This window comes from Protomyctophum bolini (genome assembly GCF_963924005.1).
Source record: "Protomyctophum bolini genome assembly, chromosome: 9".
Classification (NCBI taxonomy): domain Eukaryota; kingdom Metazoa; phylum Chordata; class Actinopteri; order Myctophiformes; family Myctophidae; genus Protomyctophum; species Protomyctophum bolini.
In genome coordinates this window covers 34287236-34345729 of record NC_137870.1, presented here as the reverse complement: position 1 = coordinate 34345729, position 58494 = coordinate 34287236, and the positions used below count along the sequence as shown (strand labels likewise).

Below are 58494 nucleotides of genomic sequence, written 5' to 3'. Positions count from 1 at the left end.
GGGTTTGATGAGGTCAGATCAACATATGGAATGTCAGAACAGGTCAGCTCCATACAGTATATGGAGATAAGGGTGGTAGTGGGGACATTCTCTTGAGTGTACAGGGTTTGATGAGGGCCCAGGTAGGGCCGGGCCTACATTTTTGCCGGCTGCTGGACACGGCTGCACTGATAACTTTGGGGCAGGCCGTCTAGTTTGAATGGACAGGTGGGCCTGTTGAGAACTCTAGTTTTCGCCGGCTGCCGTGCAATGCGCAAGTAGGAACTCGACAGAACTCGAGTGCAGTTCTAGTTGTTACAGTAGTTACTTGGTGGCATTCTAAAACAAAAGGCATACATAATTCATCCAAGTAAAGAAGGTATAAAGAAGAAACACGTTTAGTTTTGTTCAAATGATATTCATTTCAATATTTCATTACATTTGTAGGAAAATGCTCAGTTCTTGAGCAGCTATACAAAGGGAAGGATGGGGTTAACACTGAAAATAAAAGAAAAAGCATTGTCCTGTCTTAAACCTTTGCCTTCTGTACAGTTCAAATTCCATTTGAGTATCTCTGTCTTCTGAAATACAAAATTAAATAATCAGTCAACAAAAGCTCTTTCATGCCATCTGTATCAAAGTAAATACAAAAATAAAAACCTTTACACTCCAAATGTTTAAAATATGTTAAAAGTGTTTCAAACTTTAGAAAGCAACAAGTGGAAACAAGCGGCCTATAGTGTATTGCACCCAGTGCAAGCAAGCCTACTACAGTATCCCTTCAAATCTGTGAAATGTCCTCTATTGCTCCAATACAGCTATTCATCCTGTGCAAAGGTAGCAGGGAACTGCAACATGTACTGTATAGATTGTTGCATAGTCATGCTTGACAATGACATGTATACAATTAACATGCAACATGTTAGATTGGTTTTCAACTAAAAACATTTCAGATTAAAAAGAAAATGTGCAGAATTTGTACAAACAACAAATATAGAAATACCACTAAAAGGAGAGGGAAGACTTAATGTAATAATTATGATCTTTATAGTATAGAACCCATCTTTTAAAGTAGCGGTTTAATTATACGACACATTCAAAAGATACAAACATCGTTTTTTTCATCGTGCTTAGAACATATTGTGTTCTTCTTTTGCTTCAGTTAAATGTCAATAGGTTAAACAGGTAGTACATCACAGGGACAAACAGTACAATAATTTGTACAGTCAGTCTTGAAAATAGTTTACAGGAAAGAAAGTTCCCAAGTACAGTTTTACATACCGAACAAAACATAGAAACTACACTTCCAGACAGGGAAATTGGGTTAAGATTCCTTCACTAAAGAATAGTGATTATGTGTTAGCGGAAACATGCTCTCAGATCCATCCATAAAGTATATGATTCCCCAGTAATATTATACAGAGGATCAATTTTTTGGGAAGAAATAGACAAGAATTGAATTGATTTGACTATTATTATAGAAACCAAGTGGGAACTAATTATTTCAACATTTCTTCATCTAAATCCATATCTTCTGTCTTACAAAGTAATTGCACTTATCTACAATCTTTTTTTCTATTTTGTCTTTAATTACTGATCCATTAAGATTGTAACCAGGTATTACAACTACAGTCTCAGCAGAAAGTATACCTCGGGCTCTGAGGGAGCGCAGGAAGAGTTTGCAGGCAGAAGTGAATCATCTGTATGGTAATGATCGCCAAAGTGGTCCCCATATCCATAGTGTAATGATGTGCAAGCTCCCTCGGGAAGGCCCCTGTCCTCCAGGTGGCCGAGGTAGCCCGCTATGTAAGAGCCTGTAGAGTGCCTGTTAGCTGGCGGGTTCTGAGAGCCTGGTTTATTCCGTAAAACAACCCCACCGATGTTGTTGGAGCTATTGATCCCTGCTGCTGAAACCCGGGGTTTCTGAGCCTCCTGCTGTCTTTCGCGGGCACGGCTGTTGATGTGACGCACGCGGCTTTGGCTCCTGGAAGACAGGCGGCGGGTGAGTAGTGGAGGGGAATCATCAATATCCCTGGAAGCAGAGGGGATTACGTCCGAGTTATGTGGGTGTGGGGCTTTGGCTACCTGGGGGGACAGGGGCCTGTCTGTGTCCCCCTCATCGCCTTCCAGGCTCACCAGTTTGCGCAACTGCTCTGTAAGCGAGTCAGCAGGCTGTGGATTTTCACCATGACCCAGACCACCCATCTTCCTCATGTGGTCCTGTTTATGGGACGTGATGAAACTGCGGCAGATTATGTTATATTTGCTCTGGAAATTGCACAATATATCGTCAGAGGTCAAGTCTCCCAGGGACTTGGACTTACAGGGGCTGGCACCTTTGGAGGCAACAGGACCAGGCTGAGGAAGAGCTGTGTATGGGCGTGAATAGGTCTGCAATGGAGCGTCAGTGTGAGTCTGTGATTGGTGCTTATTATTCGTATGTGAAAAGATTTGTGGCTGTGTTTGGGTGTATGTCTGGCTCTGTGTCTGAGCACAGTGAGAAGCTAAAGGTGAAGGGGTGAAGCAGCTGTAGTCCACCTGGTTGTACACTGCATCACAGTCAGAATGAGGGGAATACAAATGTCTCTCTTTAGATAGACTCGCAGGTGAAGCTGACCGGTCGGGGGGACACTGAGACGAGGAGGAGCCATTGCGGAAGCGTTCTGTCCCCTCCTTCATCATTCGTTTGTCCCCTTGTCCGTCCTGGTAGCACCTGGTTGGGGCATGGATGCCATTGTAGCTCTTTTGTTGGGTGTAGGACCTGTTAGGGCCTCTGTTGTGGTCAAAGGACACAGCTTTGTTCTGGGTAGTTGGGTAACTGTTCTGTGGAAATGCACTGGATTGGGAGGGTCTGGAGCTGGGAGGTCTGTGAAACAGAGACTGGTGGTGATTGGGTGCACTTTGCACATGAGAAGCGTGTGATATGTGTTGATGTTGAATAGCATGGTATGATGAAGGGGGATGTTGCTGTGAGCAGTTAGAAGTGGATCCATTCTTCTGGTAAATGGCATGCCGTTTGGTTGGGCTCGTGAGTCCTCCCCACGTGCCATCATGCTGTGCTGAGGTCAGCATCCTCTCCAGTGGATCCTCATCTACATTTAGCTCCACTTCCATCGAGCCACATTCTGCTGTGTTGTGGTAAAAGTGGGAATGATCATTGTCTACAGAAGGAGCCATATATGTCCTTGATGTCCCCCACTCCAGTTCAGATATCATTCCTGGAGGATCACACACCTCCTCATACACACTCTCCTCTGCCTCCTCACCCCTCTGTGTTTGAGCAGTATGCCAGGCCTGAGTAGAATCTGTCTCCAAACGCTGATGGACCGTTGCTGGGGAGGACCCCGAGCTACTTGAGGACATAATCCCTGCTGTGGCGAGTGCTTGAAGACAGATTGCCTGCTGCTTCATCCTATACACGGATGTAGGTGAGAGCACCTCCTCGTCCAAAATGGTGTAGACGTCCTCCTGCTCTGCGGTCTCTGGGCTGGAAAAGAGTGGCGGGAAGGACTGATTAGCCCGGGGAGTCTTCTGCGGTGAAATGAGCTCATGGTCTGTATAGCTGGTCTTTTGTGCTGTTTTTTGAGGACTGACATGCCCTTCCATTCTCCCTGGAGGATTGGATGTTTTGCTGGTCTTGAGAGGAGACATGACATTTTGCAGCGTCTTCAGTGGGATGGTAGACTTGAAGTTTGGCTGGCTTGGGCTTGAGTAATGGGAAGGTGCACCGAGGACATGGTGGTCAATGTTCAGACCACCATTCGATAATGTGGAATGCTCATTCTGGTCAACGGTGATGTCAAATTGCCCAATTAGAGCAGAGATGGAACCATGGGTATCATTTGCATTGCCCAGGGAAACGGCATCAATTAGTCTGGAGATGGTGCTGTCCTGTAAGGACATTGGGCTCTTCAGATCAGAGTGATCCATGTTGACAGGGGAGAGAGGTGCCACAAAACGTGGGGCAGGAGAGGAAGATGAGGACATGGAAGGTGCACTGGTGAAAGTTGTGCTGTTCGATGATGTCTCTGGTTTATTTAGACGCCTGTGGGTGTTCTCCGAAGGTACGCTGAAAGGCTGTGTCTGTGTGCCTGTGGAATTGATCTGTGCTTTGCAGTTTCCATTGACCGTCACCTGCTGTGATTGGCTTTTGGGGTAGTCGTTGACACGTCTTGCATCTCCTCCACCAATAACCAGATACGACGTCTCATCTGATTGGTCGGCCTCTTTATTTATATTGCTGTATTTCTTCAAAGGGGTGGAGACTCTGGGTTCAAGGCATGCTGATGATTGAATGGGGAGATCCACAGAGGAAGACCTAGGCCGGTCAAACGTCCCTATAACGACAAAAAAAAGAAAAAAGAAACAAAGATTTGCCAAATGTAGTCGTGCATTATATCATGACATGTACAACACCAAGCCAACCAACAATTAACTGACACGTTCAGTCCAGCCAACACAAACCATTAGCAATATCACAGACAAATGGAATGTACCACCATGTAAAACTAAAAAATGAGGCTGTTTAGGAAACAGAAGGACACATCCATATTCTGGATCATCATTTGTAGGGAGGAGATGGTCAAATGGGATCAAATCACAATAGCAGTACTCTCAGAACACGTTACAACAAAATAACTTGGGTGACGCAACACAGGTATGTTTCTGAATGAGGCAACCATTGCACAATATGCATCTTAGATTACCTGCTGGGATATCCTAGTCAGTTCTCTATTATAAAAAAGCAGCAACAGAGTGAAGAAGGGGCAGAAAAGTCAAGTTAAAGTCTGAGGCAAAACACTGTATGCAGCCTGTCACTTCACATGAAGCTTTTTGGAGAAAGATGAGAAAAAGTAGCTTAGGTATTATAACAATTGAACATTTCATGATAGTATAAGCGCAAAACAAATACAAGACATATGCAAAGGCTCAATTTATGCAACTTAGATCAGCATTTTATGTAGACATAGCACTCTATAGTATTACACATAGTTTCATTATATACTGTAGATATTCCACTGTTAGGTTCTTAGCTTATGTATGATTCATGATGACAATTTTTATTTATATGATGTATTACCATGTTTTTGTTCTTGCTTACTGTAAATTGCTCTGGATTAAGAGCATCTGCTAAATGCCTAGATTGTAAATTGTCAAAAAATGTGAAATTGAAACAAGCACAGTTGGTTTGTTTGTTGTGTTTGCATGCACAAACTTTAAGATTAAATATAAATATATTAATTGTAAGTAAATTGACAATCAGATGGAAAAGGATCGGTTTAAGATAAAGATTCTTAGAATCTTCATCTTAAACAGATCCTTTTCCCATCTGATTTGCATGGCTGTTACTTCAGAGTTCATTCACAGAGTGTATATTACCCACCAATGACAGTGTCCAAATCACGCTGCTCCTTGTCGGGGGTACAGAGAGACAGCTGCCCTTGCAGCAGCCTTTCCAGGGGCATAGACACAGGCCTCTGGGTAAGGGGGGCTCGGGGCAGGGAACGCTTTTCCACTGCTCCCTCTCCTCTAGCCTCCATGGCTGTGCCGATCGTCCCATCTGACACGGCTAGGGCCAATTTGGTTTTCTTGCGTCCTTTGGCTGGGGCACTGGCTGTGCGGCGTAGGAGATGGTCACTGATAGAGCGCTTTCTTAGCATAGCACCAGAGCTGGTGTCCACAGAGGACTTGGAGGAACGGTTAAACAACCCTCTGAAACCACGCAGCTGCTGTCTCTGAGAGCAGGAAGAAATGAGGGGAAAAGATTATGTCAGAATGGGAATAAGAATTATCCTACACAACTAATACATTCCACATAGAGATAAAATAGACATAGCCTGTACATTAATGCCCTTATACATGAATGCACTGTACTAGTGTTCGGTGTTCATAGCCTGGCTCCAGCCCCTGAATCACTGAATAAACAAAATATGTTCTGCCGAATAATGAAGTGAAATTAGTGAAAATTCAGGGGCTGAGTGTCAGGCTACTTCATTCAAGCAACAAGAATGCAATGTTTTAGCTAGCCTACAGATGGCGCCATTTACTTCCAAATTACCACACAAAAGCAATCAGTATTAAGGCATTGTGCATGCATGTTTGACAAGCATCAACAACAATCAAATGAAAACAACAATAAATACATTTGGATTTATTGCAGGCATTTTTGTGAATAGCGATGCATGTATGGCTCTTCCAAGTAAGTTCAAACAAGCAGCAGATATACAAGCAAAGTGTATGGCATATGTAGATGGATCAATGTCATGCAAGAAATTGTGGATATAGGAAAACACAAAACATATGTTTCATGCATTCACGTGCCATGCCAGGCCATATTTATAGACCCTACAAGTATCAGGATACCTTATTAGATCCTAGAAAGTGCATTATTGTAAAGCTGGGATTCAGGACTAGAGGGCTCCACTAGAAAGACAAAGGGTCAAAAAAAAGTTTACCTTTAAATAAAGCAGGAGAAATAATTCATATTACGTGAGATGCTGTTTTGACAACTTCAGACTGTACTTTCAATTGTGAAAAAAGGTTCAGAGAGGGTATAATAGCCCTCTCTGAATCTCCTAACCCATGGCTCTTCAATAGGGATTATTTTGCAGCCAAATATTTGTGTGATATAAACTATTTTGTTTTACATTAACTACTTGAACCCTAGCATCCCTTTTCTGAGGTGAACATTAACCGAAAATAGCAAATCTACAAGCTCACACCGCTTCGCGCTGCGAGGCGTTGTGAGCTTGTAGATCAGCGATTTTCGGCAAAGAGGTTTGGTGTAGAGGGAAAAAAAGAGCAGACCAAGTACACGTGTTCTAAGTATTGAGGATTTAAGTAGTTAACTGTCTGAAAATACACATTAACATGAATCCAACGCAACGCTACACAATTAAAGTGCTGTTAGTGCAGCTATCTACGAAATCTATGAAAAAGTTTAATCTGCAACACAATTGTGTAGATTTTGTTGGTGTCCCTGCTTCATCTCTGTCTTAGCTAGGGGGTCCTTGGCCTGAAAATCATTGAAGACCCCCCTGTCCTAACCTTAAGAATAAAAAAGAAGAAGTAAACATAATATTACACCTACCTTTCCATAGATATCTTGCACTGTTACATGCACAAATATAGAAGCCTCAGTCAAGCCCTCCAAGTAAACATGCCTGTAACCTGTTGCCAGAGATGAGGGGAGAAAGAGAGACAAAGAATATGACAGAGTGAAATAACAAGATCAAACAGAGATATCAAGCGGTCAAATGGCCATGTCAAGCTGCACTTGCCCACAGACAGTCCATCGTTTCGATGGACTGTCTGTGGGTGGTCTGTGGATGGTTATGTTGTCAAGAATATATACCGTAGTAATATAAATGTTAAGTGCCATGGCTGGGGGATATCATATGAGTCCCTATGCCTGTGCATGGGTCTACAGCAGCATATCCACAATGATTCTAATGGACGTTGACAGAGCTTGTCACTATGCATACTCCAACACCTTGGGCCCCTTATGTATACACATTAAAACCTTTATACAACTCAATGCACAATAAGTGAAATGCTGCACAGACCAGGCATAAGGCTGCTGAGGGCAACAGTCCGTTGACCAACAAAGTCTCGCCCAATGGGGTCGTGGTCCCAGACGAGAAAGCGCACCAGAGCGACCTCAGCCATGTGGAGTGTGAAGGATAACGTCTCCTCCCACACTGGGTTAAAACCTATAGGGGACGCACACATTCAGAAGCACAATTATTGTTATTCCCCAGGTATGTGTGCACAATCAAGACATTTGTCTCGGTGAGGTTGTTACGTTACACTGAATCGCAGGGAATCGGTATAATAATACAACTGTTAATAATAAAAATGTAGTAATTGTTTTTATTTTCCCCATTATAGCTAGAAACTATATACAATATAGAATTACGTTAGACTATAATGTAGACTATAGAGATTGATATCGGCAACATAAATATATAAATATAATATATAAAAATATATTGATTATTGTTCTTGTTGAAAGTGTACACAGAGAGACAAATACATTCATATTATACAATCTTCCGACAAGCAAATATATACAGGCATTAGAGTATACTGAAGAGTGCGTTCCAACAGCCACTGATAATATGCTATCCTGTCGGACATCTGTGCGTTTGTGTTCATGTTCATGTGTGCACGTGTCTTACCATTATCATCCACAACTCGTGTTTGTTCTTTGCAGCAATCAACAGGCAGGCCAATGATCTCCACCTCAACAAAGGGGTCAATGATCTGATGGAGAGAGTAAGACAACAAAACCATCAAATGCAGCAGAATTCTGCAATTATACTCTAAAGACTGTACTATACAAAGGCTTATCTGTCTGTGTTTAAAAAGCAGGTGGCGTGCGCACATCCAGTTCCTGGCTAGTGCTGGACTAAAGGTCCAGTGCCTTAACTAATGGTGTTTTAAATAAAACAAAACACCACTGGAGCAGAGCCTGTTATCTGTCTGTGTGCCTGTGCACTTGTGCTTAAGTAAACATGTACCTCTCCACGATCCCCAAGCATGGAATCTGGTGGTTTGGGCAGCTGCTGTCCACTAATGATCTTGAGAATGAGTTGTTTCTTTGGGCAGGCTGGAAGCGGGTCGTCAGAGAATGAATTGAATGAACCTGGAGGAGGTACAGTATCAGATGTTGGAGCAGGACAGATGGTGTTTGACAATGTGGTGATGTGTACAATGCACAGGTATAATTCACTACCTTTGCACATGGGCGGTGGTTTGAGGACATAGCCACTACCTCCGTTTACCATGAACTTGGCTCTGTTGAGTTGCATCATCCTGCCCTCTGTCTGGTAATTTAGAGAAACTAAACAAATAGCGAAAAAGAAAGAAAGACATGAGATGTTTATTTGGCCACATAAACCATTATTAATCATAATGAATAATAATTGTATCTAGATGTCATTAGGCTATTAGTCACTTTATCATAATACAGTCTAAAGTAAATACATCACAGAACAGCATGATTCATGTCTTATATAGAGAATTGGGCTTTATGTTAATCGTTACAGTATAAAGATTTCACTAAAGCCTTCCTTACCTACAAGTACAGAGCCCTGGGGGACTCCAGTGAACCAAGGGTTTAGGAAGTTAATGCATAATATAATGCCTGAAAATCTGTTCTCTTTGGCAAATGATGCCGTCGTGTGATGTAGTATAAATTAAACACTTTCAACGACAACCAGGCATTACTATCTTGGGCATGTCACTCACGACAGGCTAAAGTTTAAAAAAATCCAGGGAAAAAGAATGAATGTAATTTATATTAAATAGTTGATTTTTCACGCGTTAAGATAGATCTTCTATTTTTGCTTGACAATGTCTAAAATAGGGCTTAAGTGGTTGAGATTTACTGTGAGCCCTGAAAGCAGAGACCAAATATAAATAATGAAGAAGAGATGAATGTGTGAGAGAGAGAACAGGAAACAAAAGTTTGATCAAGAACAGCTGTTACCGAGACGGTCCAATTCAGGATGATTTATTAGAGAAAGGAATTGGTTTACAGCATATTGTCTCAACTAGTTATTCATTGCAACTTGTATTAGTTCCTACTCCTTTATGGCTTTGAGTCTCAGCAATATGAGGATATATATGATCTTATTAACCTTTGAATTGTATTGAAATACATTTGAATTCAATTTAATTTAATAATATTTGGACTGCTGGACAGCTGACAGTAGGCTCTGGACAGCTGACAGTATGTATAATATATATATATATATATATATATATATTATTTTTTTAAGAGTAAAGATAGCCTACTGTCAGGTGTCCAGCAGTCCAAATATTATTAAATTAAATTTCAGAATGGTAGACCTGAGGCCTACCATACCAGGCCTGAGGCCTACCATTGCGTGGCACATCTATGCACGGAATGTCTATGTTCACAGGCTTCTGTGTGCGGCGGCCTAGAGGGAATCTGAGCATGGGCGGCACTACAAGTCTTACACTAAATGCGTTCAAATGGCACACCGGACCTGCCTTAAGCTGGTGCGGTGGAACTTTCTTTGCATCATTTAAACTTTTTAGAAAGACAATGGCACACCGTGTGATGTTATAATGTGCACAACTGCACATATCTTCATTTCTCTTTTCTATCTTCCTGTCACCGCATAAAAAACATGACGAAGGTCAGCGACAGGGGGTCTATGTGTCGGGAATCGGGTTCGAGTCTTAGAATGACAGACAGCCGTCTCACCCAGTTGGGAGCCCACGTTCCAGTAGAACTGGGGGTTGAAGTTGGACGAGTCAATGCGATAGCCTGACGGGTAGATCCGTGACAGCCGTCTCTGATTGAACGCCAGGAACTCTTCAGACCTGTGATGGACCATTGACTGAGCTCTGGTCTCGCTGAATGACAAGACGTCACATGGAGCACCTGTATGAAACCATGGAATGGCAGACAGATCCACAGTGAATGGAGGACAGTGCGTTTAGGGTAGGGATGATGACATACTTATTCCAACTAATCAATTTAATTGAATATGAACAAATAATCACACATTTATCAAATTAGAGCTTGTAGGTCGGCTATTTTCACTATTTTTGTGCGACCACACGACAACATATAAAATAGGGCACCTATCTTCATGTACACTAATTGGTCCTCACTAAAGCTCATTAAAATAACTTCTATCTACTCACTCACTGTGTGTCAGAGGAGGGCTGTTCAGAAACCTGCCTGCCAATGACATTTCATGTTCCCACATTTTGGAGTTTCATTACTTTTACGTTAACTTTTACATTACCATTACACGTTCTCCATCTTTATTTATTTTAAATGACGTGTCCCACTGCTAGAACTAAACAGCACTCACAATCGCATCTTCTTTGCTGGCCTAACACCTGCTAAGAAGATGGTTGCTACGCGGTGGAAACCGCGAAGGTTAGTGCCAATGGACACTAACCTTTTTAGATATAGTTTACCTAGAAATTGCATGGAGCAAAAGAGCATATGGTCTAACACGGTCTAGCATGGTGTCTTTACACAGTGGTAAGAGCTTTGCACACTTTTCATGACATCGTTGGTCCAGGGAGGGGATGGGTGGGTGTTTTTGTTTTCAAACCTAATTGTGTGGCTGTGTGGGTGGGTTTGTGACAGTATGTGTACAGTATGTGCTTGTTTCATACCTTCATTTAGACACTCATGTGAGGCCACAGAGTTGGTGAATACCACCAGCTCTGACAGATCTCTACTCAGTTTCATTGTCCTCCTCCTCCGTCCACCCCTAGCAGAATAAAAAAAGACAGCACAGGGTTATAGCATTAGAGTTAAACATAGTTTTAATGAGGTTAAGGTTAGGAATAAGGTTAGGTTTAGGTATAGTTTTACTGAAGTTACATTTAGGAATAAGGTAAGAATCAGACAGCACGAATGTACTGTAATTATCAGTGTTCATTTCAGTCCATGTGGTTACATTTGTACACTCACATAAAGAAACTGTACAAATTGTTTGTGTGCACTCTGTACAGTACATTACAATTACATACGGTATACTGTAGAAGAGGTATTCATTTAGCACACATTTACACCCATCTACACACTCACACACACACACACACACACACACACACACACACACACACACACACACACACACACACACACACAGGGAGATGTCCATCAACGTGGCAGCTTAGAAATAGCAGGAAAAAGCATCAAAGGTATTAGCACATATTTACACCCATCTACTGTACACGCTCGCACACATGCACACACACACACACACACACACACACACACACACACACACACACACACACACACACACACACACAAGGGGGAGTTGTTCATCAACATGGCAGGCGGCAGCTTAGAAATAGCAGGAAAGAGCATCAAAGGGAAACATCTTAATATGGAGCAGAATGGATGCTGCGCACGCACACACGCACGCACACACACACACACACACACACACACACACACACACACACACACACACACATCACATCTACTTCTAACACATAGGCTACAGTACATACACAAGTACAGTCAATATAGAAATACAAGAGCAGCCATGCAGAAATCTGCATCCTGACAGTTCCTGTGAACATGCATATATAAATATGGAACACTAAAGTTTGCCTACGAGAACAAAGTGAGAGGAAGGAAGGACGCACGCACGAGCGTGCACACACACACACACACACACACACACACACACACACACAGTCTGTTTTTACATTTATGTTCAATAAACTATTCAATCAATCAAAAAATTGCAAAAACAGTCAATTTACGGTATGTGTTGTGAGCTTGTATTTATGCTATTTAGGGTACAGTCATGGATTAAGTGGTAAAGACAAGATACTGTGAAGAGAGGACTTGACTTCAACAGCTGCTGTTACTGTCACTGTGTGTGGGGAATCTCATCATAACCTTTAAATATAGAAAGTTCGAAATTAAACGAACATGTTTAGCTCAGCATCATCTATCAGACTTTAGTTAAGTTCTCAAGGCATATGCTTAATATTTTCATAAGATGGTCGGATCATGTTGTGCTGCTGTCTCAAAGGGCTTTTGGGGAACGGGTTTGCTCCATGCAGTACCTTAGGTGGCTCTTATGCAGCTGTGTAAGCTATGCATGAGCTGAAATCGCTTTGGGAAACCCAGCCAATGACAATGTCAGCCCAGGGGCCTGTGTTTGAATCAAGTAGACTGAAAACCCACCTGCTGAACACCTGGCTTCCAGACTCATGGACAGAGGTTTCCTCAAAATCTTCGTCCTCCTGCTCAGATGTATGGCATGCTAGCCTGGACTTGGAGAGCTTCTGCAGAGGGGAGCAAGGGGTTAAAAGAGCAATGTGCAAATGTAACCAAATACTCAATAGACTAAAAAATATATATATATTCCTTCATAATTCATACAATACCATTAAAAAAAACGTAGACATGAATGAATCCTACATTAACATTAATAGTGACAAGTGTACACAAATCCTGCCCACACAGGCCCATTACATATACACATGAATGATTCTTCCCACATATACCAACATGAACCACGTCCTTAAAAGAACAGTGTGTATCCTTCATTGAGAGCATCATTGCTTGTGTGCGTGCGTGTGCGTGTTTAGTGCAGATAGTGTGGGCTTGGCAATATGTGTGTGTGTGTGTGTACTGGTGCACCATTTGTTTCTTTGACAGGAGTAGCAGCATCTCCATTAAAGCTTAAATGGAGTTGAGGGGAGGATGAGACTGTGGTCACAGTAATTACAGGCCTTGGGTTGCTTGTCAAAAGGAAGCGTGAAAGAAAGTGGGGGTAGAAAGAATGGAACACAGGTCGAGGAAATGTGATGCAAAAGAAAGGTCATCGTCATGTGATAAAAGAGGAATAATAATCTGGCTTGGGCACGAGGGGATGTGAGGAGAACAAACAAGCACAACATGTTGATAACTGCCCTATTTGACCCTATTTCAATGAGCGGATAAAGGGCTCCATTTTCGTCTGATCTTTCTAAATACACTGTTTTGAGATTTAACAGTGGGGAAGGGGTGTTCCCCCACTAAAGTTGGTATTATTCCCCACAAATAAAATTGTAATTCAATTAATTTACTTCCTATTTACCAGTAGTCTCGCGTTGCCAGGCAATCATAGATCTGACCTACAAATGCATCTGGTGAGTGGTGACATCAAATTTCAATATAGTTGCTAGAACAACGGTGAAGATTGCAGCTAACAAATGTACGCCTTCTGCGAACGAAGGCACACATGCATGTGTGCCTTAGTTTATAGAATGTTGTTTGTGCCTGCATGTGATGTCAGCTGCCTTTCTCTTTTTTGCCCCCAGCCACTCCCGGGCTGAAAACCACTTGCAGAACACCTCTGTGATTGTACAAACGTTGTACAGCACTATAACTAAAAAACATCGCATGGATGCACCTGGGACGTATCCTCAGTGATGTATCCTGAGGTCATCGGGGTTTCGGGTCTTCCAACATCATACCCCTCACTCAGGCGACCCAGCCAGGAGTGATCAAGTCCCGACTTACGTCCCAGTAGCTACCCTCAATCAGTCCCACTAGGGCAAAACCAGGGGCACACAATCCGCTGGAACTACTCCAGAACTACTCTGCCAGGGCTGGGAGGTACACTTCTGGCGCATGGAGGGACTAGGCTCATGGAGGGACTAGGCTCTGTGGGTTGTCTCCTGTCCGTGCCCCTCCTACGTCCCAGCACCAGACAGTTCATTCAGGAGTGGTGGGCAATGGTTCCGCAGGGACATGGTGCTGCGGTTCCGCTTGCTTCTTGCATGGCCCTCCCAAAGGCCTCACCGAGGGATGTTGGGCTTCCTCCTCACGGAGGACAGAGGCTGGGGCGCTAACCCATACTGCTCACCCGGGTGCCGTCTACATTCCGGCTGTCACCTGTCTCTACGGTGAGACGGTGGTCTATTCCTATGAGCACTAATTTATTATAACTATTTTTTCTTGTATGTTGTAAGGGCACAAATAATAATAATAATACAACTACAAGTTAGATATTATTCCAAAATACAAATGAAACAACCCTTGGTCACATGTTCACAGTACTCACCTTCTGTTTAAGCGTTGTGAGGAAGGATCTGCTGTGAGATTTCTTCAGAGCCTTCTTCTGGACAAAATGAAAACAAGGTTATAAACTGTTGGTATGTGCATCATGCATGGTGGATCCATCCGTGTGGGTGCATGTGCGTGTGGATCTATTAAAGCATTTTGGGGCGGGAACCCATTTTGGTGTTTTAAACATTATGTTATAATTTAGCTATTGAAAATAGCAGATCTACAAGCTCATAGCGTGCCACCGAGTGGCGCGCTACGAGCTTGTAGGTCTGACGACTGACATAGAAACATAGCTGTCAGAATGTAGAAGGCATTTTTAGAATCTGATCTCAGGTCAAAATGGGTTCAGTCCTCTGTGAAACACAAAATCCTGAATCTCAACTTTGCTGCAGGGTCAGTTCAGTTATAGGTGAGAGAGGAAGAGCTGGAAATAGAGGGAGCAATGAGGAAAAGAGCTGATATATTTACATAGAGATATTGACAAGCAGAAATAGGGACACTGACAGAGGTTAACGAGAGAGGCAAAAAGAAGCGGTGTGTGAGAGTTTGATAGACAGAATGGGGTGAGAGGCTGAACAGTAAATTAGAATGAAAAAAACAGGGACACTCAATGAGCAACACTACTGCATTAAAATGGATGTCAGGAAACTCAAGCTTCTATGAATAGCACGAAAGGCAGGCAGGGAAATTAAATATTAAGTAATACTGCAAGATGTTCAGTTTCTCGTTGCTTTTTGGTCTGTTTTTCAGTGTTTTGAAATTCCAGCCATCATTGAGCTTCATCATCATGGACAGCCACTATGTGCACATGCACACTGGCTGTCCATGTTGTGGTTGTGTCTGTTTGCGTGCGTGCGTGCGTCTGCACGCATGTGCACGCGCGTGCATGTGAAATCTCCTTTATTCAGATGTTTTATTCCGTCAGACGTTTCGGTGAGATAATGTGCTGCTTATTAAAACAAACAGAAAAGACAATTGTGATAATTTCCCCTGGAAATGTTCACTGTCCATAGTAATACCTAGTGAAATGGTCCACTGCACACTGAAATTATAGAATTCTTACAAACAATAACATAGAAGATCTGTGCCAGTGGCGTGCACAGATAGACACTAGGGGGCGCTAGCTTTTCCCTCTGGACAAAATGTGCCCACACACAGTGTACAGTATAGAGTGTTGCAGTCCCGCCCCCTTTCATGACGACGCCAGGCCCAGGAAATTAATCCCAATGCATTTTTCCCATAGACATTTCAAAAAGTATTTATTTAAAGACCTTTTAAGCGTACGAAGCCAACTCGAGTCGTGAAAAGTCTATGAGGAAAATTAACGGGGATTTCTTTTCCGGGTCTCTCGAGGGGGGGCGGGACTGCGACGCTCTATGTGGATCAGTATGTGGACCATGGTGACATTGATCAATTCTTGATGAAAATCTTCTAATATATTATTTAGGCCCCAAAATCTATGAATCTCACACTATTAAGGCACCCGGCCGGTTTCACGCGCTGCACAAGGTGCAGCGTTTTTCACTTGAGCACCTGCCCCTCTAAATGTCTGTGCACGCCACTGATCTGCGCTTAGGTCTGCAGTGGAACCAAGGAAACACAGCCAAATGTTCACTAATCATCTAAACCGGACACTTGGATGGATACACAATGGGGAATTAGGCCTTCTGTTTGTGGTGGAGTCAAGGTGCTTCTTGAGGGCGTACCTGCCGGACGTTGTTCTGAAGTCCCTGATGGGTGGCCCGCAGCAGAGCTTGGATAGAGAAGCTGTCGGTGTCTTCCTTGTCCCCGATCTGAGACTCCTTCAGCAGGGAGTCCAATTTATTTCTGATGTGAGACTCTACCTGGTGATGGCCATTCTGTGTTGGGAAGAGAAGAGAAGAGAAGAGAAGAGAAGAGAAGAGAAGAGAAGAGAAGAGAAGAGAAGAGAAGAGAAGAGAAGAGAAGAGAAGAGAAGAGAAGAGAAGAGAAGAGAAGAGAAGAGAAACAAAGAAATAATGAATTCGCTTCAACAGAGACAGTGATGCATGAATCTATAGATAGATCTATCTATGGCAGTGGTTCCCAAAGTGGGGACCGGGGACCCTCAGGGGTCCTTGAGGGAGTTCCAGGGGGTCCCCAGCTAAATGATAGGGGTCTGTAACCCCACACGTAGTTCACACTTTCAATGACAAATGGAAGACTTTCCTAAAACAATATTTAAGCATAAAAAGTATCACTTTTCCTTTCTTTCACATCTCATTATGTCACTGGCATTGTGTCCTGTAGCCTGCTTAACGCTTACTGCTTTAACACAATGAGTGCCACCTGGTGGACAAAAGTGGTGGCCCTTGGGTGTTAAATGTGCCAAGAGTATTTTTAGTATGGCGCACGCGATGGTTTGTCGCCATCTTGGATGCTAATACCAATAGCGCCAATGCTAGTGAGCTAAGGCGAGGTCCATCCTTGCTCCAGAAAACGCCATATTCCACGATCACCGGAAAATCTGAAATGACCTCCGAACATCACCAATCTGATCAACAACACGGACAGCGGTGTAGTTTCAGAGAATAGAGCATGGAAAGCCGTGGCTAATACAGAAGCTATATTGGAGTTGCGTGCGCAACTCCGGTGCAGGCGAGGGCCTAGCAACCGTGCCTAGAAACCGGAGCGCTTCCAAAGATGGAAAATAGAGAGGCATTCTTATATCGATATTAAATGCATTAAGTGCCATCGTGTCCGATGAAGGATCCAAACAGGAAGTCCTTGCCAGAATTTACGCAAACAACAAATATGATATCTGTAGCTTTTTGTTAACAGCAAGCGTAAAGGTTGTGGAAGATTAAGCCCTGTATTCCAGTATAAAATTGCACAATAAAGGCGTAATTCTGGCTTTCATGGCTTCAAGAAATTGGGAAATAAATAAGCAGCTAATAATAATAAGCTCTAAACGATGCTGAAGTTTAGCAGTGATCTACAACGCTATAGATCATACAGTAGTTTCTGCTGTATGTCTGCCATTATAAAAAAGATGCAATAAACAAGCCATGACATTATGCTGTCTTTTGAACTACGTAACTATTTTAATGCCGTCATCTTCTATTCACTGTGACAAAATGTTTGACTGCACCATTAAGCATTGATTAGCACGAAACATTACTACACACATGATGTAGCAAGGATGTGTGTAGCAACATTACAACCTAATTAGTGCAGCTATTGCATCTGGAACAGCAATGCCATTACGATGCAATTATCTATCCATTACTTGCGTGTGGTGGGAAGTATTTGCTTCTTAAACATGACGGTATTCCAGTCCAAATGAAGACACTCAACTAGACCAGTAATTCTCAATCTTTCTTGGATTCGGGCCCACTTCAATATCTCAAAAGTGATTGGGGTCGCCCCGTCTGACCACTCGACATGGCAGTAAGTGGCCCACTTGTAATATCCTCACGGCACACCACTAGGCTTACAGGAACACAGAGTACCTCCAAAATGTAGGAGTGGAGAGGATAGAATGGCCGTGAGTCCAGACCTCAACCCAATTGAACACTTGTGGGATCAGCTTGGGTGTGCTGTAAGTGCGACCAACAGAACCAAGTGTTGTTTTTTCCTTATTACTGTAGGAGAGTGCAATCATCCAATCCACTAAGCAACTCAAACTAAAGCAAGGGTTGGTATACACATTTTTGGGGGCGCTACCCACCCGCTTAGCTGTGTTGCTCATTCCACGAATGACCGATCCTTACAATCTATACAGACTATACCTCGTTGTATGTACAGGTGACAACAATCAACGATTACAATTATATAAAACATAAACCAATTGGTATTATCAAAGTAGAGAAATAAAGGACCAAAGTGACATTTCTGAACTTTTGTTGCTGAGTATATAATATATATTTTTAAATGGTATATTCTTTTAGATTGTATTACACAATACTTACTGTGATCTTTCTTAATCCTATAGGCTACCTGACAAATAAACCAAAGTACGAAAAAAACTATAACTAAACTAAAACTAAACCTGCTCTAAAAACTAACTAAAACTAACTGAAATAGAAGGAAAAAAAGTCAAAACTAACTAAAACTAAACTATAATGAAAAAACCAAAACTATTATAACCTTGATCCACTCCTTACATTACTGTGCTTCAGTTTAAAGTCATCCTCAATTTCATCAGCGCTGTCGTCGTCTGACACGTCCCCTTCCTCTGCATCTGCAGACAGATAGGGAGGAAGACGTTTCCCCTGGGGAGAGAGAGAGAGAGAGAGAGAGAGAGAGAGACAGACAGACAGACAGACAGACAGACAGACAGACAGACAGACAGACGGGGGAGGGTATTAAAGAGAGATATGAAAGAGGGAATTGCATTGTCTCAATCGAATTCACCTCACACTTTGAGCATTTTTCTTTTTTCCAAAAAGGGGGAGAAAGACTCTCCAAACTAGTTCGAAATACCCAAGCGAAGCTGATCCTTTCCCACGTCAGAAGGAGCGTGTATTGACCTTAAAAGTCTCCTATACTCTCACATACACATCAATGTCCCCTCCCTCCCATATCTTAAACATATGCACACTGACATGTGTGTCAAACTGTCATGACTGCATACAACTCAAAATAAAGGCACACAGACTAACAACACACACACACACACACACACACACACACACACACACACACACACACACACACACACACAGTATGCCCCCTAGACACGGCACGATTTTCAAATTTGTCAGAAAGCCAAGATCGCTCCGCAGTTCACTCCCTAAATCAGCTGTCAAGTCATTGTGGTTTCCCGACTATATGCCATATCGGTGACACCGCGACAGGGGATATCACACACTGCAAGATATTCAACAGGACGCAATAGACAGATGTGCAATATATTTTATTTTATTTTATTTTCTTGGTGTTATTTGTATTACGAGCAAGAAGAGCAATTGTAATTTCCCTTGGTGATCAAACTATTTCTGTTCAATTTCTGCATCTCCAATTCTCCAACGTCTGCTTGGTCACGGAAACATGCATAATTTAAGCGATATTACATGAGAGGGTGTTCTTTATTGTCATTGATTCACGCCTGCGGTGCCGTAGGAACTCCCGCAGAAGTGCATTAAAGCAGCTATAACATGCATTTTAAAACAGTTTTTAATATTTCATATCATATTGTCTATGTCCCTCAAACTTATTTATAATGGTGTGAGCCTCAATCACCACTCTGATATAACCAGTCCATGGCATTTCTTTTTTGCTTCTGAAGCTGTTTTAACTGCAGTACCACAAAGTACCAAGTAGGTGGTGGGGGTGCTGATATGCAACTTATTTAATATTTGAGTCATTATAATACTGATGCTAGATAAACACAGGCTTGTTTCCATTCCATGCCAGCTTGGAAAATCAACAATGGCGGACAAAGTGGAAATGCAAATTTGGAACTGAAGACTGAAGAGAGGGAGGAATTATACAACGTAGGGTGACATTGATGACATCACAAATATGACCAAATCATTTCCGTTGTTCCTGAGAGCAATTTCTATAAAAGCCCCTATATGATGAGGAATCCTGTAAAAAGTTTTTTTTTGTTATAGGTCCTTTAATGACGATAAAGAACACCCTCCAGTGTAATATTGCAATTATACAACAGTTACCCTTAAAACTAAGATAATCGCAGAAAAATGATATGGTTTTTATAATGACAGATGTGATGTAGTCACTACGACCACAAATGTCCCAATTAACTAGCTAGCCTATAGCCACGAAGTCTGCTGCGCTCTAGGAGAAAAACACAGCTTAAATCTTTGTTTTGATTAGGTGTTCCTTTGCACTGGTTTAAGGAACGGCTATTAGCTGTTTCAACCAATCAGATTGCTTCCTCGAAATGACCTGTTGTATAATTGAAATTACATGATTCCATTCGCAACACGGGATCTCTGCATAGATTGATTCCAACTAGTGTGATAACTATATTAATGTAAAATATTTAAAATGTCATAAAACGAATAAAATATTGCCTACATTACCATAGGCACAGCAGAATGGTAGGTATTTTTGTTCGGTTTGCAAATATAATACTGCTATTTGTATAATATAATTACAGCTCTTTTCGTTCAGGGAGACCTCATGCGACCTTGTATTCATGAGGAGTCCAAGCTGCTTCTTTTCACCTAAAGCCAAGGGACAGTTTCCCCGGCCAGACGTAGCGTGTAGAAGGAACACGTTATTCCGACCAATTCCTTTCCCCTCCATCAGGCGCTCCGGCTGACCAGGGGAAGGTAGTTTAGAGAACAGGAGTACTGAGGGTACCTAGCCTAGGGGACACAGGGAGAACATGCAAACTCCACACAAAAAGCCCCTTTTGCCAACCCCACCTCGGATAAATGGTTTATCTTGGTTTATCAGTCTGAAATTATGAATATTAATGCAGGCTACTAGAGTAGGCGACAAAGAAATGATACGCTCTCACTGAACCTGCAACCCATACAAACCCTGCAACAGTGCAGGAGCGCAGTGTCAGAACGTACATGTTTTGTGGTGGTGCTGATTCCATCTATAGCAACTAGCAACTTAAGACTGTCTACAATAATATCATCAGATTTACCAATATTTATAACACACATAATATCCCCACGTGGATTAAAAAAGCTTCATATACCAATCCATCTATCTACGTTTCTGCCTGTGACAGTCTGATGAAATAGTCTCATTTACGTGTAAATCTCATTTACACAACACAATGAACCAAGAAAGCTGTTCTGTATGCTGGTCACAACACATTTCATATCATTATTGACTGGCAGTCGCCAACAGCTCTGGATATGAAACCTGACAGATATCACGAGATGCTCGTCGATTGCATCCTTGACTGCTGAAATAACACACAACTCGCTTCTTTGAAACGTTCACACAGCGAGCAAAACCCCGGGGACTGTGGGGACTGAGTTGAATCCCAATTTACAATTACTTGCATGATTTGCATTACTCTTTCTCTCTCTCAATTCAATTCAATTAGCTTTATTGGCATGAATGTTATAGCTACAGTATTGCCAAAGCATGAAGTTCAACCAAGAACCAAACAAAATTTAATAAATAAAAAATATAACAGAAAACAAGCAAATAGAACATTAATTTTCACAATACAATATGAAAATACCGTCATACCGGTCAAAATGTACAGTATTAAATGTGTCCGTGGTGTGTCGAGATGGTTCGTGTCAGGATAATAGTCACATTGTGTACACACAGTCACATACTGTGCCAGATGTGCTGCAGGTCCCTCTCCCAACATAATGAGTTGTTTGTCATTGTCATGCAACTCTTTAAACTTTGGGATCAACAACTCAAATTTATTAAAATATGTGGTTCTTATATTATTATATTTATTACAATGAATTAGAAAGTGTGTCTCAGTCTCTACCTCAGCTGAGGTACAATGACCACAGACTCTCCACTGTTCTGGAGGTAGGTAGGACCTCTTGTGTCGTCCTTTCTCTATGGCCAGACTGTGGTCACTCATTCTGTATTTGGTCATGATCTGTCGCTGTTTTTTTTAATCTTTGACCGTATACAGATACTCAGCCAGTTTATATTCATGTTTTAGGGCCAGATAACAATTAAGTTTGTTTTGAGTTTTGGTTTGATTGGTCCAATGTTCCAGATATGTGTATTTTATTAGTTTAATAATTTGGTTGACTCTAATTAGTGGTTGCAAAGCAGTGCTGGTCTGAGGTTGAGGCTGGACACTGTTCTGTGGTAGCTGATCAATAAGTCCAAGGACTAGTTGGCAGAAAGGACTCTTTTGGGGTTTCATGTCCTGGGATTGCAGGGCCTGGAATCCCAGGCTGTCTTGGGGGCTTCTCTCTCTCTCTCTCTCTCTCTCTCTCTCTCTCTCTCTCTCACTGTCTCACATACACTAGTTATCTCCTTTCAAGTTCACTGTGTGTCTCTTTTCCCAGGTTTACAAGCATGAGTTAGAGCCACTTATCTCTCACACACACACACACACACACACACACACACACTCTCTCTCTCTCTCTCTCCAGTCTTATAGATTCCCAGAGTGACTCTCTAAGCAGCTCTTTCAGAAAAGTGGGAGCCCATTAGCAAAGCCACTGGGAAGACGTGTGCGTGGGAGGGGAGGGTTCTCTGACTGATCCTCACTCTGGGAGCCCTGAGCTCCAGTCCAGATGAAGACGACCCACATCACAGCTGTAGCTCCACTCCAACTCCTGCCCACTGAATGCACCCTGCCTTCTACCTCTCCCCATCGATATCCCACAATCCCAGGCCCTCACCCCACACCCAAGGCTCATTTGTCTCACGCAGCGAGCAAGGATAAAAGCTTCCATGCTCAGGAGAGGAGGCGAAAAGGAGATAATAAGAGCAGCAGCTTGAGGAGAGCCTAAAGGTATTTCTTAAATAGGAAATCAATGATGCTCTTTCACCTTGAGGGACTTGACTGAGGAGGGGGCAATGTGAATGCACTCCTCTGGAGGAACAATGTTGCCTTCCATCACAGCACAGACATGCAGACATGGGAGATGGGGAGATTTTATCTGGCCGCCATCATATAAAGGAATCCAATAAGTCTGCATGTTGTGCTGCCTGTGCACCAATGCAATGCCCCCCCCCCCATCTACCTCAAACCTCTCTCTCTCTCTCTCTCTCTCTCTCTCTCTCTCTCTCTCTCTCCCCCCCCCCCCCCCCATCTACCTCTCTCCCCCATCTACCTCTCTCCCCCATCTACCTCTCTCTCTCTCTCTCTCTCTCTCTCCTTCCCTGAATAGACTTCTGCCTGTGCTGGTGGATAATGATGTGTGCCGAGTCTCCCCATGTAAACCCTGGTCTGCTTATCTAGACTTGTGTATATGAATAACTCCATGTGTGTCCTGCACAAAATCCCAGCGGTGTCTGCCTGTCATTGCAACAGTTTTAACACCACCTCCATGACTTATACAATGGCCTAGTTTGATTCTGCCTGTGCAATTCTTCCTTAATTCTTTCCATTCGTTGCCAAAGAGTACATTCTTCCAACCTGTGTTCTCATTATCACAGACAAATAGACAGCACAAACATAATATTTCAAACAATTTTGAGAGCCCTCGAGACATGCAAACCAGAGTATTCAATTTGACTCATTGACCATATTATGTGCCTATAAATGCAATGTTTCACAGTCATACCAAAACAAAATCATCTTAACAACTAATTGTATTCTATGACTATGTACTCAAAACATGAAGACACACAAGGGGATTTCCCTTGAATGCATCCATATAGACGGGTGACAAATTAAAGAGAAAACCTGAATACAATGTTTTGTGGCATTTATAAAAAAGATAACCTCGATTTTTGGATCAATATTGGAAGAGACGAAATATCTATATATATATTCAAAATAAAAGTTTAATTTCATGACATTTTATGTCCCAAATCTATTGGTTGCACGTGTCCAAAGTGTAGCTTATGTCAGGCACACACAAACAAAAATGAGCTCCTCTTACCTTTATGAGTATCTTGCCCTGCAGGCTGTGAGGGCTGGGTAATGTTTTGGAGTCTCTGTTTAGTACGTCATTCAGGTCCAGCTTATCTCCCAGGATCTCTCGGAGATATTGAGCGATCTTCTTCTGCTGCAGGACAGTACAGTGGTTCTCTATAGAGAGGATCACTGGATACCTGAAGAAAACACATTTTTGCCAAAGTTACACACTTTTAAGTATTTAATTGACAGCGATAGGCGACCCCGTTTTTCCTACCCAGTTTCGTACCAGTGAGGGGTGGGAGGGGCTATCCCACAGCGGGCCTGCAGCAGTCCACACACAGAAGTCAAGGCAGACGGCTGTGTGGAACGTGTGGAACGTGAAGCACAACGGAGCTGCGCTTATGAAACAACCCAAATAAAAACTTTTCTGCGTAAACAGAAGCCCAACGCGAGGATAAAGGTCCAGTTTGCTAATTCACAACTACTTTGGTGTTGAAGCTTTGAATTTCTCGTAAATTCACGCTATGTGGGGATTATCTGATGAGGTTAAAACCTATTATATAATATAGCCTTTCCTTTTATATTTTTCCAAGAAGAATACAGCCAGTAGCATATTTGAAATAACTATAATTAGAACTCATTTACATCAGAGAATGTTTTCATTCTGGATAAAATCATAAAAATGGTCTCTGGTCTAATCAAATTGCAGGAGTTTTCACGACTCATCTAACTGTAACTAGGGCTGTCACCTTGCCCCCCCACCAATCCCACCCCTCACTGGTGCGAAACTGGGTAGGAAAAACGGGGCCACATATAGTGGAGAGATGGAGACAGGAAATGCAGAGAGCATGGATGCATGGAGAGAGAGTAGGGGGATGACATTCATGGACTGAAAATGTGATGGATATCTTGACAGGGGTAGAAATCCTGTTTCATCACCGCACAGGCTGGAAAAATGCTGCAGAGCGTATTTCCTTCAAACCTGAGATTAGGCATTGACTCATTTTCATGCCTCCTCTCACATTGATGAGCGTTAAGCCAGATTTATACTTAGTTGCTTGCTGGCGTTGTACACTGAAAAGAGCAGATATACATCCAGTATTTGATCTTATTCTCCAGCAATTTCACCAACACACAACCAAGTATACCAAGCCCTTTAGTCTCCTAATCCTAACATACATGTACTGTTAGGTCAGTGTTCCCTCTCACCAGCATAAAGGCACACAGACACCAATAACACACACAGAGGATAAGATACAACATAATCCCTCTGGTACACAACAGGGATAATCAGACAAACACACACCGTCGCCAATTTTCAGATCGACACAATAAAAGCTCCCGGGTTGTCGTCCTGTATGGAATATTGAAACAACAACAATTCAATACAGACTGGCAGCCATTTATTATTATTACAGGTGGCAGTGCTGATAAAATTCATGTCAGCTGAAAGGCAGGTTGGAAATGGAGACAGGAGGAGAAATGGTATTGTCAGATTGAGTGATAAGCATAGTGAGAGAGAGAGAGAGAGAGAGAGAGAGAGAGAGAGAGCCGGTCAGTTGCAACAAAACAACAAACAACAACAAAACACCGATTTTACGTTGGTTTTGCTTTAACTACTAGTACTACACAGGACAATGGAATTATTTCCTGTACACAGGCATTTTGCGTATATATTATGCATCTGTAAAAAAAGGAAACTGACATATTATGCACTGCATGAATACTGCTAGTGTGTCAGCCTGTGGCGGCAGGCAACGTTGCACCATTCTCCACTACTTTGTTTTGGTGCTGTTAAAGCCGACAGACACTGGCTCCTCAGGCGGCATACTAACTGCTACAAAGCAGATGGCCCAGTAATGGGTACTAATTACAGCCAAGAATTAACACGTCTCTTCAACAGAGCCCAACTTGGCTGACAAAACATAAACAACACATAAAAGTGAGTCATAAGTGACTCCAGTCACTTCAGTTCACAGCTGAAGTGTTGCTGTGTGTCACTGTCCAGCTGGTGCTCGTTGACACGCGTTAATGTTACTAATTGCATCAAGGCAATTATGTTGCGTTTCTGCATCAAGAACTAACTAAGAAGAACTAACGTATACCTAATCTAAGATACCATCAAAGGGAAGAATTTTTACACAACCCTCTCTGGTATTATATATTTTTTAGTTTGAGCTGTTAACCCATTCTGACCTGAGATCAGATTCTAAAAATGTCTTTTACATCCTGACAGTTTTCGGAAAAAGCTATGTTTCTATGTCAGTCGTTCTTCAATTTTTCAAAAATAGCAGACCTACAAGCTCGTACGCTATGAGCTTGTAGATCTGCTATTTTTCAATAGCTAAAACATAACATAATGCTAACACCAAAATGGGCAACTACAGGCTACACTTGGTTGTTAAAGTCCAGATAAAAAACAATAGATATTTAGATAAAACCTTTGCACAGCATTATGAATATACTACTTACTGGTTAGTAATGAAGGCATATTTGTTGATGGTTTCTATGACAGCCTTGAAAGTAATCTTTGACGTTAAGGTGTATCCATGTTGGACCATGGGTTCTCCTTCAGGTCCATCCCAACAGTCCACTACAGACAGGTCAAAAGAGAAGGAGGTCAATAAGGATTGATCTCTGTGATCAGTGTTGATTTCTATTTCTACTATGACGAAAAATATCCGTCCACTACCTTTTTTCTTTGACGAAAACTAAATGGAAACGAAATGAAAACTAAGCTATGATTGATGACTAAAACAAAGACTAAATATATTGACAATTTTGTCAACAAATAAAAACTAGACAAAAATGTTATAAAGGGACTAGTGTATAAGTAAAAGACACAAGTCATTTAAATTTACACCTGGTTGCATGCTGAAAATAGCCGATCTACAAGCACATGAGCTAGCTTGTAGATCGGCTATTTTCAGCAAGCTATAAATCTGCCATTACGACGGCATCAAAACACTAAAGCATTTCAGATGACTAAAACTAAATTACATTTCATTCAAAAGACTATGGGCTCCATTTTCGTTCGAGCATTCTAAATACACTATTTGGGGATTTAGCAGTGGGGAGGGCGTGTTCCCCCACTAAAGTTGGTATTTTGGTCACCTGTCTAAATCCCTAAAACACCTCCGTTACCCCTTACATTAGGCATGTAACGGGTCATTTGTAATTTGGCATTACGGCTTTACCGGTGCTTTTAAACTCCACTATGCGCCTTCCGAAATATGTGTGACCAAAATATCAATTTAGGGGAAAGCGACGCCCATGACCACACATCTAGACGCAAATACCGGTGTCGGCAGAATAGATATAGCGGGTGACGCTGGGCCAAAATACCATTAAGGGACAGAGCGAGCTCCTATACTCATTTTCGGGCAGCGGCTGACTTGCGGGCCGCGGCGTGGGTAAAATGTAAATCTGCTGCCAAAATCAACAGTGTCTGACAATAGCTTCACTCCCATTGTAACAGGGACCAGCTCATTTTGGCACATTTGATATAACTGAAAGGAAACGTTATGTAAATGTGTGTAAATACCTTCCACACAGCGGCAGCCAGACTGAAGGACCCAGGCATACATGTCAGTCTTGGAATGCGAGAGGAGCTGGTCTCCAGTCAGGTAAGTGTTGTGAGACGAGGCGATGAAGTAGTTACACAGAGGTTGCTCCATGTCTTGGTTCACTTCGTGGTGCAAAGGGTTAAACACATCGCACATGGGGCTGCGCATAAAACTGGTAAAACCTGATGAAATACGAAATACATATATTAAAAATCACATCTGTGTGAAGTGCGGGCACTCTTAGCTTAATTTGTACATCATCATCATACATTATCTCATTCATTGTCAATGGCATTCAATGTGTGTGTTGGGACAAACGCTCACAGCTGGCCATTCATTACCGACCTCCATATTATTATGGTCAATGCCTGTGTGAAAAGTGGGAGCGATTGGTGCAGGCAGTGAGGAGCTATGGCTGTGTTTTCTGACACACAGACATTTGGTTAATTATAGTATGATGATATGATGATGATGATTGACTGTGCTGAACATCCATATTTCATTGTGCATCCCTCATCACATTAGTAATTGGTTGTCTATGTCCACATGTCACATGTGCAATTGCGCATGCACACAGCCACACGCAGACATGCAAACACTGGTCTAAACTAAGACAGGAGTCAGACGTGTCTGGTCTGATTGGTCAGACAGACAGACAGACAGACAGACAGACAGACAGACAGACAGACAGACAATAAAGACACTAATATGGTTAGTCTGCATTCCTCCAAGAACAAGATATTAGCCTCACCCGTCCCTCCTCACTGCCACTTCACTCTCCTTAAATCATAGCTCTCCCATTCTGGTGCTATGCTATCCCTTTCCACATTCCTGCTCCATTTGGGTCAATTTGTACACATTTGACACAAAGACACAAAGCTCATAATGACGACTTGAAATGAAAATGAAAACTAAAAACATATGATTCGCCATTTGAGTCTCACTGAAAACATGGGAACCAGGAAATCACGTCAACGCAGCATTACAGTAAGAGGAACCGTTGATAGAGGCGTTACTAGGGTTGTCCTGATCCGATCACGTGATCAGAAATAGCAGATAGCGTGATTTTCAAATGATCGGAATCGGATTGGGAGCAAACAAAACGTGATAGGGACATCCCTAGTATCAATATTACATCCATATGATATTAGACTGGATATATTCTGCGATTTTTGACATTATACTATTGTTATATGGCATGGTGTTCTATATAAATATCGGATCGGAAAATCAGTATCGGCAGATACTTGAAATCAAATCATCTGAATCGGATCAGGAGCAACTAAAAAAGACGTGATCGGGACATCTGTCAGTGTTACAGATGATCATTACAGTAACCAAAATGACAGGTGTTGCGATGATGAGATGTAACAAGAATATGAGAGGAAGTGAAAGAGTGAAATAATTACCTTCAATCCCTAAAACACCATTGTGTTTGTTCTCTTCTGACCTCTCAAACTTGTCAATGATGCCCGCACAGTACTCTGGTGTCACATTGGTCATCTGTGAGGAATGGAGAAGGACAAATATTTACCTTTCAATCTCAGTAAATATTACAACGTGTTACCTGCAAGGCAGAATGAACTAGCACTAAAAATATGTCTATTTTACAGGTTTGTGCAGCGGTTACATAAACAACCAATTATATGAAACATGGAAATGTGTCTATAGAAGCCTATGGTGTTAAAATGCAGCAGGGGGATCCGTAAAGATAAATGACAACGTTTTATGAAAAGAGAAATGTAACTGTCATAAGAGAGAGGTAAGAGAAGCTGAGAACAGCAAAGGATGGGCACCCCAGAGACAAGCCCATTTTATGCATGATAAATCCTCATAGTGGAGCAGATTCCACAAGACAGACAGATAGCTGAGAATAAAGACGCCTCCAAACTAAAACACAAAGGAGAGAAGGAAATAGGAACAGAAATAATGCTCAGTTTACTCCAGATGTGCAGAAAATGGAAAACAGAAAATATAGAGTATGCCAAGTGTGTCTCAAACGCATTTTCTTTTCTGTGCCTCTCACACAGAATTAGAGAAAAATTACCCATATCAAAACAGTACATACATTTGATTTTTAAAGGCGTCACAAACAATGAAACGTGTTTTTTTGAGGTGTTAACTGAAACACTCTATCAATGTGTAGTAGAACATACTAGGTTTACCGCGACAAATCTATTGAACTCTCTCCATGTTTCAGGAGCCAAATTGCAATTCCCTTTTTTTTCCCTAGCATTGAAAATCTAAAGTATGTGAAAGCCATTGAATGTTTTGTAGTGTCATACTCAATATGTAGTAATGCAGGTGGCAATAGACCATGTGCCCAGTCTCCCTCCCTCTCCACTGCTGCTCAATCAACACAAATTAGTCACACATTGTGGTCACTCATTCAATCTTTTCTCCAGGGATTAATTTTGGCTAGGCTTTTACAATCAATCTGTGATACTGTGAGTATTGTTTTGCGTGTTGGATGACACGCAAAACTCGATGCAGTGGTTAAATGTGTAAATTAGCTGGTGTTTCCATTTTGCATTATATTGCAAAATATGGTGATTTGTATTTAACTGTGTAGAGTGTAAATTGCATTTTAATGCAACAGTAATTATACTATGACAAAGAAATAACCCTGTTGCACATTTTTTGAGAATAAAAAAAAAAAACCCTGCAAGGATATTTAGTGTGATGGATTAACAGTTTGACGGCCGCTAATTGTTTAATCCAGGGTTCCACCGCGCATAATACGACATACCCGCCTTTTGTTTTATGTGTTTAATTCGCCGTATTTTAATAATTAAAAATAAACTCCGTCTTTGCCGCGGAGCTAGAGACGAGACCTTCATGTTATGATGACGAAACCGGAAATCAACACATGCTGTGGGCTGCTAGGGCTTCTGGGAAATTGACCTTTTGTTCAGTTCGCAGGAAGTTAGCCAACTCTTCAATTGTGAGGTGGTCTTTCTTGTCACTGTACGCTAGCAGAAGCAGGAACAGGTCCCGTCTCAGTGACATCATCCTGTAGAACACCGAGAACTCCTCATAGGTCAGCGTTCCCTGCTGATCATCGGTGTCTGCTTCCTGTTCGGGAGGGAGGGAGGGAGGGAGGGGGGGGGGGGGTTATAATCAGCAAACAACACATCACAATCCATATCAGTGTCGTCGTGCTACTAAGTGAGAGGACGCCCCATAAGACACACACTATTAAAACATGCAGACGTGTATAACTATTTAGAAACAGGGTTTACAATGCCTAATCTTATCCATAAATGTAAATGAGTAAAAGAAATCATATTTTTGCGAAAAAAATATTTTAGACGTGAGAGAAGTGGGGGGTGGCACTCCCCCGCGTCTCCCCCCACTACACCTCGATGATATTGACTTGACGTACAACAAAAAGGCTTAGTATAGTAGTATTCCTGTCTGCTATTACACACAACTCCCAATGTGCCTTTGTCTTCACATGCTGACAAACAACAAACAGACAACCAGACAAGCTTTGTAACAACAAGCAATGACTTCTGCGGAGTCTTAAAATAATGGGGCCTGTCAAATTGGAATGCCCCTGACACAAGTGCTTTAACGTGTATTAGAACAAACTGAACAGCCAGTGTATTTATGTGACAATTACGAAATTACGACATTACAAAAGTACTGTAAGCAGAACACTTCCTCCTTATTTATTAACTTTTATGTGTGGTACTTAGAACTACTTAGCCTTAGAAAATGCATGTCCCCCGTGAGGCAATTTGTGGTACAGCACAGAACACACAGACAAACTGGACCTCATTGTCTCCACCAGGCCAAAGGCGTGGCCAAGACTATGTATTCACCCCTGTCTATCCGTCCGTCCGTCCGTCTGTCTGTCTGTGTGTGTGTGTGTGTGTGTGTGTGTCCGCCCGTCTGTGTACAGCTAATCTCTGGCACTGTTGCCCAATCAGGCGATCCATGTGAAACTGTGCACACACACATTCTTGAGACCAGAGCAGAATATCTGTCCCAAAATTTTCCATTCCAATGTAACTTAACTGCTGTGCCGTGTCTGGCGACTGAATTTCCCCCCGCAGGATCAATAAAGGTCTCATCCTATATCAGCGGTCACATCCGCTGATGCATTCTACTGTCAACGTGTTTACAGTAAAAGGAGTCATGTTGACAAAATGCCTCCTTCGAAACAGAGTCACCAGCTGCGTCTTGACTCTTTACACCAGACACCCTTGCCAACAAACAAGCAAGGATCACTAGTGCAGTAGTCTCACATGGCCAGACTCTCACCATTTTCAAATGCTTCCGTCATACAGTCTGGAGCACGGAAGCTCTGGTCATGAGTAAGCGATAAAGCGGAAGTGAAGCCTCCTCACGACTTCCGTTTCGTCTTTACAGTCGCAGATTTATCGTAATATACGGTGAATAGAAATCATCTAAGCATAATATATAGCTTGCTGCTTAGCAGATTTTTTGATTGTTGAGGACACAATATCCATTCCTGGCTTGTGGCTTCCCATCTGTGAGCTCTGCCATTTGTGTTCATTTGTCCACAGACATAATACCTGCAATCAGTGAGGGTTTCACCTCTAACTCATCCAGTCATTTCCAAACCAATTAAGGACCTCCTTGCTTTGAGGAATTACATGTGTAGCCACTCTCTCTTTGTGGCTTTCTCTGTCGCACTCTCCTCCCTCCTTCCATCGTGCCGACGGACTACTAGTACTATCAGCTTCATATATACCTGCTGGATCTCAAGAGACTTTTCCATTCCCTTCCAAATCTAATAATACCAGCAAATGCCTCCATCACACTCCTATAATGAGTGCGCTATGGGCTTTAGGGGTTTGATCACTGACCGTCAGACTCCACACACTATCAGCAGGGAAAATCACTGAGAGAGTCCATGACAAATGTAATACAAATAAATCCAGGGTATTAAGTAATCATGTAAGGTTTATATCTGTGCTTTAATACATTAAATTGGTGGCTCTTTCTGACTGCTGTGGTTATTGATGATATATTCTATAATATATTCATTAAAATGTTGTGTCTCTCAAGCCACCAGTAAAGCAGTCAGGTACGAGTCCCCCTTCAAATAGAAGGTCACAACGTACCGTTCAAATAAAATGCCATATGTCGCAGATGTGAAATCTTTCTCTCACATTTGAATGTCAGATAACTGAAATGGAACATTAACACATGAAGAGGTCTGTGTAAGAAACTGTTTTAGGGTTAGTGGGGGAAAGAATTAAGGAAGTGCATGAGTCAAAAGTTGATGCAAACATACATTTACATTGTGTTTGATATGATAAATAGATATTTATTGTATTGTACATTGTATGAATGTACTTCTATTTATAAAATACAGCTAACAAGTCGTTTTGCGAGCAGATATTCCAAGCACTTTCAAATACACTATTACGCACCTGGAACATTTGCTTGACCTTCCTGCGTGGGAGATTGACATTCAGCTTGTGGAGAAGCTGGCAGATCTCCTCAATGTTCAGGAGACCGTCACCATTCTTATCAGCTTCCTCAAATGTCTGCATCATCCACGTCACACACACACACGTTAAGGAATGTAGGATACTGTATGTGTGTATTGAGAGTCCCAAGTATATTCACAGTATATGAAATATGATTAACGATTATCGCGTGAGGCTGCCGCACAACATTGTTTAGGAGTAACGCCAACTGCGTAATGAAGGCATATTGCATAGTGCCAAGGCATGAAGGTTTTGGTTTAAAATATGTGCGTTTTTGAGCTGCTGCAATATGAGCACAAGCAGTATGATGCAGATCAGCATACAGTAGTAGTAGTTTAATGAGACAGAGACACACACATACCGTAGACACAGACAGACACACAGACATATCCACCCAGAGATAATAAACCAGTAGCCTGGAACTCACCTATGCTTTCTATGGCATAGGCCGGGAGAAACTGTGCGCAGCTGCTGGACATATTTGACAAATTAATTAGAGCGACAGAGAGAGAGAGGAGTGTGTGTGTGTGTGTGTGTGTGTGTGTGTACGGTGTGCGTATATGCGTCAATTTAACAAAGGTGCAGACGATCAGAAATCAGCAGAGAGTGATCAACGTTTGAGCTACTCTATGCCAAATTGAAGTGGACTCGGACCCAGACTTTTCTTTTCTCCCTGGAAAGAAAAACGTCTGGGTTTCCGAGGCTAATAAACCAGAGACTTTAATGATTAGCCTAGACCACCGCCATCACCGTTTCCCTGGGAGTGGCCTCTGTGGGATCTAGTATAACACCATGGAAATGTAATTGAGATTCTGCACATGCGTAAAAGGATATTGGTCATGTGTGCGCTGCCGTTTGGCCAACAAGTCCTCATCACTGATCCCAGCCATTAGGTAGCGCAGGCCGGTAACCCAGGTCCTAGCTTCCTCAGAGTTGGTGGTCACCAGGTCCAGGGACTCCATGTGGTTTCCGTGGTACACCGTAAAGCAGCACGCTGGGTCAAAGCTGCCCTCCGCATGTCGGTGGAAGATGTCCGACTGACGACCTTCTGTCACTTTGTATAGTGAATCAATGGTGACTGAGGGAGGGAATGGGTGTTAAGAGTTTTAGTTCAAAGAGTGGACAGAAAACATTTGTATTTCTATTAAGCCTGACCAGAGCTCCCTGTGGGGGTGTGGAACGCGTGTGTCGAACTTGAAGTCGGTGTGGCGAACGGTTCTCAAGTTACGTGGATTACATACATACGTATGTACGTACGTACGTACGTACGTACGTACGTACGTACGTACGTTTTGGTGCTGTAAGATGTATGAAACGCCAGTGCCACTAAATATGAATGAAGCAAGGACAGACCAACCTATCATTGTGTACTTGCACAATTCAATCAGGTGAAATGTTAACTAAATGTTAACTCAATATGAATGAAGCAAGGACAGACCAACCTATCATTGTGTACTTGCAAAATTCAATCAGGTGAAATGTTAACACACTCATGTTGGTGGCCATCTAGACTCTAAGGCACTGTTTCCAAAACAGGGACCAATTTGCGAGTAAACACCCCTTTATAATATTTTTTAGTGGGTCATATGATTCATATCTGATACTTCCGTGACCGCGGAGAGCAAAGGTCTGTTTCTCAGTGGATGTACCATCTATGAAGGTTAAAAAACAAATTGAGCCCCCAACGTACCTCGCAAAAATGCGGGCAAAATTCACGAGAGCCCCAAATCCATATGGCCACCATCAACAACCAAAATTACCTGCTGCAAAAAGTGTACAGTATTTGTTAAAATCATGCTTTTATGTGGACACGCCCACCAGTTAATTAAGTATGCCTGGTTTGCCTGGTGGGTGGTGATGGGTGGTGATCCACCAGAACTGAAGCCGCACCCACAGCTGTAGTTGTATGATAAAGAGGGAGGGGCTGATAGTGTGGCGTCACTATATTACTGTTCATTGGCCCATTTGACTGTCAAGGGTTCAGCCTCCAGGAAGAAACCCTAAATACAAAGTTAATACACCATTGCACATAAAAACAACTCCAGGGTATCTAATGAAGTACTGTCACCTCATAGACACATGATATAACTCAAATGATATAACAAATATTTAACTCAGTATCATCAATTTACTAAAAGGCAGGGGTAAGTTTCATTATACTCCCCACTGTCCCCAGCATCAAATGAGCATTCTCCCATCACACTCTCTGACCTTTCCATAATCTCATCTAATCTCTGAGATTAAACTAGAAATAGATCCAACAATATGTTGACCCTTTTTTTGTATCCAGACTAGACTTTACAGCCATGCATCAAGCAAAGAAGAACTAGGGCTTATCTCGTTTCAACAATGTACAATCTGACACACACACACACACACACACACACACACACACACACACACACACACACACACACAAAAAGTGGGTGGAATTCTTTGTTAAATCATTGCAGTTTCAAGAAAGGGGGAAATAAATAGAGAAAGAAAGAAACAGAAAAACAGAAAAAGTTGCGGGTAGTGGCCATAACAATAATAAACTTGATCTACTAAAACAATAGTGATGAAGAATGTAAACAAATAAAAAAAAACATAAAAAGACAGTGGCAATTTACTATTCCATTATTATGCGATAATCCCACATGAAAAAGGGACATCTCTGTGTTACAAAAAAAAAGAACTAAAGTTATCAAAGAAAAATGTGTGTTTAACTACCGGTAACCTAAACTTTGAGAATGTAATGAACGCTCAGAATTGAAATATGTGCACACTTGTCTACTCACTCTTGGCCTTCTCACTCTTCCGGGAGGGTTTCCAGCGAATGCACGAACGATGCTCATCCAGGTAGAAGAGTCTCACCAGGCCTTTGGATCCAGTCTTCAGCTTTACCATCTGAGTTCCCGACTGCATCACACTCATGCATCGGTCCACTGTGGAGGAACACACACACGCACGCACACGTACGCACGCACACACACACACACACACAAACACACACACACACACACACACACACACACACACACACACACACACAGGTCAGACTCACGATAAGGAACACTCGCTGGCTCGATTTGATCGGGTGTGGATTTGTAAAAAAAAAAGAAAAGAAAAAAAAAGACAAAAACGAGCAAAGCCACAGTGTCACGCAAATGATGCGCAGCCAGCAGATGATCTGGGTCAAGATCCAAAAAGCGCAACAGAGGTGCACTGTGGTGACACACAGGTCTAGTTGTCCCACTGCTGCCAGGTGTGTGTGTCCCGACCCCATAGAAAAAGAGAGGGAAAAAGAGAGACAGAGAGACAGAAGAGAGAGAGGGGGGTGTGTGTGTGTGTGTGTGTGTGTGTGTGTGTGTGTGTGTGTGTGTGTGTGTGTGTGTGTGTGTGTGTGTGTGTGTCTCGGAGAGGAAATGATGGAGGCACAAACGGATTTGGCAGAGTTGACGTGGAGAATACTGGAGACTGGAATACGAATGACATGGTACTATGCATTTGATTTGACAGGTGTGACAGAGACAGGCACCGCACAGAATACAAGCAAGTGTAGAACTTTGCAGGGACACTGTGTGACACGCTGACAGTTATTGAAAGACAGGACTAAATGGGGATGACAACAGACATGATGGCTTAGTGCGTGTGTGCATGCGTGCGTGTGTGCGTGCGTGGGTGTGTATAGATTGATGTTCAGTTGGACCATAATATTAAAGACATGTGAGAAATCTATTACTGTCTGTCTGTCTATGCTCTATGCCGGTACCTCCAAACACCTGGATTGGAGAGACAACACGGAGGCTGTCTACAAAAAGGGACAGAGCAGACTGTACCTCCTGAGGAGGCTCAAGTCCTTTAATCATTTTTCAGCCTTTTTTCATTTTTCAGCATTTTTCAACATTTTCAGTAGCCTGCTACACACATTAAACTTTAATGTGTGTAGCAGGCTACTGAAAATGTTGCATCAGTCCGTTGTAGCCAGCGTTCTATTTTATGCAGTGGTATGCTGGGGCTGAGGCATTAAGGCCTGGGAGCTGAACAAGCTCAACCAGATCAAAAAGAAGGGCAGTTCTGTGGTGGGCCTCAGGATGGAGGGGCTGCAGTCAGTCGCAGAGAGGAGAATCAGGGACAAACTGATCTCCATGCTGGCTAACCCCTCACATCCACTCTATGGTGACTTACAGGACAGAGTGAGCACCTTTAGTCGTAGGCTCGCCTTCCCTCCGAGAATGAACACAGAGTGGTATAGACTCTCCTTCCTGCCAACCTCCATCAGACTATAGAATGAACACAGAGCGTATAGACTCTCCTTTCTGCCAACCACCATCAGACTATAGAATGAACACAGAGCGTATAGACTCTCCTTTCTGCCAACCACCATCAGACTATAGAATGAACACAGAGCGGTATAGACTCTCCTTCCTGCCAACCTCCATCAGACTATAGAATGAACACAGAGCGTATAGACTCTCCTTCCTGCCAACCTCCATCAGACTATAGAATGAACAGAGAGCGTATAGACTCTCCTTCCTGCCAACCACCATCAGACTATAGAATGAACACAGAGTGGTATAGACTCTCCTTTCTGCCAACCGCCATCAGACTATAGAATGAACACAGAGCGGTATAGACTCTCCTTCCTGCCAACCGCCATCAGACTATAGAATGAACACAGAGCGGTATAGACTCTCCTTCCTGCCAACCGCCATCAGACTATAGAATGAACACAGAGCGGTATAGACTCTCCTTCCTGCCAACCGCCATCAGACTATAGAATGAACACAGAGCGTATAGACTCTCCTTTCTACCAACCACCATCAGACTATACAACACATAAGAACTCCCCCCCCCCCAATGCTTATGGTCCGGTATATGAAGTCGTTGTGATTATGTCCAGTTGTGTCCAATGGGTTTTTCTGTCCGTCTATAGAGGGTATGCGCATGCTTAAAGTGAATGGCACATCGAGTGGCAAATCGAGTGGCAAAGCAACATGCAAAGTGAGTTTTACATTGTGTAATGTTGTTTAATGCAATCAGATATGACTTTTCTGTTTAGATGTCTGGGCTGTCGAGGCCAGGAAGTATAGTTATTTGCCACACAGTAGGCGTTCCTGCATAACTTCCTGGTTTGATGATGATGTCACGTGCATACCCTCTATTGTTTCATTTTACATTTTACATTATGCTGCTGTAAAAACATAAAAAACACAGGAAAGTGTTTCTTGTCTCCCAAACATCATTAAAATAAGATCTGGTTGCAAAAGGGGTGAAGTGGCCCTTTAAGGTCTGTGCTGGATTAATCAATAATACAATATAAATTATTATAATGTATTACGATAACTAGATCGCTCGACCGGCTAGTCAAATGGCCAGAGCATCCGAGACACACGCACGCACACACACGCACGCACGCACGCACGCACGCATGACCCCAAGCCCTGTATAATTCACCTCCCCAAGATGTAGGACAAATCATAGATGCACTGATGCTTGCACAGCCTGCCATGTTGATTACACTAGCGCAGCCAGAGCGAGTGAGGTAGAAATTCAACTCACTAAGACAGTGGTTGACCATGGGCTCTTATGAGATTCAGACGTTGGCATCTGGGAATACCTAATGCCTGACACACTATTTGATGTTAACACTAATGAGACATCTGGAGCACAAGACGGAGATAAAAGACCCTGCATTCAACTCCTGTAGACTAGACACTACAGCAGGCGGCAGTGGCGGCTCAGCGGTAGAGTGACTGGATGGAAACCACAATGTTGCCAGTTCAAACCCGGGCTCCGAGTTGTCGTTGAGCAAGACTCTGAACCCCTAATTGCTCCTGATTTGCTGGTTGGTGCCTTGCATGGGTTCCTCCGGCATCGGCGTGAGAATGTGTGTGTGAAACTGTGAATGTATAATCTCTGTAAAACGCCTTGGGATAAAGGCGCTATATAAATGCACCATTTACGATTTATATAGCACCACCATCATGACTAAAGCCCAACCGAAGCATTGTTGTGGAAACAAACAGAATATGTTGATGCTGATTTCTTGAGCCATCTGTGAACATGCCAGACCATGGCAGCTGTATACGAACTGAGATCATAATTCAACATGAGAGCATCTGGTATGAGATGAGGTTTACATTAATGGCGTGTAATGGCCACATTGGTTTATAAACTTCTGCCTCTAAGCTTGTATTTACATATCGACGCTGTCGGGCAGAAACCTCGTACCTCCATAGGTTTGTTTTTTGTTTTGTAAGTTAATGCCCTACTTTGTCGTACTAAAGTCTCACATAAAAGTGGAAAAAACAGCCGATCTACAAGCTCATATAAGGAGCTTTCTATGGATTTGTGCTTATGCCTCAGAAAATATGTATCATTATCAAAGTTATCACTTTGTGATTTGTCCTCCCTCAGGAACACTCCATTCAACAATACAGTTTTACTGGCTAAGCCTGGCTTTATAGGGACTTTATAGGGGCTTTATAGGGGCACACTAAGAGGTCATGAGTCAAACCAGGAATGTCCCTGATAATGTAGACATCTTGTATAACCATTTTATTAATGTATCCTGTTCTTTTTCATATTCACTCAATATTCCCAGTTGTCCCTCCATATTTCAGTCATTGTCCCTCTCTCCCTCCATGTACAGTATATACCTGCTCTTCTCTCTGAATTCAGTTTCAGTGTGCAACAAGCATGGATGGATGCTCTTCTAGTCTATGGCATTGGGGATGCCACTCATTTATGTTTGATAGCTTCAAGGCTGTGCTTATTCACATTTCTTGACATATCTGGATCAATTCCAGCATACAGCAATTTAAATTTACAATTATATCTCCTCATCTCACAGCATCTTGCAATCGCATCAGATATGTACCGGTAATTATATATGCACTCCTGTTTGGGGCACAGATCTCTGCCAGCCCTGGGCTGGGTGCCTATACTGCCTACTCTGTGCTGTGTGGATCGTAGGGGGCAGCCGCCAGGACACAAGGAAGCTGCAATAAGGGATAATAAGAGTTTGCATATAGAGTTCGGGCGGTTCTTGTATTCTTGTATCCGTTTTACTGAGAATAAGGTTAGAAATATAAGTTTAGGGTTAGGCATAGTTTTACAGGGGTTAAGTTTAGGAATAAGGTTTATAGGTTTAACCGTTTAAGCATAGTTTACTGAAGGTTACATTTCGGAATACTAGCCTGAGCAGTTCCGCCGGCTGTACACCCGGGGCGACTGTGTTTTGAGGCTATAGTTCGTTGTTATTCATAATATTCCTCATTTGTGCTTAATTGTACGTTTGTGTGTGTGTGTGTGTGTGTGTGTGTGTGTGTGTGACTGTGTGTGTGACTGTGTGTGTGTGTGTGTGTGTGTGTGTGTGTGTGTGTGTGTGTGTGTGTGTGTGTGTGTGTGTGTGTGTGTGTGTGTGTGTGCTCGCGTGTGTGTGTGTGTGTGTGTGTGTGTGTGTGTGTGTGTGTGAGAGGGTGGGGGGTCACACAGTCAGTGGGTGTAAGTGAAATCACTTGCAACACGTAATGTAAGAAGAAAAGAAAGAAAACTGCTCCCTTCAGTCAGCGGAGAGCTCACAGAGGACACATCAAAGCGTGTGTTTCACAGATCCAATTCAATGAAATACATTAGAATTTTGGTTCATCAGAGAGGAGGTTCTCTGTGTGAACAAAGCGGCCTTTCCTCTTGTCCATTCAGGTGCACATAATATTGAGTACCAGGCTTTATCCCATTTAGACTGGAGGTAACCTACGTTTTCTGGAAGACAAGCTTTTAATTCAAAAGAAAAGGAAATTAATGTTTCTAAAATGACACAGATGTTTCCCGGTTTTAAATGTTTAACAACGTATAGGCTTTCCAGGTCTTAATATCATCATTGCCAGCAGCAGTGCAATGCGTTGCCAACTTTGACTTTTGCCAAAACCACCATCATCATATAGGATAGGAGCAGTGTTCCGGCCAGCATTTTTTATATCCTCCCCTTTTTTGATTCATTATTCTCCTCGTTACATCCCTATTTTCATGGTTTAGAGTCAAAGGGCTGTATTTTGCGTGTCTGAACCCATTTAGGCCTAAGGCCGATTCTAAAAACGCCTCTAAATCCTGACCTATGTTTTCTGAAAAACTTCAAATATTCATATAGCAGCATCAATTGTTTTACATTTTTGAATACTGTACAGAAACCAAAAATGGGTTCCCGGCCTGAGGGGGTAAAACACCAAAAGGGGTTCCCGCCGAGAATGGGTTGTACCAGGTCTTATTACTTAACTTAAGACCTGGAGGCGTGATCAATGCCATTTGGCTATTCTTTAGTGGCCAAAGAGCATTGACCACACCTTCAGGTCTTAAGTTAAGTAATAAGACCTGGTACTCTAAGAGCTAATAGAACACATTCTCTGCCAGGTATTCATTCATTACTCATTACTCATTATCTCATCAATGACAGTCAATTCAATGTTTTATCCGAAAAGGAAATAATTGCCTGATTTGTTCTGCAGAATCATAAAATATCACTTGTGAAGATAATGAGTGGAATTGACCTCAGCCGAAAGATAAAGATTTGCCATAATTTATTCATAACTACAAAAATTGATATGCAGCAGCATCTGCCTGCTACATGCACACTATTCATGTGACATAAGGCAGCACCATATTACTGTACCTCTCACCCCTAACAAAACAAAAATAATTTGTAGGTGTATGCAAACTATGCAACCGGTCCGTTACCTGACTTTGCATTACAAGATAGCCTTGTTAGCCTGTTGTACAATGAAAAGGTTGATGTTCAAGCCTAAAGATAAATAAAGTGAGCAGTAATGTGATTCAGTTCTTTGTGGCAATGTTAAGCAAACACCTATCCATGTATTTAACTTGTTACAATACACACCTGAACACAATAAAAGCTGTCACTGTCACACACACACACACACACACACACACACACACACACATTTTGTCTTACATTACATTAATAGCTTGTAATCAACTAACTAAAAAAAATGGTTTAGCGTTTGGTATAACCAGCAGTTAGAGTGATCCATTACATTACACCATGAATATACTGACTGATACATATAGTCTAGGCCTAAACATGATCCTCTCTGTTACTTGTGCTATAAATACTTTAAGAAGTGTTTGTTTGTCCACACATACACATGCAACACACATGCAGTTACCGGTACTCAAAAGCTCACCAATCCAAAAGATTTGAATGAATTTCTTTGGCACCACCATGGTATTATGGGCCAGTAGAGATACAGTTACCCCAGTCGATTTCTCTGAAGCTCCAGCACAAAAGGTAGGTTCCTTTTGATGAGGTATGGCATTTGAACAAAACACTGTAGTGGAAGATGCCTCCATGTTGTCTGAGTTATTATGTCCAGAATAAAGTCAACTTCAATTATATCCCAGAGAACCACAGCTTCTGCTCCACGTGTAGCTAGATTTTTAGTTTAATAAGAGTATCAAAAGTTCATACTCTATAGCCTATATTGTAGCCCAATCACAAAGTTATCCGAGGCGTCTGTTTCCACCTCTGTCTGTACCATTCTCTGGTCTTGATCTGGAATGGCACCTTCATCTGACAGTCACCTATTTCTAACACATACACACACACACACGAAAAACACACTGTCGTCGCCCCTCTCCTGGTCATCTGTTCTCCACCCTCACTCTTCCTACTCCACCTCTGTCAGATTCACTGCCTGTGCCAACCCCTCTGAACGGGTACTATACCAGATACCTAATACAGGGATTTAGGTTAACATTTAATGCCATGGCATTGTTGTGCTGATTCACAGAGTATTTCCGGGTAGGTAAGTGCAACAGCTGTGTCTCTCTAATGCCACTGTGAGACAAGATGACAGTTCATGATGTGTCACTTTCAAAAGAGGATATAGTCCCGCTTACCATATGACCAACATTATAAATTATATACAGTATAAAACTATAATTTTGTTTCATCACAACAAAATGAATGACTTAATCATAGTGACGAGAGATGGCAAAGAGATTAGTGTTCAAATATATGTGTCACTGCACTGCAAAAAGTGTTTTGCAGGTTCCATCTGGAACACCTTACTTGTTCAAAACCTATACTTAACCACTGATAACCACAAAATGTGAACATTTCACATTTTATCTGAACTACAACTTGAAATGCATATTGTGACTCAACAGTGATCAGCATCCTAGGGCAAGCATCATGCGCCATCAACCTTATTATAAAATCCCATCTGTCAAATTGGAACACTAACAGACAAAGAAAACTGTGCTAATTATCAGCAAGACACTGTACACTCACTGCTATAAACTCTCACATTGTATACTAGATATAAATCTCAAAAACACTCCCAGGTCACAGTCACACCGAAATGGAGTTGTACCTGAGGGCGGATTCTGCTAATGCTTTTCAATGGGAACGGAGGGATTTGTTGACATTTGAGGATTTCTGCAAAAAAACATGCTCCATTGAAAAGCATTGGCAGATTCCACCCTCATAGGCAGAATTAAAGCTTGGTGTGACCTCAACCTGATTCTATCAAACCAGGGACATTGCGGGTATATCAATGGACTAACTGGCAGACTTTAGCTCACATCAGGTGACACATCAGGTGAAATCACAACAATGCTCTTTTTTTCTACATTTTACGCTTCAGGGACTTGCGGAGGTTGAAATATGACTCTCCACCCTATCTCATCTGTAATCTCCCAGGCTATTACACTATTGCTCTCAGGGAATTCAACGGCTTATGAAATTAAATGAGTCTAGTTCTCTGCTGTGTGACCTATGATGCTATGATGGGGACTTGGACTAAAAGATAAATGTGTGGGGAAAATCAGGCTGCACTGCAACGGATGGAACGCCATAGCAGCAGTGAGGTGTCAATCTATCTTCTGCTGAAAGGGAATTAGGTGCTAGTACTTATTTGCCTCCAGGAGTCCAGGGATCAATAAAGGTGTATCTCATCTCATCTCATCACATCTCATCTCATGTAAAGATCATTGTATAATGTATGCTGGCCTTGGGTAGTCTTGCATGATTGTACAATGTACACACCATAAAGAACATCGATCATGAGTATCCTATTTTATTACCATGTTTGCACATAATTTGTCTTGGTGAGGTTGGTGCATTACAGTGTAATAATTACACCGAATGACAAAGAATTGAGCAGTAAATATTTATGTAGTGAGTTAAAAAGTATGTAAAAAAATATAGATAAGGTAACATCTGGGTCACGCAGGGGGGGGTAATACCCATCCACCCCCTTCCCATTGCCTCTGGCTTGGCTGGGTGCTTTATCGAACACATGGGAAGCCAACAGGGTTGTACTTGTGTTGTGTTCTCTGTCTCCTGCACTAGCAGCTACAGAGACTAGTATACAGGTTGGTTGGGGCATCTGTTCAACAGGGAGCAGAACTGGGAGGGAGAGCATGTTCCTGTCACTGTCACTGTCAGTGTCAGGTGGAAAGAAGCACCTGGTGAAAGCATGTGTATTTGGACGAGACATTCTTGTCTACATCCTACCATGTGCCAAAAAGTTGGGGTTAACAGCTAGAGCTACCAGGTTGTAGTTCATTGTCTGAATGCAATTGTCATAATGACTATTGGGGAGAAAAACTGAAAAATAACAAACCACCTACTTCAAATTCGACACACGTGTTCCACTAACTTCCACTCCACACCCTCACAGGGAGTGCAGTGCCCGGTGTTCGAGCAGTCAGACCCACGGTTGTCCAGAACCGCCACAAATGGCCTCTGCCCGGGCCACAGCTGACATCACAAGGCCTCTGCCCGGGCCAGACTCCATATTTGGGCATGCCTAGTAAATACGGGTTCGTCCCACTGACTTCTGACATCAGAACGCAGTACTTGTGTGCTCTGCTTGCGCAAGTAATAAACCTGGATAAACCTGGATTGGCTATGTCCTGGACATCAACGCGATCCCAAGAGTCGTATTACACTGGACCCCAGAAGGCAAGAGAAAGAAAGGGAGGCCTAAAATTACATGGCGTAAGGCCGTGGGACGATAGAGAAGGAGCTCCAACAACAACATCAGAGCTGGGGGACCATAGAGAAGATGGTCAAAGACAGATGCAAGTGGAGAAACTTTGTTGCTGACCTATGCGCCAGCCGGCGTAATGAAGTAAGTAAAATTACAGGCAAATTATTAAAAAAATACACATATAGTGAAAGCAAATCTATAACTGTGAGCTTGTAGATCTGCTAACTTCACTACTTTTGCATGACACAGTTGTGTGTCAAAACATAAAATAATGCTTAAGTGGTTAATGAATATGAATAGACACATTTCTATACGCGTCTTGTAGAAAAAATTCTAAACAATTAATTTTTGGCAGAAAGTGTGTGCATGAAATACTAACAAAAACAACAGTTACAAAGGATTGCGCCCGCCTGTCATTCTGCTCTGCCTGTCAGATTTTTCTATCTACCCTATACCCTCTCATTAAAAATGAATTATTAGCGTGTCACAATCACTCTCTATGAAATTACCTTTAAGCTTGGCAATATGCTCATTAGATTTTTGACATGCGTATTGTGTGTGCAAATTGATTTTCTTTGCGCTAGAAGGCAATTGGGTCCAGTAATTCAGTATAGGGCCCGTCCTCTGGGGTTCATGGAAGTGCACAGAGAATACTGACCAACCAATAGTAAAGGCAGGCTCGTAAAGGCATTTATTCAAACTCCAAACATTTTAGTGAAAGGCTAAGCTTATGGAACACTAATTAAACGGGGTGGATATAAGAGAACACTGCACTCATTTATCTCACACTCTCTCCTCTATCTAATGAACACTAATAGCAGTGTTCCCCTCGCCAGCGCTACAAACGTGTTCCCCCGTCCCTCTGGAGTGGAGAGTGAGGAGAGGCACTGGAATAAAAATAAACATGACAACTGCACCATTATTATATATTCACAAAGTATGCTATAGGGGGGCTCCCCGAGAGCATTACTGACATCAAAGGGAGGGAAACTGAAGTCTGTGTATGCCTCTGGTGTGTGTGTGTGTGTGTGTGTGTGTGTGTGTGTGTGTGTGTGTGTGTGTGTGTGTGTGTGTGTGTGTGTGTCTGTGTGTGTGTGTGCGTTGGTCTCTCTTCTTCCTCCCAAAAGGTTTACTGGATGACTATGAGTAGATAGAGATATCTTTGGCAGCAGTGTCAGGCTTTCAGCATTGTGGCTGTCTGATCTCAGCTGCATCACGGAATGCCAGTGAGAAGTCAGAGTTGTCTGTCTAACGTTAGTGGTGTTACTTTAGTACAAATTGGAGAGCCTGAACAGCGAACAGGAATGTGCTTATGTGCTTATTTTCGGTTTGGTTTTGAGTTAAATTAAGGAAACTTGGTGGGTGAGCACAAAATAAATAGAATAGGGATGCATCACACAACACATCACATAGCACAGGGAGGTGTGAATGTGCTCAATTCACCTCCATATTGCTGGTGAGAGCAATTATGTAATGAATTACCCCATTTCTCTCCCCTGAGAACCCTATCACATGTTTAATTCATGAATAAACATAAATTGCCAAAGGTATATGACTTCAATGCAATTGCAAGAGATGCTTCAGGAGCAGATGGGATGATAACTGAAGCAAGTTACCCATGTACCAAAACAGGTGACATTATTTGGAGAATACAAAAAAAGGTAATCACAAAACAGTGAAACAGAGTTTTCTTTTCATATTTGTATTCAAAATAGCCTATTTACATGCTCACAACAACGCATCGTGGTGCAATCTGATCTTGTAAATTGGCTATTTTTGGTCATTTTTTATTCACTATTTTTGAGTGGTTAAGCATCAAAAGATAAATTAGACTAAGAATAAATTAGCCTTTTAGAGAAGCAACAAGAGATGCTTCAAAGGAGATGAGAGCTTGGCTACTCTGCCCTGAAGCGACAGATTATTATAGGCAGTGACAAAGGGGGTGAGGCAAGGAACGTGCTGAGATTCATCATCATCATCAGAGGGAAAAACACATTTTCATACAAAAGTCATTTCTTCCATGGGGAGGGCAATATAAATCATTTTCTTCTTATTCCCCCCTCACGTTGTGTTTGTCAGCCCATCTGGCAGTCTGTGAACACACCCTTGAAAAGAAATTTGAAAAAATAAACCCACCCAAACATGTACAGCACAAGGCTGAGGACCCTGGGCTCCCTGCATGCATGGAGCCATGCTCTTTCAGAGATGCACCGACCACAACATACAAAAACTATTAGAGGTTATGAAGCATAGCCTAATCATATATTGCCTGGGAGCTTTGTCTGCCATTCAGCAGAAAGCTGAACACAATACTATTGTATCACTGAAATGCTGTTCCATTCTTGTTCCTGCCAAGCACTTTCTCAACATCTGAAATATAGGCACAAAGCCACACGATAAACACACATCTGCAGGGTATTATAGACCGATACCGCTGCTCAGGTTATTATCAACAATGTTCCAACTTCAAAGCACTGTCCGCAGATGCGTGTGGAGTCGGACTGGACACAGGTGTCTGTATGTGCAGGCAGGCTACAAACAGCAGTTGGAGCGCTTGACAGATCGAGAAAGCGGCTTTTCTGCCCCCTGTCGTCAAATACAAAGGACCGCGTTTCAGGACCAGGGACAGCTGAATGCCCTGCTGCTGCCGACATCCACTGACACAATAACACGAAATTAAGGGTTTATTTATTCTCCTGGACCTGCCAATGAGCAATGTTTGATTCAAAGTTTTTGTTTAAAAAAAAGGGCGATGTTAAAAAAATACAATAAGAATAGAATTATTAGGTCTAGTAATATATGACTATATATATGCTCACATGCACATGATCTTTACTGATAGTAGGGATCAATCAAATATGAGAAATCATTATTTAACAATTATATCTAGCCTGTGAATGTATGTCATGCCAATGTCATGCCAATTACTAAATGGTGTTCACACATATGACATATCAAACCCGTTACCCATGCAACTACACGAATAGCATTCCATATGAAGCTCAACTAGACCATGAGATCATAACAATAATCCTCACATTGAAACTTACCCCTTTCAAAACTGCAGAGATTTTTGGAAACTTCAAGTTCTGCCATTTAGAAAATATCGTTTGCATAGGGTTATCCAACAATTTGTCTTTCAGGGGTGTTGGTGTCACAAGATCCCATTACAGCCTACACTGGACATCATTCTGTTATTTCCTTTCAGCGGTTTCCGTAAAAGAAAAAGGGGGGAGGGGGGTCAATTCCTGATCCAGATATTCAAATTAAGCGCCCCATGATTACTCCATGTGTCAAGCCAGGGGGGGAAATCCCCAAAACTGCTCCTCCAAGACCCGTCTGATTCCTCCAGTGCATCTGTAGAGACGGTATTCACTTGCAGCAAACCTGACATTCAATTTATTCAAACATACCCAAACGCGTCTCTCCCTGCGCGCAGCAGGCGCAACAACAGAGGAGGATACACCGATTTCTCACACACACACACACACACACACACACACACGGCCTGATGGAGATCACGGTCTGCACTGAGCAGTGTTATATGAGACAGAGCTAAAGGTTGGTATATCAACTATCAACAATAGAGTAGAGGACCTCGTGTGACCGTGACGGTCATTTTGGCATTCCGATAGATAGATCCGTTTCACTCTTTCCTACCCAAACACTGCACTCTGCACACACGTGCCACGTTTGTTTTGAACGTGTGGCGTTTGTAATGTCACTGCGGGAATGCATGTTCAATGTTGTGTGACCTAGTTTTCCTCCGTCTCTCATTCTTTCTCTTGCTACTCATTCTACTTCTCTCTCATCTCTCTCACAAGACACCTGCAATCTTTCACGTTCTTGATCCCTCGCCTCGGCTCAGGTAATCTCATGTAGGATCGGATGAGTCATGAGTGTGATTCTCCCTGTGTGATCGACTTCTTTCTTCTATGGGTTCGCGTTCGCACATAATTACATAAGTTAACGTTGGCTAAAAGAGAGAAACCACAGTCAGAGAGCACAGCCCTATGAACGTGGGTTAATTGTTCATATACCTGTATACGCAGAGCAGTGAGAGCACGTGTGCTTTGTGCGATTTTAATGACTACGCGAGGAAGAAAGGAATGGATAAGAGAGGATTCCTCCAACTTCAGTTTGGTCGTTTTAGCAGTTAATTTTACGTGTGAAACTTCACATCGAGCTCGCCTTCCAACCATGTCCCTATAAATTCTGGCCTATAGTGTCTGGAGCTCCCAAGGGTGTCTGGTTCAATGGCAAAGCTGGTTCAATGGAGGCAGCAGACCATTATTGATGGTGAAGGATACGCACGCGCCGCACGCACGCGCGCGCACACGAACGCACACACACTGACACACAGTCAAGTCTATCTGATCTAGAGCTGTCTTGAGGAACAAAGAGGACACTTCTTTGCAAGCAGGGTGTTAGCTTTATATGCAGCGAAGGGGAGATAGCATAGCCCAGTCACAGTGGCTCACACAGATGTTTTCAAGTCAACAGCCAAGGACCCCCACATTGATATGTATTTGGCTGTAGACCCCCATTGAAAATGTTTTGTGCCACTAGGAACCCCATCCCCATGAAGACATTAAATGACACCACCCCCCAAGGACCCTGTCCTGGGGATCAAAGTATAGAATATAGTATACAAAATTATGTGTGTGTGTGTGTGTGTGTGTGTGTGTGTGTGTGTGTGTGTGTGCGCGCGCGCGTGCGTGCGCATGTGTGTGAGAGTAGGTGTGTGAGTGTGTGTGTGTGATCTTGACTTGAGACAAGATGAGTCACAGGAGAACACGTGGCTGGTTATCGTTAGTGCAGCAAATACGTTAAGTTAAATGTGAACACTAAAATTCATTTCTTCACACGTGAGTACACTACACACACACAAGACGTGGATATGCATGCATGCAGCATATTCTTCTGCCTACACATGCGTCATGTCCTAGTATAAGCGAATAGGGGAAGGGGATAAACGGTCATGTGATTCTGTGGTGTGACCCGTAAAAAACCTGGATGTGTGTCTGCGTTCAGACACTCCAGTCGCTTCACTTTGGTCGCGCAGGCCAGCGTTAAGGAAAACTCCTTTCTAACGCTATGGACCAGAACTCGGTCAGACCATCAGCCAGGTCTCTCCAGGTCAGAGGTCAAATGTCACACACATGCTCTACTACTTACTGCCATGCCATTAGGTACACATGTACACCAGGCTCACACACAGCCCTCCATGCCCAATATTGCCATTATTAATTAATCAATGATTTGAGATTGGAGAGTTACGGTATCAAGTCACTAATTTAAAATCAATCAAATTGCTAATGACGTGCGCGTGTGTCCCAGTGAATGTAAACTAACGAGGCAGAGTGGCTCACAGCCTCTCCCAGTCTATAGGGAATTCCCTTAGCTAGTTAAGTTAAGATGTTGGCTTTCCACATGGGTCCAACAGTCTGTGTTGGTTTACATTAATTGGGACACACATCATTAGCAATTTGATTTCTTTCTTTCCTTCCAGTTCATATAAACTTAAAACCATATACTGGGCCCGGACCACTGGCCTAGCGGTCCGGACACAGCGTGCCGTGGGTTCGAATCCCGATCCCGACAACCTTTGCTCTCCCCATTTCCTGTCTCAATCAATAAAAGCAGAAAAAAGGAGAAAAGAAATTACACCCGTGTGAACTGTGTGGTGCAACTCTGTGTGGGGGTCCCCGGGGGGTCCCTGCAACTTCCAGACCCACAGGAACAGGCCCAGGGCGGCGGGCTGGTTCCGGCGAGCTGCCCCACATCCGAAACGGCCGAGAAATGAGTTACTGTGTGCGGGTCCCCAGTACTGTACTGTACTGTACAGAAAGAGAGTTTTTATCAGGTCACAGCCTTCATGCTCTCCCGGCCTGAAGCGACATCAATGTGCTGGACGAATGAGATCGACCCTCGCCAACGTGGGAAGCTTCTCGTCCAACCACGACAGTCCAACCAACTCTGAGCTGACCGACAGCGTGGGACGTTCCTCCAATCACAATGGACAAACAACATTTCGTCATTTTGACTATAATTAGTATTATCCACGGGCAGAAGAGGACTTCGGGATTATACTGTACAGTCTGACTGAAAGACACCACAAGGTCTTATTCATAGAGTGAACTACTGAACTAGCCTGGCCCCGCCAGCGTGATGTCTGGTCTAGAGGGGTGGGTGCCGCTGGGATCATGGCGGTGGATCCTATTGGTTCACTGAACTGAGCGCCCGCCACACCCCGATTACATTCACAGAGATTTATCACCCAACCTCTCCATATAAAACTACTTCTGTCCAAATAAAACCAAATAATCTCTGATCCTAATCTGTGATCCTGAGTAATTATCAAACTGAAACAAGCAAAAGTAACTGCATGGCTCAGCAGGCAATGACATTCATTCATTTGTGAACTTTATCACATTTCACAGAAAATCAGTGTATATTTCAAGATGCGGTTCACTGATGGGTGAAGGGTGATATACTGTACATGTGTTTGCAGAGCGAGAATATCAACCACTACTGTAGAGACAAGTCTCCCTCTGCTGTTCATTTACAATATGGAATATCAGAAGTACAATAAATGTGTGTGTGTGTGTGTGTGTGTGTGTGTGTGTGTGTGTGTGTGTGTGTGTGTGTGTGTGTGTGTGTGTGTGTGTGTGTTCGTGTGTGTGCGTGTGTGTGTGTGCTTGCTTGCTAGGGCTAGGCAAAATTTGCTACATCAATATCAACATTGTGATAAATATCCCCACAATATGGTCACAATGTCATGACTTTGTCCATATCACCTAGCGTGTTGCACACCAGTGTTTGTGTGCACTTGTGTGCATTATGTATGTATGTATGTGTGTCACTTTGTGATATTCACCATGAAAGATGCTGTTGTCTGACAGGAAGTGCCGGCGATACTGTGGCTCTTTTCTGTCCACCATCCGGGAGCTCATGATGAGAGAGACTGAAACGCCTGTGAGAGAGAGGAGTGATTTGGTCAGATCCAATGTAAACCCAGTTATACAGCAGTCTCTCAAGGAACAACACGTTTATGTTTGACAGTTGGACACTAAGCTGATATGATTTTCCTAATTCAATTTACCGTGGCCTTTATAGCCTATCTATGTACTATCATTATGTTCCCATGAACTTATGGAAGGTTGTTTTTGATATATTGTTCTGTTCGGACATTTCTTTTATATAATGCTTTTCCTTCCTTTTATTTTTTGCTTTCATTTATCTTCCTATCCTCTTCTTTTGCCTCGATGTATGGTTTTATGCTCTGTGATGTGAAGCACTTTGGTTCGACCTCGGTCGTTGGAAATGTGCTATACAAATAAAGTTTGATTTGATTTACCCTTCATAGGAGCACAGTAAAAGACTTGTTTTTGTGTCTTTTTTCTTTTTGCATTTGGTATTATTGAACTCTGCCAGTTTTTCCAATATATTTAAAATTCAATCAACAACAATTTAGGCATTTAGCAGACACTCTTAATCCAGAGCGATTTATACAAGAAAGGACTGGACGGTGAACACATGTTAAAGCCATTGCCGCATATATGTGTCAATTACTCAGGGCCGTTTGGTGCGCTGGTGCCGTTAGCGGTTGTCTAATGACATCATATCAGCCTCATCACAGGATAACTCTTGCCAGAGTTGGAGAATACCAGACACAGAAACTTCAATCAAAAGTTTGATTTTTTTTGGTCAAAAATATAAAAAGACAGTGATCAGTTACAAATGTGCATGTCACACAGGGCAGTGATGTAACACCTTTCACCTTCAATCCTTAACCATTCTTCAAGTACTGCTGCTATTCCAGAATACCTGTACCTTAAAACTATCTCAGTGCCTCTTAACACCATACATTCCATAAATATCTCTTATCATTGTAACTCATGACTTTTGGACATTCTCTTTACATTCTCTTCGTCTGCCTTTTTGGGGTACACGAGTAAATCAAAGTGACTAATCGATAGGGCTTTGTGGTTTATTTTATCAGATCATTTAGAAATGTCTTGTGTTGATTCGCTAATATAATAAATAAATAAAACCGCGCTTCTTCAAGACCATTTGGTGAATAGAAAATGTAATCGACAGAATAATCACTATTCACTAAGTAAATGATCAATAGTTGCTACAATCTGCTCCCTGAATCCTTCTGGCTTCGTTCACCGCTTGGTGGTTCACAGACAGACACAGTCACACCTGTCCCTTGTCCATCGGCCTGTGATTTATCACCCGACCCTCCAGACACATGAGCACACAGGGAGGTGCATAGATCCGGAAGGACTCTGAGCCACTGTGACACTCACAGTGTCTGATGTCAGCTGATCTATGGATCTGAGGAGAAACTTGTATCTCAGGCTTGTGTGACTTGTGTGCCAGGGGTTAAGAGGTCAGGGGTCAAACTGAAGTCAGGGAAAAGTACTTTAACCTGCTCCTCCCTCTCTGCAATACCTCCATGTCTGCAAACTGAACACAGGAACGTGATCTGAGCGCTGGTTCTGACCTTGTACTCTTTGCTATTGATTTCTTGTGATGGGGATGTTCTAGGACTTGCTTTAAACCACTTATTCCCTTGTAGTTCATTTCTTGATGAAAAGTGAAAATAGCCAATCTGTAAACTCACATCACATGGGCGCAATGTGATGCATTATAAGCTTGTGAAACTGCTAATTTAGACATTTGTGAACATTTCTAATACATTGTTGATTGTCTACTACTACTATATAGCCTACTGTACTCTCTCCCAACCTGCCAACAGTCAGTGAGTCACTGTGAAGCCTTTTTACATTTTTTATGACCTAGTCTGTGAGGACAAAACGAGAGCCTATGAGCCATACTATGCCCAACAACACCCTTGCTGTTTTCAGGAGACTAAAATAAAATATTTTTTATTCTAATGTTGCACTTTTTGTAATTCACTGTGGATAACATTTATATGTCCTGTGAAAAACTTCACAAAGTGTATACTTGTATTCATATTGCCATGAAACGTTCCAGTTCAGTAACATGTTGCGATATATAGGCTAGCTTGTTAAGGAATAATGATAGAAAATTGCTGTTTGTTTTTCAGATCAAGGTTCAGCAATGACTTAGGTCATTGTTTGAACAGAATTATTGGTAGGTAGTTTAATTATGGTTAACACACACACACACACACAGAGAGAGAGAGAGAGGGAGAGAGAGATAGAGAGAGAGAGCGAGAGAGAGAGAGAGAGAGAGATAATGCATTGCAGATATGTTTGGCAAGGAAGGGGTTTGTAAAGGCCCCTCAAAAAAAATGTTTGGCCAGTGGCCACAATCCAAAATTCTATGAATTATTAATTGTTGCATGTACACTGTAGGAAGCAGGCAGGCATAGCAACAGGCATAGCATAGTTTGAACAAATGTTCAGTTTAAATACATCAGCTAGCCTATATCTAAAAGTGCATGCTATGTGAACTGTGAACAAGGGAAAGGACTGATGGGAAAGACAGCATGTGTTCACTTCCAGTGTGAGCGTTGTCATGGTCATGGCGAGGTAGTTGGTAATATGAACCTGGCTCTTCTCTGTGTCTGTAACTCTAGTGGCTCATCCATGGGAAGGCCTCTAACTCTCCAGAGAATACAATCTGTTCTTTCGTGTCTGACAGGCAAGTGGGAGTGAATGAACCTCATAAAATATGCTCCCCTACTAGATAGCCCCAATGTCGCTCTCTGTCTCCGACTCTGGCACTATGAGAATGGCCCAAGTCCATTTTGTTACCGTGATTGGTTATCTGAATAAGACTACAGTCATTTAATATAAACACACAGAGATGATATTTTAGGAGTTTCACTTTTTATCGTTCCTCAATGCATTGCTGTATTAATATGTTTACAAAACAAGACGATTTTCCCAAACTTAAAAAAAGAACAATAGTGAGAATAGCAGATCTACAAGCTCACAACGTGTTGCATCGTGTCAGGGCTTGGAATGAAGCTTAAGTAGTTAATTAATGTAATAACATTGACAGCTTGGTTACCAAAAATAGGCCAACTTAATCTAACTGTATTATTTGGCTATATAGACAAAAGGTGTTCTTCCTCCAAGTGGTACTGCTTGTCAAAAATGTAAATTGCAGACTTGAAAAGAAAATAATCCAAGGCACTCCGTCTTCAGTGAAAAATTAAATAGTTTATTTGATGATGAGCAAGGCAAATAAATGGACCAACGCGTTTCGACCACAAAGGTCTTCGTCAGGGTCTATCTAAATCTGTATTATTTGGCTATTTTTGAAGACTTGAGGTCTTCACACACACACACACACACACGCACGCATGCACGCACACAGTCACACACACACACACACACACACACACACACACACACACACACACACACACACACACAAATCTGTCACAGACAAACGGAAAGCTGCATCAGCTTTCATCTCAATTGAAGCACCAGCTGTCGCGTTTGAGATAACTCAATAAGTCAAAGGTGATCAATATACCACACTGACAGTCAGTACTCAGTCCTGCTTCATTAAATTAAGTGTATGTGTGTGTGTGTGTGTGTGTGTGTGTGTGTGTGTGTGTGTGTGTGCGTGCGTGCGTGTGTGTGTGTGTGTGTGTGGGGGGGGGGGGGGTGTGAGTGTGCGTGTGTGTGTGCGTAAGTCTGTGCATGCATGCGTGAATCTTGTCAAAAGTTGTCATATACTTTTAGGAGATCAGTCTTCCATTTTACAATATTCCCAGTTTCCCACACATCTATCAGTGTGCAAGACTGCGAGTGCACAGGCTGTACGATTCTATAAAGGTAGAAGACGTTCAGTTGTCGAACCCTTCCCATAAGCACCAGGTGTAGGTTTATTAGTGGATCAAATAGTAAAATCAACAGATAATTGCCTTTGTTTGTGTTTGCGTGCTAAAATACTGATATTGAGAGTTTGAGACTAATAATCAACAGAGAAACTGATGATATCTCCAATATTTGGAGTTATATTAAGGAGTTATATAACTACACAAGCCAAACCGCTACAAAAGTGTAATTGAAGTGGACTATTCATTCCTTTAGACTAGAGTTTAGATTATGTTGGGGGGTATTTTCAACGTCTCGTCTAGCACGGCCGTCTCTGGAGGTCATTTAATGCATGTTGCTCTGGGAGCAGTTGAGTTTTGGAGCATCCAACAGCTAATTACTAATGTCATGATCTGATGGCTGAATATCCACCATCTTCTAGAAATTAAGTCATTATAAGATAAATAAAAATCACATTCAATTAAGTACGTTGCTTGCTTATCTCCATGACAGTTGAACATATTAAATTGTGAGAGAGAAAGAGAGTGAGAAAGAGAGAGGGAGAGTTACTGTAGGAAGTGATAACATTGTGTATTAGCAATAGCGAGTCAGTGCTCATTCAGGGAATAGTGTCTGAGCTGAGATATAGGGGGAGAAGTTCAGTCACACGAGAGAGACTCGGATTAGAGTCGCTGCTTCTTCGCCTGGAAAAGAGCTAGCTTTGTGGTTCAGGCATCTGGTTAGATCTTGCCTCTCAAGCGTCTCCCTAGGGAGGTCCTTGACCGTCCCACTGGGAGGAGACCCTGGGGCAGACTAAGGATGAGATTGAGTGATTACATCACCACAACGCCTCGGGATCCCGCAGGAGGAGGTTGCTAATGTTGCTCTGGAGAGGGAAGTCTGGAGCTACAACTACAGATAAGCTTGGTTGAAGATGGATAGATGGATGGATGGAGTGAGTGTCTGAGCTGATACAGACTAGGGATTCTCGAGGCATTGAGCAACAGGGTTAATGTAAGTCAGGTCAGGTTACAGAGTATTAGGATCAACAGGCGCTATCTGAAGCTATCTTGACTTGTGTGGCTCAAGCCAACATTGTGAACATGGAATTCAGCTCAACCCAGGCTGAGAAAGCAGGTTTCACACACAGGTTTCAGAAAATCAAACATGATAACTTTTGGTGATGTTCAGGGTTAAGGCGAACTAAAACAAAATGAGAATATTCCTTTGGTGAATATTATTAGTAATATTTAAGTGCCAATTTCAACTAGCTTTGGAGCCTGCCCTAAACTACACTTATTTTGACATGGCCGTGCGTGTGTCTCTCCATCTGTGTGTCTCTCGGTGTGTGTGTGTGTGTGTGTGTGTGTGTGTGTGTGTGTGTGTGTGTGTGTGTGTGTGTGTGCATGTGTGCGTGTGTGTGTGTGTGTGTGTGTGTGTGTGTGTGTGTGTGTGTGTGTGTGTGTGTGTGTGCGTGCGTGCATGTGTGCACAGAGGTTAGTGGGTGATCGGGGCCATGTTTTACAGTGTGGAACTGAGGGGTGGATAAGGTCATTGGGTTAATCATCAGATCTATTTCAAGCAAGAGGTCTTTGGTCTTTTACTAGGTTTAGACTTTAACCATCTACTACACGGTCTGCTTAACTTCACAGACAAGGAGGTCTGTTTACTTTCTGGAAGGAGAGAAGTTGACAAGGAAAATCTTGGCTGCTTGACTACACAAGCATGTCATCTTTACTACACAATCTTTGCTACACAATCTACTACACAAGCATGTCATGTTGCACCAAGACAACACAATAGGCAGAGAGTGAGGCTACTACCGTCTCCAATTTTAATGTTAATAAACATATTTAAGCAAATCTTTGAGTAATTCACTGTCACACTCATGTTGTCACATGTCAACAAACGGAAGTATTATTAACTTCCTACATAATCTGTGAATGTCTGTGTGTGTGTGTGTGTGTGTGTGTGTGTGTGTGTGTGTGTGTGTGTGTGTGTGTGTGTGTGTGTGTGTGTCTCTCTCTCTCTCTATTTCCAACCTGTCTCCCTTCCTTTCCTCCATGCATAGAACTTCAATTATTCATCAGGGATCACAGCACCAACAAAGGGTCTTGTATCCACTCATAAAACCCTACACCACCACGGTGCCCAGCTAACTGATACTCTCCATAATGCTTGAGTCACATAACAAGAGAGTCACTTTACGGCCGATACATTCCTTTACACACATACACACACTTTGTGTATGTGTGAGTGAGTGAGTGAGTGAGTGAGTGAGTGAGTGAGTGAGGGAGGGAGGGAGGGAGGGAGATAGATGATGCGTCAACTTGATCTTGTTGCAGGTACTTGCTTACTAATGAGCTGATACCAAGTGAAAAATGCTGTGTCGAAGCACAGATCACGTCAAATTATGGTCTACTCTACATAAACTCTGCCTGACAAAGACCTCCCTTGCAGCTAGCTCTGGTCCATAGCTCTAATGCGTTGCATTTATAGCTATGTTACTCTCGACTTCCGCCGCTCGAGTGAATGCAGACCAGCCTCTCGTCTTTAGCGTGAATAAAAAGAACGTTTTTGCTACTCCCCAAAACAAAGGCGGGTTGTGTCATTAGAAAGCCTTAGTGGAAGCACTCTGAGCCCCCCACCACTCATATAAACGT

General features: G+C 42.5%; 1 protein-coding gene across 1 annotated transcript; it reads right to left on the bottom strand.

Moving 5' to 3' along the window:
- Window positions 1-1605: 1605 nt before the first annotated feature.
- On the bottom strand, window positions 1606-52015 carry plch1 (phospholipase C, eta 1; the record flags this gene model as incomplete). The annotated part of the gene is made up of 23 exons (XM_080772928.1): window positions 1606-4316; window positions 5363-5714; window positions 6343-6402; window positions 7070-7149; window positions 7545-7691; window positions 8160-8244; window positions 8502-8626; window positions 8717-8824; window positions 10217-10396; window positions 11149-11246; window positions 12689-12789; window positions 14556-14609; window positions 16267-16419; window positions 18685-18792; window positions 24049-24220; window positions 26499-26619; window positions 27571-27774; window positions 29002-29095; window positions 30497-30667; window positions 33001-33117; window positions 33879-34138; window positions 35841-35987; window positions 51940-52015. The coding sequence occupies 23 exons, from the start codon at window positions 52013-52015 to the stop codon at window positions 1606-1608; spliced, it is 5724 nt and encodes a 1907-aa protein (XP_080629054.1).
- Between the last annotated feature and the right edge of the window lie 6479 nt (window positions 52016-58494).